The sequence below is a fragment of the Benincasa hispida genome, chromosome 3 (genome assembly GCF_027475165.1).
Source record: "Benincasa hispida cultivar pf3 chromosome 3, pf3_genome.v1.1, whole genome shotgun sequence".
NCBI lineage: Eukaryota > Viridiplantae > Streptophyta > Magnoliopsida > Cucurbitales > Cucurbitaceae > Benincasa > Benincasa hispida.
This window is the reverse complement of record NC_143480.1, coordinates 35,321,503-35,393,591: the sequence shown is the minus strand read 5'-3', so window position 1 is coordinate 35,393,591 and position 72,089 is coordinate 35,321,503. Positions and strand designations below refer to the sequence as shown.

The 72,089-nt window shown below is 34.2% G+C and overlaps 4 protein-coding genes across 5 annotated transcripts; 1 reads left to right on the top strand and 3 right to left on the bottom strand.

Moving 5' to 3' along the window:
• Positions 1–4,911: 4,911 nt before the first annotated feature.
• Positions 4,912–6,667, bottom strand: LOC120074080 (UDP-glycosyltransferase 73D1-like). Its single transcript, XM_039027073.2, has 2 exons — positions 6,411–6,667; positions 4,912–6,334 (listed from the first exon to the last, which is right to left on the bottom strand). Exons 1-2 carry the CDS (start codon positions 6,569–6,571, stop codon positions 5,002–5,004), a joined length of 1,494 nt encoding a protein of 497 aa, XP_038883001.1. The 5' UTR covers positions 6,572–6,667; the 3' UTR covers positions 4,912–5,001.
• Positions 6,668–11,649: 4,982 nt separating this feature from the next.
• Positions 11,650–14,442, bottom strand: LOC120072704 (UDP-glycosyltransferase 73C4-like). The gene is made up of 2 exons (XM_039025163.2): positions 13,461–14,442; positions 11,650–12,558 (listed from the first exon to the last, which is right to left on the bottom strand). The coding sequence occupies exons 1-2, from the start codon at positions 14,242–14,244 to the stop codon at positions 11,816–11,818; spliced, it is 1,527 nt and encodes a 508-aa protein (XP_038881091.1). The 5' UTR covers positions 14,245–14,442; the 3' UTR covers positions 11,650–11,815.
• A 1,929-nt stretch (positions 14,443–16,371) lies between these two features.
• Positions 16,372–23,656, bottom strand: LUT1 (Cytochrome P450 superfamily protein). Of its 2 annotated transcripts, XR_016528346.1 has the most exons (10): positions 23,054–23,654; positions 22,416–22,712; positions 22,135–22,332; positions 21,171–21,272; positions 20,601–20,741; positions 20,374–20,481; positions 19,698–20,203; positions 19,254–19,336; positions 18,219–18,381; positions 17,455–17,791 (listed from the first exon to the last, which is right to left on the bottom strand). XR_016528346.1 is itself a non-coding variant. In XM_039026659.2 (9 exons), exons 1-9 carry the CDS (start codon positions 23,558–23,560, stop codon positions 17,723–17,725), a joined length of 1,668 nt encoding a protein of 555 aa, XP_038882587.1. In that variant the 5' UTR covers positions 23,561–23,656; the 3' UTR covers positions 16,372–17,722. The 2 variants fall into 2 exon arrangements, 1 of the variants encoding a protein (XP_038882587.1); XM_039026659.2 differs by lacking the exon at positions 19,698–20,203 and having other exon boundaries at positions 16,372–17,791; positions 23,054–23,656.
• A 14,747-nt stretch (positions 23,657–38,403) lies between these two features.
• On the top strand, positions 38,404–43,897 carry LOC120072511 (aspartic proteinase 39-like). The gene is made up of 10 exons (XM_039024889.2): positions 38,404–38,928; positions 39,230–39,359; positions 39,549–39,796; positions 40,530–40,757; positions 41,615–41,774; positions 42,402–42,475; positions 42,589–42,682; positions 42,808–42,868; positions 43,215–43,286; positions 43,366–43,897. Exons 1-10 carry the CDS (start codon positions 38,693–38,695, stop codon positions 43,512–43,514), a joined length of 1,452 nt encoding a protein of 483 aa, XP_038880817.1. The 5' UTR covers positions 38,404–38,692; the 3' UTR covers positions 43,515–43,897.
• The last annotated feature ends 28,192 nt before the right edge of the window (positions 43,898–72,089 follow it).

Sequence of the window (72,089 nt, the reverse complement as noted above, 5' to 3'; positions counted from 1 at the left end):
AACAGTACACAACGTTATAAAGTAAGAGTGACTTGTTTCTTGGTCTGGTCTTACATAAACTCATTGCATAGGACGCCTCCACTCGCATGACTCTACATGAATGATTTAGGATCACATCGTTTGTACTAATTACAAAGTGGACCCCATCCAATAGTGTTACCAGAATAAGGTACTCAATTGAAGGAACTCTTATTCAAGAGTACCTACGAGTGGAAGTGGATCTTTCCAATTCATTGTGACAAAATTACCATATATACATTCAAAACATACTAATATGCATTCATAATGCTAAAGAGATCAAGAGATCATACTAGATGAAGATTTCTTCTTCACAATGAGTCTAAAACCCAACCGTCTACCTCGAACAATCACCATTCGGACAAAAGAAAACAGAGAAAACACCACCACTCAGAGCCCTCAATATTCTTGGAGTGAGAATCCAAAGTGTGGGCTTTGTTCGGATTTGGTAGAGGGAAGGAGGAAGAGAGATCGTACACAACGATCAAGCAAGTGGGAGATGAGGTCGTCTATCGCATAGAAAAGATGTTTGATCGTTTAGGTGAAGTATACGATCGTATAGGAAAAAGTAAGCGATTGTCTAAACGATCGTGTAGGAAAGGGTAAGCAATCGTGTAGGAAAAGGGTGAGCAATCTTCTAAACGATCGCGTAGGAAAAACTAAACAATCGTCTATACGATCGTTTAGTAAATATCAGGAACTAAACAATCGTTTAGTTAATAGCGCACGAAAGTGTAATCAGTAACCGATCACTTAGTAATATCGTATATGTAAGCGATCGTGCAGGCACTGATTTTCTAAACGATGACACACTCTTTAACATAATGTTCGCACCTCCATGCTCAACACACCGTTAGCTATTTATGCATCTCAAAGTGATCTTTCAATGCACTCATCCATTATTTATAACAAAAGAGACACTGTCCTATTTCCTTTATAATCGTCCAATGAATGTGATCTTATCATATTCATAACATATAAATTAATATCATATTACCTACTAGATATAAATCATATTTAGACCCAATTTCCTCCAAATTAATGTATCTCATACATAAAGTTAATTATATCATATTTAATTAACTTGTTCAATTATATCATATATAATCGAACTCCCTCTTGTCAATTTGAACATTTCAAACTGACCCAAAAATTGACTCTCAACTTGTATCCAAGCTACCAAGGGAACCTTATGGACCTATGCTCGAAGCTCCAACGGTATGTGAATAGCTGACTAAACTCTTTAGTCATGATATCCACCATCCGTTAACTGTCAGCCATTCCACTAAAGACCGAGTTGAATTCTTCTTGCCATAGATATATTTCTATGTCCATTGGATATAACCAATCATCAGTACGATGACCCTTCACAGATGCTCGTAATTACAGCAAGCCAATTTACCGTTTTGCCCCTGTAATTACATCTTCCTCCTTAAGTACCACCGATCCCTCTAATGAACAATACAACATAGTCCTACTATGTGTGAACACCTCTCGGGCCATGAGAAGGTGTGTGGCGCCACATCGTTCAAGCCCTGGGATCAGCCTTTAAGCAAGCAATCTATCTACTTACCCCTACTTTGGGGAATGAGTGAACTCTATCTTGTGAAGCTAAGTTCCCAACTCACAGATCAGACGAATCTCCAAAATAGTAAGTTTGAGTCGGCGCTCTGGCCACTCACACCCATGCAAATCAAAGGACCGCCCTCAATGGCAGAAGTTCCCAACTCACTCAGGATTGAGGTCATGTTACCTATGGTCATCCTAGTGAAGTGAAGTCTTAGTCATGAACGGAGTTATATGACAAGACATTAACACTTCGAGGTCAAGTCTTATACAAACTCTTTGTATAGGATGCCCCCATTCGCATGTCCACTACAGAATGATCAGGGTCAAACCATCTGTGACAAATCACAATATTTGTAACAATTCCACAAAGCAGGCCGCATCCGTAGTGTTACCAGGATAAGGTTTCCCTCCTATATTCATATACTATAGACTATTTTTGTTGTCACTTAAGACATGATCCACTTGTATGTCACTATATACATGCTTAAGTTACATAAAGACAACTAGGGATATTAAGTTTATTGGTTTGTGGTAAAATAAAAAATATCTAAATGTGCAAAGTCAAGTAGTGAAATAAATATCATTTATATTATACATCACAAGTGTTCGTACAAAGTTGTTTACAAACTACAGGACACGAGACTTTAAGGCACAAATCCCAACACCAATCTTATTTGTATACTATAGAACATTTTGACTATTTACTTGAACTTAATCCATTCTTATGTCTCCACATAAAGTCCAAGTATTCATGTAATGGCCATGGATCTTAGTTTATTAAATTTAGGCTTTTACAAGTGCAGTTTAGATATTCAATAACATATTTATTGAATAAACTTCAATAACATCTTTATTTCAAATAGAATATGTTTAAAATTTATAAATTGCGAGTTTAATGACATACAACCCAACACAAGCATCGTATGATAATTCATTAGATGGAAGAATCTTATGATTCTTCAGTGGGTGAATTCTTCTCATCATTATAGACTCTAGATGACCTATTATGTCATGCCAAATTGTAAATATATTTGGATTCATGAACTCCAAGTTCATTGTTGCATATGTTTCAATTACTCATATATGAGTATAATATAATCTAGAAGATAAAGCAACCAACTCTTCCAGGATATACTTTCATAAGAGACAGTAGATATGATATAAAAATACTTCATATTATTCTTTCTATCAGTCTCAATATGATAACCATTGTAACGTATATCTTTAAAACTAAGTAGTTTTCTCTTTGATTGACTATAAAAGAATACATTGTCAACTGTAAATTTTGTTCCTCTAGACAAAATAGTATTTATTTTTCTAAATCCCTCAATTAGGTTTGCAGAACCCGATATTGTATTGACTTTTATTTCTAACATTGTCAGTTTGAAAAAATATTTTTTATTTGTAAGTATTGTATGCGTAGTTGCACTAGCTACCAGACATTGATCTTCTTTGCTCATTTTTTAATAACCTAATATATGAAAATGATCCATGTTTATTCATTAAAAGAAAATAATTATAATAAGAACAACAACACTTGGAATGTACAAAAGTTAAAATTTACGATAAAAAAACATGAAGATAGACAAAAGAAAACAATAACATTAAGTCCGGATATTCTCAAAGTCAGAAGAAACACTTGATGTTCCATCAACTGTGCCAATTTTCTCTTTAGGAGATTCAAAAAAGTCCGCCACATCTAAATTTGTCATATGGGATGAGTCAAATATGTCACTATCCTGGTATGCAAAATTTTCTTCCACATTTTTTCTTTTTTCCTTCAGGGAGGCTTAATAGAGGTCAAGTGTTTTGACGTGCCATAGGTATATGACCAATGTCTAGTAATTCCACATAGGAAGCATTTATTTTCAATACTCTCTGAACTCTTGTTTTATGGAGTTTTTCCTTTGTGATCGTTATTTCGTGTGATTCTTTTAAAATTTGAATAATTAGAATGACCACTACAAAAACAACAATTATTTCTTCCTCTGCCATGGTCATGACTTCGACCACGATTTTTAACATTCATATCATCCACTTCAAGGAATGGTGTTGTTTCAGTTGGTCGAGATTCATGGTTCTTCATCAGTAACTTGTTATTTTGTTTGGCCATGAGAAGACATGAAATTAGTTCAAAATATTGTTTAAAATCTTTCTCTTGATATTGCTACTGTAAGAGCATATTTGAGACATAAAATGTAGAAATGTCTTTTCTAACATATCAGCATCAATAATTTTCTCTCTGCATAACAACAATTTTGAACTGATTTTAAATAATGTGGAACTATAATCACTTATTGATTTAAAATCTTGTAGCCTTAAATGCATCAACTCATAATGAGTTTTAGGAAGAATAACTATTTTTTTATGATCATACATTTCTTTCAAATTTTTCCATAAGATACAGGGATCTTTTATTGTAATATACTCCATTTTCAATCCATCAGGGAGATGATGACGAAAGAAAATCATAGCTTTTACTTTGTCCTGACTGGATGTCGTATTTCCTTCTTTAATTGTTTTTTCTAAATTCATAACATCCATGTGGGTTTTGGAATCAAGTACCCATGACAAATAATTATTACCATCAATGTCAACGGTTGCAAATTCTAATTTCGTAAGGTTTGTTGTGACAACACTCACAAAACATTATATTTATATTAGAAATTTAATATGTACTAAATATGTAAAATAACATTTAATTTATTAATTATAATAAAGAGAAAAAAACGACTAAGCTTTAGAACCTATCTTCAACGAGGGAAGCGACAGATGCTCATGCTGATAACGTATTGTAAAATTGAAGAGCACATCGAGAATAAAGATGTGGATAAAATATAATATAATAATAAAATAACTAAAATTATGAAATAATTAAAATTATAAAAATAGGATAATATGGAAATTCAAAGTGGGATTTTTTTAAGTATATTTTAAAGATCCACTAAATGTCAGGCAAAGTGACAAGGATGTGACCTTACATGAACACCAAACATGAATAACAAGGCACATGGATAACATGAAGATTGAGAGATAGTTTTAGGACACTAAACATTGGACATCTATATTATAATATTAATAATACAAGTACACTTATTCCATATATATAATTATTCTACCATCTACAATAATTTTTTTGTTCCATATATCATGTTACATTTTTAATAATAACATTTTATAATTTATTGATTAGGTTAAAAATTAGTTTTGACGACTTTTATTTCTATGCTTAAGAACAAAAATGGAGCTAAAACAGCTTGACTGTGTGTACATGCTTGTTTGCAGAAATGATGTACCGAATTTTTGACATAATAAACTTTGTAATTTGAACTGTTGGAATAGCGTTTAAAATTATATTGATGAGATCAACTTATGAACATTTAATATGTAAATTTGAAATAGAAAAAGAAAGGGTTAAGCCTTGAGATGAGCTGATTGAGCCATTACATCTTTGATGAAGAGTGACAAATTAACATATGAAGATCCTCCGCTTTCCATAGCTTTGGCAGCCATTTTACTCAAACCTCCAACTCTTCTTCTTCTTTCTTCTCCTTCTTCTCCACCATCCATCACCATTTCAATTGCTTTCTCAATCTCTTCCTTCTTCACCATCACTCCAACTCCTTCCTCTTCTCCCCATCTCACTGCCCCTTCCACTCCAATCCTCACTCCAATCTTCAAAACCTCCACCACAAGCTTCTCATTCAAAAACTGCTCTGCAAATTGTGGCCAAGTGATCATCGGCACCCCACCGCTGATTCCTTCGACCGTTGAGTTCCATCCGCAGTGCGTTAGAAACCCTCCGATCGACCGATGCAACAGAATCAACAGCTGAGGAGCCCATCCCCTGATGATCAATCCCCTGCCTTTGATTTTCCCCTCAAAATCCTCTTCTGATAGCCATCTCTCCAACTCAGAGTAATTCTCATCTCTGTTCTTGATCACCCAGATGAATGGACGAGTTGAAGATTCTAAACTCTGCCCAATTTGGATGAGTTGTGAAGGAATCAATCGACATAAGCTTCCGAGACAGATGTAAAGGACTGATTTCGGGATCATTGAATCAAGCCAATCTAAACAATTTCTCTGTTTAATTGATGCTCTGTTTCCCCTGCTGTATTTCTCAGAACTATTTTTGTTACAAAGCGAAACTGGCCCGATACACCATAGTTTCTTGCTAATTGCACGCTCGTAATTTTCAGAGTATCCATTTTCAAGCTCTGTAAAGCTATTCACCACAACCCCATATGCTTCCTGTTCTGCCTCTGTTATTTTATCTCTAAAATCTTCGAAATCAGGGGACTTTACTAAGGATCCAGGAAGCTGGAATTTTGTAATTTCAATCTTATGAGGCAATCCAGGCACCAAAAATGGCTGGAAATCAGAATGAACAGAGCTATGGGGACTGTAAATTTGGAGATTGTGTGAGCTCAGGAGTGAGAAGCAGCCAGTTCCATGAAAGACAACCCGCGGGCATTTGAATTTGTGGGCTGTTTGAGCAGTCCAATACAAATACTTATCTGAAACTATGCAAGTGGGGGGAAGAAGATGATTATCCAAGGACATCTCCAGTGGCTGCTGAAGCAAAGACAGGGCATTGTAGAAATTTCTAAGAAGGCCACGAGACGGCAGAGCATCGAGATTCTCGCAGCCGAGTGGGAGGCCGACTTGCAGGCAAGGGAAGGGGATTTCTAGTAGCGAAATAGACGGGGAAGATTGTTTAGCTTGAGCGAAGAATGATTCCAACCTGCACCAGAAAGAAATTTTAAAATTAATTGTAGAATTATCCATTCTTGTTTCTTCTTGGTAGTGTCATTACGAACCTGGAAGCATTGTATGGGGTGGTGACGAAGGTGACGAAGATGCCGTGACGAGCGAGAAGAGTGGCGATGTCGATCATGGGAATCATGTGGCCTTGAGCCATAAGAGGAACTAACACAAAGTGAGGCTGAACCTCAAGCTGATTGCAGAGGGTGAAAGCCATGGATGGAATGCAAGCTCACAAAACACAGAGACCAAAGTGGAGTTTTTTTAAAAGCTCTATGGTTCTTCATATATAGCCACAAAAGAAATATGGTTAAATTATTGGAAAATTATTTTTGATGAAATTATTTTAAATGATAATATTGCTTAAAATATTTATTAATAGTAATAAGACTGCGATAGATCGCGATATACTACTGTGTTTATGTGTGTCAAGTATCGCATCTATCGCAGTTAAACAGTGAATTTATACTATATTTATAAATATTTTATTTTATTTTTTTATATTTAAAAACCATCCTAAATTATATATATATATATAAAGCTCCAGTTTTTTACATTTCTTTCTTTTGGTTTTCTCAAGGGTTGCAAATTGAAATACTATTGAAATATTACAAAATCATCTTTAAAATAGAAATAAGTTTGAATGTTAAATGAAAATTAAAACTTAAATGATGTGACGATAAATTTATGTTCTAAGTCTTCTCCGATTAGAATTAGAATCCTAATTTTCTGTACAGTCATTTTGAAAAGATAAAAGGGTATTTCTATAAAAAAAAAAATAAATAAATGAAAAAATTGAAGGATATATATATATATATATATATATTAGCTAAAGAAAAATTCTCGTGTGTAGTTTGGTTTTTATTTATTTAAAACTTATTTATCTTATGATTAACATTCATATGGATAAGAAAAATGGAGGGACATAAGTTGAAATTTTAATTAATCTGTATTAATGAATTATAATATGTTTATATTTTTCGTTTTTTTTCCCTAGAGAAGAAATTTCCATTAAATTTCCAAAAACAATTATCTATCATATAAAGATCTTCTCTATCCAAAGGAAATAGGACAAGACCAACAAAAAGAAAATACCGAAGATAATTTAACTTTAGATTATTGTGTATGTTAATTTTAATATAAGTATGGTCAAAATGGGTATAAATCAATTGACTCTCAATCAAAATTCTAAAGTTCGGATTTTCTCATTCAAGTTGAATTAAGTGTGATTTAGAAATATTAAAAAATATATAAGGTATATGAGTTTTTTTTTTTAAATAGAGATCAGATAATTGCTTTAAATGGTAAAATTATTTAAAATATTTTTAAATATAGCAAAATGTCACGTCTATCACTATAGATTGCGATAGACATTTATAGTAGGCGATGGGCTGCAATGGACTAATAGATGTCTATCTCAATCTATTACTAATAGATAGTAATATTTTACTATATATATAAATAAATTAGTTCATTTTTTTTATTTAAAAATCGTCCAAAAATTAAAGATATATATATATTTTTTATTTAAAAATCGTCCAAAAATTAAAGATATATATATATATATTAGCTTCATTTTTATTCGTAATTCGTAACAATAGAAAATAAAGTTTACAAGACTAGTTTCTAACCAAATAAATAATTATAAAAGTCATTGTTAATAATATAACATGATAAATGGAATCATATAGAATAAAGAATTATAGTTGATGGGAGAATGATATATTATATATATGGCGTTCAATATTTTTAATGTACTTGGTCTTTTCTATAAAAAAAAATTTCGCCAACCAACCTCCACACCATAAAAAAATAAAATTAAAAAAAAAAAAAAAAAAAAGTTAGGCGAAAAAGCGAAGGAAATTTCTAAAGCACTTTCATACTTAATTATTATTTTTTTAAAAGTACCCAAAGTTTATTTATATATTACTTGAAGATATTATAATTTACATATTGGTAGAAATTTTGATTTTATATATTGCTAAAAAATATTTCGAAAGTTAATGTAGGGTAGACCGGATATGTGTCAATTCTTTGTAGTTTCCATACCTTTTTATTTTATTTTATTTTTTTGTCCTAAATATTGAAATTGGTAATTCTGATTATTTATTATAGTACAAAAGCACTTCCATGTAATTTCAATTCGTGAAGTTATTTGTTGGGAATTTTTTATAAACAATGTAAAATGATTTTTGCGAACTCGCAACAAAAAATCTCCAACTATCAAATTTTAATATTTATAAGAATGTGTTTTTTTAGATAAAAACAAAAATGATAATAATAACATAGCACAAATCTTACTAGTATCGGAGGTATATTAATCAATGAATCCTCGAAACCTATTTTCTTTTTTGACAAAATCAACCAAGCCTAACCGTTTCGAAGAAGACTGAAACTAACCCCACTTTTATTGACTAGTAAGTGATAGCACTCAGGTTTGATGAAGGAAACAATTATTATTATTATTATTATTATTATTATTATTATTATTTTCTAAAAATGAAAAAGATTAATGAGGCTAAAAAGTATGAATGGATTTGGTGCAATGATGGCCGTACCAAACACGAGAAGAGAAAAAAATGGAACGAAATTCGTTGTAAATTCATGTCAATTTATATGAAAATGTTGATCAAAGCGAATAAACACATTATTTACTTATTCCAATTGTTGAATATAATATAAAATATAATATAATGAACGGGAAATGGATAAAAATGGCAAGCCATTGACTCGCAGGTGACTTGACTCAAAAGTTTTTGCTTTTGTTTTTTTTTTTTCTGTTTTTGAATTTTTCCTTTTTTTTTCTAAGCTAGTTTTAGTAATATATATATTAAAAGCACGTATTAGTTTAAATACGGTCCGTTTAATAACTATTTAAGTCTAATCTAGTAATTATTTTGGTCTCATTTGATAACTATTTCCTTTTTTTGTTTTTTAAAAATTAAGTCTATTTCCTCTCAATTTCGTATATTTATTTACATATTTCTTAAATCCAAGGGTTGAATTGTCAAATTCTAAAAGTAAAAACAAGTTTTCAAAAGATCTCGTTTGGTAACTATTTTAATTTTTGTTTTTATTTTTCAAAATTAAGTCTATGGACATTACTTCTACTTTCAAATTTCTTCCTTTATTATCTACTTTTTCATTAATAGTTTAAAAAATTAAACCAAATTAAAAGTTGTTTTATTTTTTGAATTTGGCTAAGAATTCAACCATTGTAATTAAGAAAGATGTGAATCATTGTATGAAATGTGGATAAAATAGACTTAATTTTCAAAAACAAAAAAAACCAAATAGTTATCAAACGAGGCCTAATTTGTTTAGTTTTCAAATTTTGGTTTGACTTTTTAAACTAAAAATAAAAAGTAGATAATAAATTAAAAAATTTGATAATAGAAGTGATATCCATAAGTTTAATTTTTAAAAAAAAATAATAAAAAATCAAATGATTAGTGATGAGAAACAAAATTCCTTGAAAAAAAGACTTAAGAATTTATTAGGCACTTGGTACAATTAAGAAGGGAAAAAAATCCGAAAATTAATGTTAAGTCTACTTGGATTTGGTACAATTAAGGGAATTGTTCACTTGATTTGGAACAATAATAATTAACAACAAGATAGTTAGCTGCTTTTTTTTAATGAATAGTTTTATTTGTTGAATGGTTGTACATAGTTCTCTTTTTTTTCGAAAAATTAAGCACAAAATTCCATCTTTGTTTTCTTTATTTGGTACTAAAAGATAGAAAGATAAATAAGTGTACTCGATATTTCAACTAGATTGTCACATCAATAAAACTTTTTATCATACCTCAAACTCAAAAATGATTACATTATCACAAAAGAATTATTTACGAGAGAAAGTTAGAGAAGAGTTCAATATGAGATGCATAAGAAAATATAGATAAGAGAGAGGTCGAAAGAAAGTTTTCTTAATTGAAAAAATACAAGATGCATTATAATTACAAAAGAGAGAAGATTGGTAGACCAACCACCATTGATATATAAGATTAAGATATCTCCATCATGGATGGAGATGAATATTTTTCCATATTTTGGAAAGGGCCTCTCTCTCTCTCTCTCTATATATATATACACTTTTGTAAATAATAAATTTCCTTTTTCCCTTGCACCACGCACAAGGAAATGACTTCAAAAATTTAAATAAATAAATAAAAATTAAATTCTTTAAAAAAAAAAAAAAAAACCCTAAAATTTAAAGTTCATTTATGCGGTTCATCTAATTTGCCAGTAATATATATACACATATATATTAATAATCCAATATATACTCAAATATTGCTCTTTCAAATATGTGTCTCCCTCTTTCTCCCTACAATTTTGGTTCAAATTTTATATTAAGTATCTAAAATTTTGAATTTTGTTTTATTTTAGATATTAAACTTTATACCATTTCAATCATCAATCGATATTGGATGAATACATCAAGTGACAAATCGATGGTAAGGACAAAAATGGTTTTGGAAAAAAAGGGAAAGGTTTAAAGACTAGGATATAAAGACATGGTGTTTGACAACCTAAGGAGAGTTCGGTTGAGTTGGTATTTTTTACCAACTCAATGTTTGACAACCAACTTTAAATGTTGGTGGAGTTGAATTGGTTATTTTACCAACTCACTTTTATTTATAAAAACAGCATCAGATATCCCAATTCAACTCAACTTTGCCCACAATAATTACCAACTCAACTCTACAAATCAAATACATACAATGTAATTCTCTAGATAATTTAACTCTTCAAATAATAATTACCAATTCAACTCAACTCAACTTTCTACTTCACCAAACGCCCCCTAAAAATTTAGAGATTAAAATAAAATAAATTTAAAATTTTGAAAATAAAAAATAAACCTTTTAAAAATTCCAAATATAGAAACCCACGACCAAAATGTGATTTAAAACCATGATTTCCAAGTATAAGCAAAAAGACATTTGTAAACAACCATTTCAGAACCAAATATTCTTTACTATTTTTAATTTTAAAATTTATTTAGACACAAACCAAAGTTCAAAATTCCTTAAAAGAAAAGTTCAAAAACCTATAAATTATGCCCTTCTTATAGTTAAGAGATATAAATAGATAAAACCCGAAAATTAATAAACTAAACTTGTAATTTGACTTCTTTATTTTAATTGCTCTCATAGAGAGAATAAGAGAGAGTAAGAGTGAGTGCTCTCGAGCACAGGAGAGCAAAACTCCAACTCTCCGTCATTAAAAGAATGGTCATAAACCACATCAAAAGTCAATGAAAATGAAAGTGTCATGTAATCATCAAAATTTTTAAAAACAAACAAATTAAAATAATTTCATTGCATTTAGGTATGGACCCAAAATGCTTCTTCAAGTAAAATCCAAAGAATCAAGTTAACCATTAAAAAACAAACAAATCAACAATTAAAAGGTAGATACACATGAAAATGGAAAGTCCCCAAAAGATCAATGTTTAGGTTGAAATCTTGGTTTGTTTCATTATATCATCAATCAATAATCTAATATTAAGCTGAGAAGAGCCACCCTCTTCCCAAGCATTATTTGCCATAACCCCAAATTCTCTTGCTTTCTTCCTTCTTTCCTCAGCTTCATCTCCTTTCCCCATTACCCTTTCAATTCCTTCCCTAACATCTTCTTTCTTTACCTCTATTATTATCCCCTCCTCCTCCTCTTCTTCTTCTTCTTTTTGATCTTCTTGTTCTTCTTCTTTCATTTTCATCACTGGATTTTTTGCACCAACTTTCACAGCTATATCCAAAACATCAGCCACTAATTTCTCATTCAAGAATTGGTCTGAAAATAGAGGCCAAGTGAGCATTGGCAAGCCAGCAGATATGGCTTCAAGGACTGAGTTCCAACCACAGTGAGTGAGGAATCCCCCAATAGCAAAGTGTGATAATATCAAAAGTTGTGGAGCCCAATCTCTTATGACAAGGCCTCTTGTTTTGATTCTCTCTTCAAAATTCTCTTCTTCAATCCATTTTTGTAGCTTGTTTGAGGCTCTTACTACCCATATAAATGGCCTTTTTGATGATTCTAATCCCAATCCTAGCTCTATTAGTTGTGGAGTTTTCAAGTTGTGTAGACTTCCAAGACATACATACAACACTGAATTTGGGTCTTGCAAGTCTAGCCACTTCATCACTTTATCATTGTTGTTATTGTTGTCCTGCCCCTCCTTTGTTGAGCCTTTGCCTGTTGAAATTAAAATTTTACTTAAAAGTGTTTCAAAAGATAAGATGATATATATATATATAATTTCCTTCATATTTTCATGTTTTTTTAGGGTTTAATTTAACAAAAATGTATGGAAGTGAGGTGGTTTGAACTTCTAACCACTTAGACATGCATATTGTCATGTGTTATTCAAGGGTTAGTAATTTACATTTGTCTATTTTAAATGGTACTAACCACTCTAAGTTGACCTAATGAGATCGGTTGTTTATATTAGTATGAGATTTTTTGGATGGTTCCAAAAATAAAAGTTATTAGGGCTATTATACCCAAAGTGAGATGAGATGATTCATTAATTCAAAGAATGATCGCTAACATCGAAGTATATTGTCTCAGGGTTGCTTAAATGGATAAATCTCATAGATATCGCTATATCCTCTATTCAAAGAAGACAAATGAAGTCTCGATATTCTGAAAGTTCAGAATAATTTAGCTCTTACAGAAATTAATGAAAAGGGGAATACTTTATAAGAAATGATGGTCAATCTATTGTCTCAAACCATAGATATTTCAATAGTTCATAAAACAAGTACCAAATCAATCAAGGATATTAAAAAAAAAATTATCCTTATAAGAAGAGTTTTTGTTGAACTTATTGCAATATATAAAAAGAAAAATAAAAATAGAACAAACAATAATTATAATTTACTTGTTTCAGAAAAATATCTTATCCCCTAGAAGTAGCATAGAGTTTAGAATTCTAATTTATTTCAATTGATATCCATAGAAATACATCATACCATTTGTGTGCATATTATGGAGTAATACATATCATTTAAACTAACTAGTAGCTACCTAGCAACTTCATATTTAAAACTAAATAAATATATGTAGTAATGAATATAATTAATATGAATTAGTACCTCTTTGAGCTTTGTCCACATAGTGTTTATTACAAGAAGAAACTGGTCCAACACACCAAACTCTATTTCCTCTGACCTTCTTCTTCAAATGTGTAACATAAGAACCTTCCAGTTCCTCAAAGCTATTAACAATCATTCCATAAGCCTTCTTCTCAGCCTCACCAATTTGCTCCAAGAACTTCATCATCCCACCACTCAAAACCCCCTGAATGGGCAATTGAGCCTTGGTAGTAAACTCTATCCTATGCTCCAACCCAAAAACCTCAATAGACTCATCAATATTTTCCGACCCTGATCCAGACCCAAACGCTGTCATGACATTGGTCATAACGACATTGGCGAAACACGAGCCGCCGGAGAAGGAGATCCAAGGGACCCCAATGTGGGAAGCAATGTGGAGGGTCCATGGAAGGCAAATGTCAGAGATAATGCAAGAGGGCTTTGGGGAAAGGGATTGGCAAAGGGAGAGGGCTTGGGAGTGGAAATCATGGGCAATAGAAGAGAAGAAAGAGAGGGATTGGTTTAAGGAAGTGAGTTGGTCAAAAGTTTTGTGGGAAATGGGAAGAGAAGGATGGAGAAGAGCAATATGGATTTGGGGATAATGGGAGATTTGGAGGTGAGATGCATTTTGAGGAGTTGTCAAAATGGTGATCTGAATTGTAATGGAAAGGGGTGCGGCTTGGTTAACTAAGAGCTTGGCAATGTATAGCATTGGAATGCTGTGGCCTTGTGCCATTAAAGGGAACAAAACGAAATGAAGATGATGAACATTTGAAGAAGCCATTTGGATTTTTTTTGCTGCTTTGTGTTTTGTGAGACTGAGAATGCATTATTTGAGGAAATTGGAAACTATATTATAGATTTTTTTTTAGTCTCCGAAAATATCTATGATATCTACCCTACAAACAATATCTAGAGACCACAAAAAGAGAAAGAGGTGTATCTTAACCGAATTTTTTTTTATGCAACCCAACTTTATCACGGGTTTGGGCAAAGATTATCCACGATAATAAATACTATTTCAAAATTCCTATTGGGCAACACAACTTTCTTTTTTTCTAGTGGAAAATTACGTTACTTCTTCTTCTTCTTTCTTTTTTTCTAGTGGAAAATTACGTTAGATTTTTATTCCTACAACTACAAGTGGTGGTATAGAAATTTTAATTTTTAACTCCAAAGAAATGCGTATATGTGGATCGAGCTATCTTTTACAAAAAAATTTGATCAAATTGCAGACTGGATCGAGCTATCTTTTACAAAAAAATTTGATCAAATTGCAGACGAAAAAAAAGTAAATTGGGGTTTGCTTGCACAATTGAAAATCTTAATGGACAACCTATGGTATTTGAAAGGGATTTTGTTTATTTTAGAGGACTTCCTTTCACAACAAAGCTGACCAGCCATCCAAGAGAAGATTAACAAAGTGCCTCACATCTGTGCAAGCAAATGCCATTGAAGATTTTGCAATTTTCCTCTATTAATGAGAATGGTGGAAGTTGTGATTTATTCTTGGGTTTGTTTAATGCAGTTTTGGGGGAAGAAAACTTAAATCCTATACTTGCAGATTGCAGTATTTTTTTTTTTATTCATTTTGATATCTATACTTTCGAAATATTAATTGGTACTTATAATTTAGTGATCATTTGGGTCCCTTCATTTTTATTTTTAAATGATCAAAATGGTAACTTTTTTAAAGTTGAACAACCAAAATGAACCGAAGTTAAAAATATAAGAATCAAAATGAACATTTTGAAAGTAAAGAGATAGTAAGTACTATATGGTTCGGGGCTTTAGCAAGTCTATTAATCGAGATCAATCGGTTATTCCCGGATGCGTTGGTGAACGAGACCAAAATGAATATTCTGAGAGTAGAGAGACCAAAACCAACAAAACTCAAAAGTAAAGGACCAATTTAGTATTTAAACCTTAAGATTAGTGTTGCAATTCTTCCTATAAACTTGTATAAGTTTGGAGTCAAAATTGATTTTTTTCCCCTAAGATTAAATTGCATTCGGATAGAAAAAGCGTTTGCAATATATACACCTTTTAAGTACTTGCTTATATCCTTTATTCACTGCAGATTGAGAAATGTTCTGATCAAAATCAGAAGAGCCAAAAGAAGCTTCCTCAGATGAGAAGAAATAAATTTAATAGCACAAAATTCTTGAGATATTTCTCTAATCACATAAATAGCATTCAAAATAAATTCTATCTCCAAATACTGAAATCTCATGTCAAATCCTTAAGAGCAAAGAAACTTTCAGTTTCCTGTTGTAGTAGATGGAAGAACATGCATCCAACATGGTTAAATTACCATTTAATCCTTAAGCTATCAATTTTTTTAATATACACAAAATTGAAAGTTCGGAGTCTTATTAAACATAAAATTCAAAATTATATTTAACAGATGAATTAATTTTAAAAAATTTCAAATTTGTCAAATACCTATTAGACACAAAATGAAAAGTTTATAGATCTATTAGATAATTTTAAAGCCTTAAAATTAAACTTGTAATTTAATCAGCATTTTAGAAATTTCTCCTCATTGCTCGATTAATTTTCTAATTTTTTCAAGGTAACAAAAAAAAAAACATACTAAGTATGATATGTGCCTATGAGTGGAATAAAGCACTTCAACTAAGAGTATCTTTACCGACAAAGGACTTTGATTATATATTGTAATGACCAGTGCCTTGTCGGACTTATAAACTTCAAAATTTTAATAATTTGAGCAGTCATAAGTTTGGAACTTTACTCCATTCCTCGGTTCATCAACTTGAGCAGTTATAACGATATAATTTTGAGATAGATTTAAAAAATATTCAAGATTCGAACTAGTACCTAAAAACATGGCAACTTTTTCTTAAAAAAATTACTATAAAACATTGAAATATTTAAAACAAACAACTCATTTTTCAATAAGCTACTACTTGGAAATATCTATTCTTTATAACTTTCATACATAGATTTCTTGGACATACATTGATGTCTGAGAAACAAACATGTTAACTCAAGTGTCAATAAAGAAACTCCATACATCTGCTAAAAGACATGGTTATCCATTTCATCCCGATCTAAAAATTTTAAAAAGAAAGAGGAAAATGAGGGTGGAGACCATAATCTGACTTGCCCTATTCAAAGATTCCTGAATTCCAAGATCCACCAGAAAAGTGCACAGAGAGATTCAGAGGAAAGTTTAGGACAAAATATGCCAAAGGATGTTAGTTGCCCTTTCAATCTCCCACCTCACACCTGACCTGAGGCAAATTATGCAGCAGAGGCATCACCAAGGAAAGCCATCAGCAACCATCCCCGGCTTCCATCTCCCGCCACCGCCATCTGAGGCGGTGAGGTTGGTGCAATTTTAAGAGGGGTTGATGATCAATGTTGGGTTGGGTTTTATATAGGATGTGGTTTGTTAATGAAGGGAATAAAAAAGGTAGAAATGACCTAAGAAGGGAGTTTGTGGCCGCTTTTTGTAAAAGAAAACATCAATAGAAAAGTAGAAAGTGATTGAAAAGGCTGCAATTTTCAGCATCTTCCAAGGGATATGCTTTTGGCATTGGCATCTCCTTTTCCCCACATCCCATGATACCATACCAACTCATCTCCATTGAAACTAAGTTGCATCTCACTGTACTAGATTTATATTCCTTTTAATTTTTAAATTTTGGAGAGAACTTCTATGTGATCTAAGCCTTCTAAATTTGTTTTCATGGCCAAGATTTTTATTTGGAGGCCAAAGAAAGAATCTTGGTCATCTAACAAGTTAGGAGAGCCCATTTCAAAAGTTAATTTTAATTAATGAGTGGGCTTACTTTCCCTTTTGTTTTAGCTTTCTTTACTTCTTTTCTCTTTTCAACGTATGCCTATATTTATCCCTAGCCTCTCTTTACTCTCATCTCCACATGTACCCAACAAAAATTGAGGCCACCTATTAGTTTTCTTTTTGTTGGGAGTAGGCTTTTTCCTGTTTGCTATTGATGTTCTGAAATTTTCTATGAATAATCAACCCAACTCGAACTGGAATAAGTTTGTTTGGGTTGGTTTATTCAAATAATAAAACTTATCGACTGGTTGGGTTATACAATAATCTCATTCTCAAGCATCTTATTCCTATGACACAGACTCTTGATGTATAAGATTTGCATACTTGATCCAATATACATCTGTGATTGTCTATAGACAAAAGAATCAGCACACGGTGCTAAAAATCTAAATCTCTCTCTTCCTTAACGATAATATATGTGCATCATCAACAATTACCTTGAAGAAGCAGGGGAAACTAATTCTGGGGTCAGCTTCCTTTGGCTGAGTTTCATGTACAATCCCTGCATTGCAGTTAGCACCCATAAGAATCAACCTTTCATATACATCGTTTTCTACAATTTCATCCTCCATTCTTCTATGGAAACCCATTAATTAAAGTAACAATCTTTCAAATATCAACAGAAAGATTTATCGGACAATGTTAATTTAGTAAAGAAAATACAAATTATTCACATAAACAGTTTTGAAAATAAAATCGTCCTGAAAAAACAGTTCATAAAAAATATTTTATCTTAATCTAGTTATATTTTCAAAACTGATAGTAAAAAGTAATTATCCAGCACAGCCTAAAATACCATGAACACAATTCTGAAATGAATTGTTGAAATAATAATCAGAAGAAATCCCAGTTGCAGGTACTATGGGGATCCGAACTCAGAAATATAAAATAAAAGGTAGCAAGACTTGAATGAGCATAGTAAACATTACATTTGTTGTATGTATAGTTGCTCCCGTAGTCATCCCAATGCTCTGATTCGGAACCAGCTCGAAATTCATATGCTGTAGAAATATGGCAAGTGCAACAATAGCTTCAAGCAGAGCGAATTGATCTCCGACACACTTCCGAGGCCCACCGCTGAACGGAATAAATCTGTATTGTATAATTTGGTCATTCAGGTAAATCAAATAGGAAGGATAACGAGGTAGCTAGGTCTGATTGCAGATCAAAAGCATGCATCATTCAAAATGGAAGTGAAAAATGAAAACAATCCAATTATTATGCTGTTCTAATAGTACCTGTACCACTCACTAGTAACTAAAATACCACCCAACCCAATGTTTTTCTTCTCAGTTTTGGTGCAATACATAAAATGAGAAAGAAATCTAAATGAGACAAACATGTTTTATCAGAGGGACAAACAATCGTCAAATGAAGTCCAATTACTTGAGTATTTAAATTAAATATAGCCCAAGCTTTTGAATCAAGTTCACAAACTAATTTTAAGGTTTAAAATTCATCGTCAATAAATAGATTAAACAAGTGAAATCAAGGCAAGGCCTAAGGGAGCAGAAAAGCTGAAAGGGAGGGTGGGAATAGCAACCTCAGTAATTGGATGGCCACGTTCAGAAACTTTTAAGAAGGCGGAGGGGTAAAGAATTTCTAGGAAACTAATATGTAGGAAGGAGAGAAAATGGTGGTCACTGGTTACTTTACAGCCAGAGAAAGATGGATGGGCATCATCTGAAGAGGAGTGGGGAGAAAGCATCAGACACTACTTCTGTAAAAGATAGAAAATGGTGGTTTTGTTTTTGGCCAGCCAAAGAGTGTCTAATGCGCCTGGACATTCAAATGCCACCATTTGAGCATATTAGCATGCATATTGGCTGGTTGCCTTAAGGAGGATGACTAACTTGAGGTCAAGCAACTCACACCATCGCGACTTTATTGGCTGCTGGTAACTGTCTATTATGCTTTTTAAAACAATCAACAATGTAGTCTCCACACAGAATTAGAATGTGTACCTGAAATCTGTATTGCTTTCATTAGGCACGGGACCTCCCAAGTCAAATCTTTCTGGAATGAACTCTTCTGCTTGTTCCCAAACCTTGAAACATAAGTGGGAGTTACAATATTGTGCAAAACAATTCACAGAGCAGGGACATGTTCAACCTTCCCCATCTCGAAAATATATTTCCAAAGAGTAATCGAGAATGCTTTCAGACAAAGTAAATTATTTATAATTTAACTTTTAGAAAGAATGTAAGTATTCTTTCAGTATCCAGTTCTCGATGGATTTTGTTTTTTTTTTTCTAAGTTTGCATTGTAGATCAACTTTTGTAATGACCAACAACTTCTCTTTGAGAAAGTTAAGAAAAGGATTCCTTCCTGATGTTCCGGTTCATATACGATATATCAGCAGTCCTACTTCTAGAATGAGAAAATACCAAGAACAAAATATAACTCACTTGCGGCAGATCATCTTGTCCTGGTTATATTTTCTGGCCAATGCCATCGAGATGGCTCAATAATCCCACCATAAAGCCTTAGAACCAGATGTGCCGTTGATTCTTTCTGGATGTTGTATATATTTATATATTTATGATCCTGATGTTGAACCTTTCCTGATGTTTTGTATATATTTATGTGTTCGTGAGTTCTAAGGATCGGAAGTGGTCAAATGTACATGTATACGTGCAAGAAACTTCACCTATAATTTCAAATATCCTAGAAAGCCTCCCCTAATTGCCCAAATTTAAACTATAACTTATCATCCAATTCCTAATTATGGTAATAAAATATTATTACTAGGTTATTTCACTTGGTAAAAGATTCTTGTTCATGGAGGATGGAACTATCATTTTACCACCAGCAGAATAGATCTGCTGAAGGACAGAATGCCAATCAAAGTTCAATGGTCAACTAATTGGATATCAAAAGTGATGTCTGTTCGATGAAGCAAGTGTAAGCATTCCTGCAAGCACAATATTTGAAAACCTTCAACTAAGTTCCAACAACTACTGCCAACGTACCAATATAACAGCAGAAAGAATCTTCTAAATCCTTTATTGTGAATCTTGAACTAGAATGAACAAAAGAGTCTATCAATCGCAAACCTAGAAACATAGCCCTTGAGGTATGTACCTGGGAAGAGCGATGGATGTTATACACTGAAATCATGATATCTTGACCAGCATTAACCTTGTAATTTCCAGGGAGTATGTCAGCAACTTGAGCTCTTCTTATCAAAACCTTGAAAGGTGTAAGGAACATAAAGAAAAAACAAGATTAGCAGAATGATGAATTAAATATTTCTTCGTTTATCTTCATGTCATAATTCATTTGGTTGAGAAACAAGTATTGCAACGTACAGGTGGATGTGGGTAAAGTCGCATTGACTCAAGGATACAACGTGTCAAATATTTAAGCTCTTTAGTATCTTCGTAGGAAGGAGGCCTTCCTTGTAAGACTCTATCAACTTCATTTCGTGCCTTGATCAATGATGAGGAATGCTGATATGCAGAATAATAAAATAAATCATATTTAAAAACTGACTAAAGAATACCTTGAGCCCGAGGAAAAGTATAGTGAAAGCAATAAACTTAGAGCATATGGATGAACATGTTCAAGAAGCCACAAAGCAAATGTCAACAATAGATAGACGGACGGACGAGCCTGCGTATGTACATACATTTATATATATATATATATATATAAACAACTTTTATTGAGAAAAAAATGAAATAATGCAAGAGCATACAAAATACCTAGCCCATAAAAGTCTCACCAGAGAAAAGGGGACCAATAAAGTAAAATGTTGCTAAGAGGGTTGGAGTGAACTGGATTATATTATATAACTTATTGAGGGAAAAATATCTATAAGATTGTGAAAGTTACTCTGCAAACTCTACAGTGTACATTTACTCAAATGACTAGATTACCTTACTTAAAAGATACAGTGTCCAAGTCAGAACAGAACCAGTAGTTTCATGTCCAGCAACCAACATGGACAATAGATCGTCTCGTAATTGAACACTTGAGACCTAAGCAACACAAGAGGGAAGTATCAGTGATATAACATGGCAGATTTCAAAGGATTAGTAGTTTTATAATATTAGGATAATGCCATAGGGTCAACTTAGCAAATTGAGGAAGAACTAAACATTCATTTGAACTAGGGTAATAGACACAAACTGTCCTAGTTCCAATGTTTTGGCCTCTGGTAGAACCCAAAAGTGAAAACTGAAAACTAAAATAATATAGTATTGATAAAAGAAAAGAATATTACAACATCCCCATATACTTTGAGAGAGACTTAGACTTTCCCAAAACTACCCTCCAAATTCTGATTACTTCCCAAAATCCCTGACTTCTTTATTTAAAAGTTATAACCACTCAGTTCTAACAAAATTCTCAGGTAATTTATATATCACCGTTAATATTCATAATATATCTCTACTAGTATTTCTAACAGCCTCTTGTCATAAGTCATTTCATTAGTGCATCTTTTTTGTATTATCATTTTTCTTGTCGAAGAAACAAACTTCATATGAGGGACAAAACGGCTTCTTTCCTGTTATTATTAAATTGAACTTGCTACATGACCAAAACCTATAACCATCTCAGCACACAATGTGATCAGACTTTTTTGTAAGCATGAAATAAATTCCTTGATTGGTGATTTAGCATACAAAATTATCAACTGTTCACAGAAGAAGATAAAAGGGGATATTTGTTGTACTCAGCAAGAATCTGATAAATATGTAGTAAAGTCTGTAATAGTCTGACTTCAGAGGACATCAGACGATATTGTAATACTGAACTAAAATAGCATGACAAATGCATTAAACTACATTGCAAAATGTTAGTAATGAATGGAAAACTTTAAAGCTAACAAGAACAGACATCTTCTCTACTGGCCAGCAGAAATCGGAGGATGCTTGGATCAGCATCGTTCACATATTCCTCCTCATCAATGCGCTCACCCTCAGTTTCAACAATTTCTTTGCACTTGGCAATGAGTTCTTCAACAGTTCTCCTGATCACCGTAACTGCTTCTTCAGCTTTTATCTGTCTTGGGATTATCTTACACAGAGCCTTAATCTACACCAACAGGAAGCAAGGGTAAAAAATGAGTTGGAAAAAATGGTGGTCATAAACAAAACAAGTTACATAAGTAAACGTGCCTTCCAATATGGTAAAATATCAGTAGAACGAGCCTCTGCCTCTTTCAAAGCAGTGTAAACTGCATCAATCACAGGGCTGTCAGCAGAGAGAGAATCAAAACTGTAGTTGAATACAGATAGACCAATAACATCAAGAGTTAGTTGAGAAAACTTTTCCTCCATGTTAACCGAATTATTATTTAATGCATCCTTTTCCAGCTTCTCCACCAATCTCATGGCACATTTACAAAATACTTGATCAACAATAACTGATAAGTACTTCTTGTGAAGAGACGGAACCACAGCCCTACGGCGAACCTAATATAAAATATAACATCCGAAATCCAGTAAGAATCACGGAAGAATTTGAATGATTGGAGCACATTCAGTTAAATGTGCATATTTAAAAAAAAAAAAAAAAAAAAAAAAAAAAAAAAAAAACACAACAACAACAACATATTAGTCAAAGTAGAAATTTATAAGTGTTAACATCAAACGAAGTGAAAATTAAGAGAAGAAAACATTAAAACTGACAATGTTGATATACAAGAGTCACAAATTAACCGTAAATTAATTAATAGTCATTAAAAACGCAATACATTACGACGAATTCTCAATTTATGTTTGCTCGTCAACAGAACAGTTAGCAAAAAGATTACCGTCCAGAGAGGGCCTTCTGCAATGGCGAAACCCGACCCAAACAAGAACTCGGAAACCTCAGAAACAAGGCCTTTAGCGTAAGTTCCATAATTCCTGAGAACGTGCTTAGCAATGGCGGGATCACTAACGACGACGAAATTTCTAGGGCCAGCAGCGAGCCTGTAAATGGGTCCATAGTCATTCATCCACTTGAAAAGTGGAAGGAAAAGAGCACCGCCAAGAAGATCAGAAACGTCATCGAGCTTGGCAGTTGCAATGGGGATGCCGGAGTCGTCACCCTGGCCTAGAGTAATGTAGCGAGTGAGAGAGGTGAGCCAATCAGGGCTGACCCAGGAACCGGATTTTGCAGTTTTGGTGGAGTTCTTAAGCTTGGAGGGATTTTGTCCTTCGTCAATGGAGGATTTAATGAAGGGAAAGGGAGATGGGGTTCTTCGTCTGAGAGGGATTCGTATGTGGAGGGGAGAAGAGGGGAAAGTAATTGAGGGAAAACAGAGAGTGGAAGCCATGGATGGTGGTTGAAGAATGAATTTGAAGGGACTGGACAGCTTCAGCTTCGGACGTTCAATTTTTAAGCTACTATATATGGATAGCGCACTGTAGTTTTTTCAAAAAAAAAAATAATAATAATTAATTAATTAAGAAGAAATACGAAGAATTGAGCTCCACAACTGCCACGCGGAGGATGACAATTATGAACTACCAGATGATTTAAAAAGGGGGAAAAATCTAGAGAATTAACTAATTTTTGTTTTTAGCAAAATAGATTTTGATTTTTGAGATTTGAGTTGATGTCTATTTAGTTTTAAGAGTAATAATAGTTTAGTTTAAGAATTTATAGATATCTAGAAAGAAAGGAGGTTAGAAAATAATATGCTTGGAAATAATATATTTGTAAATTAAATATGATTGTGTACTGTATATGAATTTTATGAATAAATATTATGTTTGTATTTAATTAATGTAATTAAGCATGATAATTTTAGGATGTATTTATAATACATTTTCAAGTGTTTAATTTAAAATATAAGTCATTTTGAAAGAAATTTGAGTATTTGTCAACCACTCAGTTTTTCAAGTGTATTTTAATCAATTTTTATCAAAAATATTTAAATAGAAACAGTGACGAATCCAAAAGTTTTGTAGACAGGGGCTCTTATATAATTTAGTGAAAATAAATGTAATAAGTAAAACTTGATCTTAGATCTAGATAGGGCTAAAAGACAAATTTACCATAAAACTAGTAAGTTGGTTTGGTTTTATGTCAGTCTTACACACATATATATATATATAAAGAACATAAAGTTGAGGGGGGATCGAGCTCCTCTGGATCCATGCTAAATTCATCCTGAAATAAAAATGAGTTTTTCAAAAAAACAATTTTTTTTCAAGTGAATCCAAATGGACTCTTATATAATTTTAATAGATTAGTTAATTATTGAAGTAATAATAATAATTAATTAAGAATCAAATTGTAATTTTAGTAATAAATATCTGAAAAGGAATAATTTATAATTCAAAAGGAAAATGAACAAATATATTTATAACTATAGCAAAACGTCACTATCTGTTAGTGGTGGGCAGCGATAGACACTGTTAGACATATGTCAATGTTATTTATACCGATAGATGTTTATCAATGCATATCTCTGCCTATCACTAATAGATAATGACATTTTGCTATATTTGAAAATGTTTTCAGCAGTTTTGTCATTTAAAACAATTATCCTAATATAAAACATATATTTTAATAAACAATATATTAGATTAAAAAAAATAAGAAAAATAACATTATATGTTAATAAATAATATAAAAAAAAAGTTTATAATTATGATATGTTAATAATTATAAAGTATTAAAAATTAGCCGAGTGTTAGCTTAACTCAATGTTAGTTGATATGACCATTCTTCTAAGAGGTTGAAGGATGATCCCCCATTGTTGTACTTAAAAAAACTAAAAATTAATCACAATAAATAATAAATTAGGATAATTGAAATTGAATTTTTGTTCTAACTTGATTGAAATAATCTTAACTAACTAATTGAATATAGTTAAGATATTAATTATTTAGAAGGTCGATCCCCACCTTACCGTTGTTGTACTTAAAAAAAATAAAAATTAATCGCAATGAATAGTTAACTAACTAATAATAAATTATGATAATTGAAATTGAATTTTTGTTCTAACATGATTGAAATAATCTTAATTAATTAATTGAATAGAGTTAATATATTGATTGTTCACTAATAACAAACTTAGTAAAATAAAATAGTCACCTTTGTTTAGTCGAGCAACTGTATGAGCTAAGCTTGAAGAAGAAAAAGTTGCAGCAGAAGATGAAGATCTGGGAGAGCAATTTCTCTTCCCTTTTCTGTATATGTGATTTTGTATATTAAATCTTTTCCCCACACTTAATACAGGTATAGATATATACACTTAGATTTTAAAATAAGGACAAAAAATAACTAACTAATCTTCTGTACAGCTGGTAGAGAATAATTATATGGCAGAGGTTGTTATGATAGCATACACATCAGCATGAACGAGAGTATACACACCAACGACACCAGCGAGAGCATACACAACAGCGATACCAGCGAGAGCACACACACCAGCGACACCAGCGATAGCATACACACCAACGATACCAGGGAGAGCATATACACCAGCGATACCATCGAGAGCATACACACCAGCGACACTAGCGAGAGCATATACATATCAGCTTCTACATGGCTCCTTGTCATCTGCTGACGAGGCAATTTGTTCTTCCTTGACATCCCCCCTCAAGCGAGAGGGTAAGTCCTTTAGTCCGAGCTTACTTTGAAGGTAGACAAATATATCAAGGGGTAAAGGCTTAGTTAGGTAATCTGCCAATTGTTCTGCAGAGGGTACATATCTAACATGAAGTTGATCTTGAAGGACAAGGTCACGGATGAAGTGCACATCTATTTCAATATACTTAGTTCGTACGTGAAAGACAGGGTTAGCAGCTAAGGCACCTGCACCCATGTTGTCACACCAGAGAACAGGTTTACCCTTTGGAGAGAAACCAATCTCGGTTAACAGATTTTTCACCCAAATGATCTCGGTTGCAGCATGAGCAATAGCTCGATACTCGGACTCAGTACTGGAACGAGCCATTGTCATTTGTTTCTTAAATGACCAAGAAATGAGAGTCGGTCCAAGATAGAGGCAATAAGCAGTTGTAGATTTTCGATCATCAATACTTGAGGCCCAATCTGCATCAGAATAGGTTGTTAAATTGAGGTGATGGTTAGGCCAAAGTGGAGAGTCCCTACAAGATATCTAAGCACACGTTTGACAACTGACTAGTGAATCTCAGTAGGAGTTTTGAGGAATTGGCTAAGCTTATTAACAATGAAGGCAATGTCCGGTCTTGTATTAGTGAGGTATTGGAAAGCACCAACTGTGCTGCGATATAGAAATGGGTCATGGAAGGGTGTTCCAATGCTCAAGGACAGAGAGATGCCAGGTACTGCAAGGGTTGGACAAGGTTTTATATGGTTGATATTTAGTTTAGAGAGAAGCTCAGTTATGTATTGAGCTTAATGCAGATGTAGGCCGGAGGGTGTATAAGAGATTTGGACACCAAGAAATTTGTTGAGCTGTCCTAGATCTTCGAGAGAAAACTGTGTATGCAGTCGGGCAACAAGATGATCAATGTGAGTTGGATCACTGCCGGTGAGTATCAAATCATCTACATAGACTAGCAGCAGAGTGATGGAGGATGAGGTATGCATATAATATAGAGAAGTATCTAAGGAGATTACTTTGAAGCCGAGTTGACAAAGAGATGCTTTGAGCTCATCATTCCACGCACGAGGAGCCTGCTTGAGACCATAGAGAGCTCTATTAAGCTTGCAAACATAATGTGGGTGAGTTTTGCTTTCAAAGCCGGGGGGTTGAGACATGTAGAGAGTCTCCTTCAGCTTGCTATTGAGAAAGACATTATTGAAGTCAATTTGGTGAAATGGCCAGTGATGAGACACTGCCAAAGTAAGTACAATTCTAACAGTAGACATCTTAACAACAGGATTTAATGTATCAAAATAGTCAAAGCCAGGGTGTTGATGAAACCCTTTGGCAACAAGACGTGCCTTATACCGTTGAACAAGGCCTTGAGCATCACGTTTAATGCGATAGATCCATTTGCAACCAACAACAGTTTGATCAGATGAAGGAGGTACCAGTGACCATGTATTTGTACGTTACAGTGCAGCAAGTTCTTCATTCGTAGCTTCTTGCCACTGTGGAGCTGTAAGAGCCTGAGAGACTAAAGTTGGTTCACTCTGAGTAAGGTCTTCAATACGTTCAGCAACCCAAGCCTTGGGTTTGAAAATACCAGCCTTCCCTCTGGTGATCATTGGATGAGTGCCAATGAGGGGTTGAGTGGTAAGTTGTAGGGATTACTGTGGAGGGGAGGGTAGAGGTGTTATTAAAGGTGACACTATAGGGGATTGAGAAGTAGTTGAGAGAGAAAGTAATGGGCTAGGATGTGGGGAAGGTGAACTTGTGGCTGGTGTAGGAAAAGTGTGAGGAGATTGAGGTTGGATAGAGGGATTTGTTTCAGGTGAGAGTTGTGGAGAGGATGGATGGACAGGAGGTGAAGAGAACCATGTGGAGATTGATGGAGCTATATTTGTGGGAGTAGAGATTTGAAGGTTAGCAAAGCCTGTTTGGAATGGAAATTCGTCTTCATTAAATATGACATGGCGAGAGATGATGACCTTCCCATCCTCAATAAGACATCTGTGACCTTTGTGTATTGGGGAAGGGCCAAGGTAGACACATTTGCTGCTATGAAAGGCAAACTTATGGTGCTGGTATGGACGAAGGTGTGGATAGCACACACACCCAAAAACTCTTAGAGATAGCAGGTCCAATTTGCTTCCAAGTAACACTTCCATGGGATTGTGACTCTGAAGGATAGGAGAGGAAAGAGAGTTAATAAGATAAATAGCATTTTGAAAGGCATACCACCATAGGTGCAGTGGCATCTTAGCCTGTGCTAAGAAAGTAAGACCGGTTTCAACAACATGGCGATGTTTACGTTCAACTCGACCATTTTGTGCTGAAGTGTAGGGGCAGGAGACCCTTATTTGAATTCCAAGCTGATCACATAAATATGCCACTGCTTTGTACTCACCCCCACCATCCATTTGCAACATGTGAATAGATTTTTTGAATTGATTAAGAATAAAGGCTTGAAAGTATCTAAAGGCAATTGAGTGTCACTTTTCTGTTTTAACGGATATAGCCAAGTAAATCGACTACAGTCATCAACAACAACACATAGTATCTATATCCATCCGCAGAAAGTATTGGGGTTGGCCCCCATAGATTAGTATGCATTAGTTCAAAAGGTGTGCTTGCATGGGAAAGAGAGTCAGAAAAGGGTAAGGCATAAGACTTTCCAAACTGACAAGCTTCACAAAATGAATTCTCATTATCAGTAATTTGTAAGTTACATCCACTAATTACTTTTGACAAAACTTTAGGGGATGGATGACTAAGTCGCCTGTGGAGAAGCATTATGGTTACTATCCTGCTGGTTTGAAAAGTAAACTGACGTGATAACTCTTTGGATGGAGTAGTCAAGCGAGCATCTGGCAATCTTGAAGTAAGAGGTGCATTATTTATAGACTGGTTGACATCCTCCAACTGGTATAGCCCATCTTTAAGCCAGCCACCACACAAAAGTCAGCATGAAATTCAACCTTACCAGGTTCTTAGCTATAGCAAGCACATAAAGAATATTTAATAATGACAAAACACTAGAACTAGTAGGTATATTTGTATGTCCATAGCGAGATATAGGAAGGGATTTACCATTTCCAACCACTACTTTGTCATTACCTGTGTAGGCAGATGAGGATTGGAGGAAGCTTGGATTGCTGGTGATGTGTGAGGACGCCCCACTGTCTACATACCAGTTGGGGTCAGCAACTGACTCAGGTGAAGCTACAGCTGAATGAGTAAGAAGAATAGAGGTGTTCTATTCTTGACTTATTTGGTGGGAGTTGAGTAGATTTAATACGGTTGTGAGTTTGTCTGGGGTTGTTGAACTCCTTGTTGTATCTGAAGTAGCAAACATCAGCTGTATGCCCAAGTTTTCCAAAAATTTGGCAGGTTGGTCTAGTTATGGATGCATTATTAACGACCAGGGCCCTTGTTGCGACCTCCTCCACCCCTAAAATTTGGTGGTTGTGTCTATCCAGAAGAGTTTCGAGGGGTGTGTGCCGAAGGATTGGACTGATTATGCACAATGTTGGCTGAGGGTGGGCTGGGTGAGAGTGAGACATTAGCTATTCCGGTAATTCCTGTCTTGACAATAAGTTGATACTCAAGCCTTTTCTCATATGACAGCAGGTCAGATTGCAGATCAGACCAACGTGTTGTTTCTTTGCTTTGGATTACTACTACAACTAGGTTATACTCTTCATCAAGACCAACTAACACTTGTGAAGTCAGATTAGAGGAGGAGATGAGGGAACCTGCAAGGGCAAGACCATCAGCAAAACGTTTCATCATAGCAAGGTACTCACTCATTTTCAATGCGCCTTTGCGAGTTTGCTGAAACATTCTTTTGAGGTAATCTGTTTCAGCTCTGGATTGAACTCCAACCAACTCTTAGATTGCTTCCCAGAGTTCTTTGGAATTTTGAAAACCCATCACTTGTGTTGCTATCTTCTGGTTCATTGAATTATAAAGCCAGCCCAAAAGAAGCTGATCCACTGCTATCCAGGCATCATAAGCTGGATTTGATGGCATTTCGACATCAGGGACTGAGACAGTGGTTGGATCTACACTGGAGTTTTCACCGGATAGACCACTGGTTGGAACTTGAATAAAACGATCTGGGCAAGGAGTTTTCCCAATTAAATAACCTCCCAATTTGTAGCTTCTTATAATTGGCCACGCAAGATTCTGCCAAAGAAAGAAGTTCGACCTATCCATTTTGATGGATGTCACTTGGTTGAGAAGTTGATTTTGGGGAGGACCTGTGATGATTCCACTACTGGCAACTCTAGAAAAAAATAGGTGAGAAAAATTTTGTAGATGGTTGATTTGCCATAGCTTATCTGGTGCTCTGATACCAAGTCGAGCAGTTGTATGAGCTAAGCTTGAAGAAGAAAAAGTTGCAGTAGAAGATGAAGATCTGGGAGAGCAATTTCTCTTCCCTTTTCTGTATATTTGATTTCGTATATTAAATCTTTTCCCCACACTTAATACAGGGTAGTGATGTATAGATATATACACTTATGTTTTAGAATAAGGATAAAAAATAACTAACGAATCTTTTGTACAGCTGATAGAGAATAATTATATGCCAGAGGTTGTTAGGATAACATACACATTAGCATCAGCGAGAGTATACACACCAGCGACACTAGCGAGAGCATACACACCAGCGATACCAGCGATACCAGCGAGAGCATACACACCAGCGACACCAGCGAGAGCATATACATATCAGCTTCTACATGGCTCCTTGTCATCTGCTGACGAGGCAATTTGTTCTTACTTGACATGTTTGACAAGTTTTGATTTGTAAAATTGAGTTAGGTATATGCTTTTAATGAAATATTATTGAGTTATTCAATTAAAATAATTAATTGCATTGACTTTGGTAAATTAATAGTTTTAGTTTATAAACTATATTCAAAGTAAAAAAAAAAAATAATAAAAGAGTAGAAAAAGAGAGAACATACATAGGAAGAACGAAATGCATGTTAATGCGTAATTTTCGTGTCCAAGTTTCCAACCTTAGAACCCGGTAACAAGCAAGGGTATCAAAAATCCTTAGTAATTCTCATTAAATGACCCTCCTAGTTCTTAAATTTGAAAATTAGTTCTAAATTGTCCACGTTAAATTGATTACGGTTGGTTGGCTAACGGAAACGTGTAAGCTTAGACAATTTTAAATGACCTGAAAATATTTTTTATTTAATAGTTTTAAAGTGTCAGGTAGCTTTTTGTCCCTTTTCTTTTTTCCTCTCCTCTCTCGAGTTTTAACTCTTTTAAAAATTATGCTTATTTTTCCCAATGTTTCCAGGAAATATTCTTCTACCTTAAAAATACATTTGAATTTTAATTCAAAATTTAAAGACAACATCATATTTTTAAAAACTACTTAAAACTCCAAAAATGTGACTTAGTTCTTTAAAATGGTTTTTTAGGGGAAAAAAAGAATAGGTAATAAAGAATGAAACCAAGACTAATGTTTAAAAGACTAAAATCCAAAAATAAAAGAGAAATTATTAGAAATAACCTTCAAATGTTTCCTCCTTTCACAACTAGCACTCTTTTTTTAATTCATTGAAATAATTTTTCTAGGTCCTTCTTGGCCGAGATTGACACCAAGATATGAATTAAAAAAATTTCATCTTATATCCAACTATCAATTGTTTTGGGCTTTTTCAATAAACATTATCCCAGATGAATACCTATATTCACATTTTTTTTTTCAAATTTTGCAACTCTTACCTCTTTTCAAATTTTCTCCTATAATCTTTCCCAAATCTTATACCAAATCTTATATAATCTTGCAAATCTTACATCCAGTTTATGTTTTCACGAATTTCCAAATTGATTTATCTATAATCCGAATAAAATTATCAATTATCCTTTCAAATTTTCTCCAAATTTTGTAATTTTTTACTATATGATTTTTAAATTTTGAAAAGATCACAAAGATTAAGTTATATTTAGAAAAATTATGTAAATCTCGATCCTCATCCTAACCAAGATACCATCGAAAAAGTCGAAGAATCAATAGTTTGGATATTACATGAAAAATTAACATTTTATGTAAATTTTGGTGATCGATCTCGGTTGAGAATAATAAAAAAAGTATTTTAATGAATTTAAAAAAAGAGAGATTTGAAGAGTATTATTTTTTATAATCTCTCAAAATAAAGACAAAAACAATATAACTATCCAATGGAGTCTATGTTGCCAATGAGACGACATAAATTTTCTCACTACAATACAATATTAATAATAATAATAAATAAATAAATAAAATGTGGGAGTTTGTATAGTTTGTTTTTCCAATAGTGTATTTAAAATTTTTAAAAATAAATTAATGTTATCTTACCTTCTAATTTTAACTTTGAACGTTCATACTATCAACTAAAAAAATCAAGATTCAAGATGTTTTAGAGGCTAAGAATTAGAGATGGTTATAATTGACTTTTTAAATATTAAATAAATAGTTTTAAAATACTTTTTAAAACATCTAGAAGTCAATTTCAATATGTTTAAACATATAAAAAGGCATTCCAATAAAGTCAAATGGATTGAATTTTGAGATTTTGATATTTACTCACTTGTTTATGTGAAAAAAATGTGGCTTTCTTTGCAGTGAAATTAAGGGTGAATTTGGATTGATTTAAAAAAAAAATATTTTTCAAAAAACTAGTTTTTATTTAAACATTTTTTATTTAAACATTTTTTATTAAAACGGTTTAAAATATATTTCAATGATTGTCAAACATTCCATCTTTTTCTAAAACGATTTATTTTTAGACACTTAAAAATATTCCAAACACAATCCAAAGTTAACAAACTAAATGAGAGAAGACACTAGAAAATGAGTGAAAAGTGAGGGTACCTTAAAAGAAGTGAAGACTAGAGGGAAAATGACGGAAATAGCCAACCGTGGGAGTGGGTTTGGAAGGAATGGAAGAGAAGCATGGGTAAAATGGGAATGAAAAATATCTAATGAATCTTGAGCAGTATTTATCCTTTTGACTGGTTCTTGCGGGATCACTAGAGAAATCTTCGAGGTGCAAGATGTTGGTATATGTTCATAGGAAGTGAAAAGATCAATTGTTTTATTAATTATTAAATTAATTTATATTTTGATATTATTAGATTAATTAATAATTATAGAGGAGGCCGTTTCTATAACTGCCACCTCATGATCTTGTTAACCACTTATTTTACGTGAGTTAAGGAGAGAGACGTGAATGGAAAAAAATAACCACGACAGAAGATATGTAGATTGGTGGTTCATTTTTCTGCTTTCTCTCCTTAAAAAACAAGATTTTTAATATCTTCGTTTTTTGTACATCTTGAAACAATTTTGGCAAATTTGACGTTATTAAGTCATTTGCGAAGGAGATTCTTGAAGTTAGTAAAGATATAAATGTTCAATAATTTTGACATATTAGTTGATCACATCAATAATCATGTGAGAAACTATTTGGTCTCTTGGGCACTTATTCAGGTTTGTACTCATGTGTGGTGAACGGATTTTTCATAAGGATCTGTCGAATTGCTAAGACAAATTATTACTTTTCTAGTTCTTGTTTCTTTGGTTTTGTGATGTGTTATTATATAAAACTTATCAATGTGACAAACTCTTCATCATTTTTAATTTTTTTGTTGTGTCCTTTAATGATTGCAAAAAGATGATTGTAACTCATATAAGTATTTATCAATGAGAAATTAAGTTAGTATAACACCAAATTTTATGGAAATTCGTTTTCGTAAAATGCTTTGATTGCACTCAAATATTACTTAAAAATATCAAATTTTACGGAAAAAAACCATTTTCAAAAGATGTTGTTTGCATCATAGAATTAAATTTTTGTCGATATGTCAATATATTCCACATTTCCATGGATTTGATATCGACATAAATGGTGAATCGAATTCCATTATATCGTAGAAAAATTCATGAAACATAAAAGATAAACAACTAGATAATCGGGCATTGAAATAATGGGAGAAAGAAACGAACTTATGGAATGACTTCCATCGTCTTTCTATGTACTGAAATGACAACGATTTTAATGGTCACACAAGATCCTCCACCCTTCCATCCTTTTTAAGAGTAAAAAATATATAAATTGTTGTTAACCCTGTTGTGGAATAGGCTATTATTGCGAAAATTGGTGAATACAAAAATGTCATGTCAGGTGCATCTATCAGAATCGAACAATACCATTAATCCTCCATGGGAGCTCCCAGATTCCCCATTGAACCAATCAATAACAAGAGAAACGAGTGAAAGCTATCAAGGAGATGAAAAGCTATGTGAAGTAAAAGAATTCTAAAGGTTGCCCTCTCTCAACTGGATGTTGGTCCAACCTACTATAAGGATCCTGTATCCAGCAACCCACCCTAAAAAAGGGCATAAAAAAGTCTTATCTAGGTAAGTGTCACTAATGCATACATAACATAAATAATAGACATTTAAATTATTTTTTGTTTTTATAATCTTTCTAGAAATATCCATCGTAATAGATATTTTTACCCAATATTTTCGTCGATATCAACAATTTAAACCTTGGTTTGTACAAGATTTTTTAGAGAAACATGGTTCGTGGAGTAAACTTGAGCTTAAGTTGATTTATTTAGAGGTGGTTTGATCTCTAACACTTGATCCTCTTATTCTATATCTTGAATGTATGCTCTTGACTTGAAGAATACAACGCATGGATAGTTTAATAGGCATATCTTATATTTTGATAATAATATACCAATAATTTATCTATTTACAACAACACATGGCATTATTGGGATCTACCAACTTTTGTTTTCAATTTCAATTTTGAGACACTTATAAGCTTTTAATAGTCTCAAATTTGATTATGTTTAATCTTGTCATTAATTTATAAAATAACTTGACAATTTGTGTAATTGAGTAAAAAATTTTCATTCAACAAATGCTCTCACTTGTTTTTCTACAATCGCTTTTAGTATTTTACCAACAACAATGGTTTAAATTACTTCAAAATCATTTTCTGGCCTCTAAAATTAATGTAAAGAAAAAAGCCCTAATTTATTTTAGGGAGCTTTGAAAATATTCATCTTGCTCTTTTGTTGAAATCAATAATGGAATTTATAGGATGTTTAGGATGTTGAGTTGAATTACAAAGTTTAAAATTAATATGTTAGATTAAGAAAATTATGTTTGAAAAGTTGTTTAAATTGAAGTTAGAGGTATGTAGAAAGTAAGTGAAGAAGATGAAGTTCCTCAATAAATATATAAAAGATAGAGAGGAAAAAATGAAATTCTTTGATAAATGTACAAATTTCAATAATTAACCGTTAAATTTGGTAAAATTGAGTTATTTAACATTGATTTTATAAGTCAATAGACCAAACACCTTTTAATTTCTTAAAAAAAAAAATAAGTAGAAGATCTATCGTAAAGTAAAAGTTATGACACTTAACTAAATTAAAAAAAAAAAACTACGAGTTAAATTTGCAATAAAGGTTAAAAAAAAACTTGGAGTAAATCCGTAATTTAACCTATAAAATACTCACAAAATTCAAGAATAATAAAAAAAAGCCTTGTAAAATGGTGAAAGATTGTTAGTTGTGTTAAATTAAGAAGATCATGACCAAGACCAAGTGGTGCATGGATTGCGAGCGGAGGCCAAGGCGCGGGCTTGTGTTTTGTAAAGAATATTTTAAAGCCGTCAAAAATGGCGTGCGCGTATTGGACCGACACCGACCATAGTCCGTGGAATTTAAACAAGACCAAGACTTTTTACCGTCAACCCGACGACTAACTTGTCACTCTCTTTCACTACCATGTGGTCATGTTAAATTAATAACCTAACTGAAAGTTTTAAATCCATTGACTCCCATCTAATTAGTGCATTTTTTAAAATTTATTTACATAAAATAATAAAATTCAATCATTTTAAACTTTTACAAATTTCTGATACTAATATATATTGATATACATCTATCAATTTTTATCAATGATATATTTTCATCCATTTCTATCGTTGATAGATGCTTATAAAAGTATTGATGTTTTTGTTTCGATTTCTGTAAATAGTTTGAGATTTTTTTTATCTGTGAAAATTTGTTATCTAATTATATCGATATTTTAATATTTCTCTTTATAAATTAATTGACAATTATCATCGATATATCTTTTTATGGATTCAATTTGACACGAGAAGTGAATCGATATTTTTATTATATCGTAAAAAAATTTACGAAACACAAAAAATAAGCATAAAAATGCCACTAATATAAATAGTATAAATAATAAATATGTTAACTTATTTGAAAATCATAAAATGTTTATCTACTAATTTAATTTTTTTAATTTTTTTTTATTTATAATCTTTCTAGAAATATCCATCAAATTTGACATTTTATCGACTTTTTTTTTTTAAAAAAAATTAAAACTTCGATATTTAATTTCCGTTGATATCATTATTTTAAATCTTCTTGATATGAAAAGGTATAATCTATCGATTTTAACGTGGACCATGAAATTTGTAAAAATTTTCCACCATAAAATGAATAATAAAGGTGAAAATAACGTATAAGTTCAACCCATAAGATTTCATACTCTTCTATCAGGTTAAATCAACCATCAATTCAAGAGTTTAATTGATTGACCATGGATTTAGTTTGATAAATACCTTTCTTTAGTTTTTTCCCCTCTTTTTCTTTCTTTTTGTTGTAATAAGTACAATAATATACTTTAAACCTTGCTAGTTTGCACCAACCTAAGCGTACACGGTCAGAAAAAGAATATTGACCTCTCGACAGAACTAAAAAAAATACTAATCTAGAATGAAAAGAAAATTTTTAGATTTTGAGTCTAATTTTTTATTTGGTATTCGAATTTCAAAATTAAAGTTAAAGATGTAAATCTTGAAACTTAAGAACCATAATAAAACAAAACTCAAACTTTTAAAATAAAATTCTAACCTTTGAAACTAATGACTAAATTAAAATTAGACTTGACTAAAAGTGCATCATTTTAAAACCTAATCCCCAAATAGAAATTAGGAGTTGAAACCTAGAACTAAAAAATTAAAAATATAAGGAAAACTATTTACACAAAAATAAAAAAATTTTAATTTTTTTTATAGAGTTTAATAAAAATATCAATAATTTTTTTTTCTATTTCTATAAATAGTTTAATATTTTTTCTATATGAAAATTTTCTATATATGTTATAAGTTTTTTTTTTCCTTCGTAAAAGCACTTTTGATCAATTTTAATAACCTTTAATTTTCATCACTTGAGGTAAGTTGGATGGGATAATTTTTTATATTACACTTTCAATTTCACTGATAAGTAATGTAATTAATGCCCTTAGGTATAGTTTTATTTTTTATTTTATTTTATTTTTAATATGTAAGGATAAATAACTCGAATTACAAACTTTATAGTTGGTAACATGCTCATATGACAGTTGAACTAGTTTTCATTTTTCATAATCTTTGTGGTAAACTTTTTTATATTTTTATATTTTGACAAGATAAAAGGTACAATTTTAAATCAAAATTTTAATTTCAAAATTGATATTACGAACTTTATGCCTATTGAACAATAATTATTTTGTGATTAGTTTCTTGCAAGTTGATAAGATTATTGGTATATTATTAGTAAGAGCAAAAACTGCTATAGGCTTTTTTTTTCTTTTTATTTTTTAATTAAAATTTTTAAATTAAGGTTTAGGTTTAGCATTTCTTTGACAAATTTTCAGTTGAACTTTGTATAATTTATTTGTCCGTTCCTAGTCATTTTTAAATTTAGTAAATCCATTGCCCATAAATCCCCAAAATAAATAAATAAATAAATAAATAAATAAAATGATCCATTTATTTTAAGTTTGAAAATAAAAATATATTAATATTATTTTTAAAACTAAATGAATTGTAGGTGCACATGAAATTATACTAAAAAAAAATAGAAATTATAATTAAAGAAAACATAGTTGAACTAAACATAATTGACATGTACTTTTTCTATAAAATAGAACCATATTCGTAATACGAATGCGGAAGAAGTCATGTCGATAATGGAGAGTCACTCTTTCCTATTAGATCCTGTAGAGCTCTTTGAGATTGTTACTATATTTCATGACATTTTTCAACTCTTGGGGTTGACATATTTCATCTTTCAATAGAAACGGACTCCAAATTCATTTGGAATCTTGAATGGAAGACTAGATACGCAAATGGAGTTCAATTATTTGTTGATGCTATTCAAGGTTTACATCTGAGTGGCTCAATCCCTAATTTTTGTGGACAAACAAACGGTGTAATTCGATTGCTCATGCTTTAACTTCTCAAACATGTTCATATCGACATTCTATTGTGGCTCGAAGACCACCCTCTTTGGGCGGATTTTGCTAATTCGCTCAAATTTTCAGTGTCTTTAATTTTTTTTCTCGGACGTTTTACTAAAAAAAAAATCACATTCATGAGTAATCCCCACCACACCAAGTAGAATCGAGTAGAGAGGGTAGTTTGGACTTTTTACATCCCAACCACCTTCACATTCTCTGTAGTCATAATGTATTTACACACACCAAGTCGTTTTATAACATTCTGCGTCAAGTAAGGGAAAATGAATCCTCATTTACTGGAAAAAGAAATAAAAAAGAAAAGAAAAGAAAAAAGAAAAAAGAAAAAACGTTGAGTCGGAAATTTTGCTAAACCTTTGCCCGTAAAAAAACCAACTGCTCAGTCATGTCGTGTGCCACTTCAATGTCCAAAAAGTAAAGAAGAAAGAAAGAAAGCCTCCACTTTGATCTTCGTCGCTAAGTTTCCCTCTCTTTTCCACCCAACAACAACAACCCTTTTGTCCACCGAATCCCCCCAGAAATACCCACAAAAAATGCGCCTCTTCTTTTGCCTAATCTCCGCCTTAGCCTCCGCCGTCGTCGTCGTCGCCGGCACGGCGGCTACCTCCCTCAACCATTTCCCTCTCCACAGAACCTTCCCCCACTTCCCAACTCCCCACTTCCACTCCCTCACAGCTCGCGACCGCCTCCGCCATTCCCGCCTCTTGCGACGACTCGCCGGTGGCATTGTCAATTTCTCCGTTAAAGGCTCCTCCGATCCTTTCGTTGGGTGCGTCGTGGTTTTCTTTGTTCGTCTTTGCTTATTTCGTGCAATTTTTAATTCTTTTCTCACTCTATGGTATTTACATGGCCAATTGATTTCATAGTCGTTCACGGATGATCGTCTGTCTTAAAAAATAACGAGAGGATGATAATTAACCTATTTTTGATGGTTTCTACAGAAAATCCAATTTGTTTTTATCTTAATCTTTTTCTTTTTCTTCAAGTTTCATGGAATTGAAATGTATTATGGCATAATTTGTACTGTCTGGTGATATTTAATTGGCGTTTTCGGGTCTTGGTTTTTGTAGGCTTTATTTCACCAAAGTGAAGTTGGGAAATCCTGAGAGGGAATTCAATGTGCAGATCGATACTGGGAGTGACATTTTGTGGGTCACTTGTAGTCCTTGCGATGGCTGTCCTCAATCAAGCGGACTTGGAGTAATGTTCTGTTTTCTTATGTTTTTGTTTCTTATTTCTCTGATTATATATTCAATTGAGCTTAAGTTCATCATGTTTAGCTTAATGAGGAGGTTTCATTGTTTACCAATAATGGATACCATAACTTCCTTGCAAAATGGAGAGTTTTTTGCTCGAATCCTTAGTGCTTATGGTGTTTTATCTGTACAGATCGAACTCAACTTATTTGATGCTACAAAGTCATCCTCTGCTAGGGTTGTTCCCTGCTCAGATCCAATATGTGCTGCAATTCCAACCACCAGGGATCAATGCTTATCTCAGACTGACCGTTGTGGTTACACCTTCCATTATCGGGATAGAAGTGGGACGTCGGGCTTTTATATTACTGATTCGATGCATTTTGACATACTTCTGGGGGAGTCAACGATTGCAAATTCTTCAGCCCCTATTGTTTTCGGGTGAGTTGATAGATTGTAGTTAAATGTTTTATACCTGTACAGGATTTTTGATTTGAATTTTGAACTGCTCAAAAGTACAAAGGGCGGAAAGGCACTCGAGTCTTAAGGAACTTTACCAGTTATTTTGGTTTAAACTTTCTCTTTTCAGCGAGCTATGATTTGGGTTACTTGTGAAGGTTGAAGTCATTGCATACTTATTAAGTTATAATATTGTGTAGACACACACACACGTGATTTCAGGGAAGAATGACACTGTTGGAGGGAATTTTTATTTTTTATTTTTTGAAAAATGTTTATCAAAACACGTTTTCACTGGGCTTTCCTTTATATATAAAGACGAAAACAGATTTTAATGCAGCCTCCCTAACTGCCTCCATGCCTCGTGAAGACTTAGGTATCATGTTGTGTATTACGAAGTTGGTAAACCCGTTGTAGATTTCAGCCCAAATATCATATTTGATATTCCAACCATCAGAAGCCATTGTATACGTCATGCCCCTGAGCTGAATTGTTATATTACCAATAATACAATATTTTGGGGCTGTAGTATATTTTGTCCTTGTTAACTGCAGAAGTAAAATTGGTCGTGAAATGCACTAGATGTTTATTTATCGAATTGAAAAAAAATTCTGCTCTACTTATCCACTCAACTTGATCTTTTGATTCCACGTGTGTTTTTATTCATCTTTGGTTGGGAACTTGAAATTACTGCTTTGTTTGGTTGTCAATGCAGGTGTAGCATATATCAGTATGGGGATTTGACTCGGGCAACCAAAGCACTTGATGGAATTTTTGGGTTTGGTCAAGGGGAGTTCTCAGTTATTTCACAATTATCTTCTCGAGGGATTACGCCTAAAGTATTCTCCCATTGTTTGAAAGGAGGGGAAAATGGAGGGGGTATCTTGGTTCTTGGTGAGATTCTGGAGCCCAGCATTGTTTATAGTCCACTTATTCCATCTCAGTATGTCCTCTATCTTGTGAAAGATTTGAGATATTGGTTCTACTTATTCTTTGTGATGTCCATGAAATTTTGGATCCTTATTTTCCCCCCAAATATTTCCTCAGAAGTATAAAACACAATGACTTTCATGAATGACTCCAATAGGATCCATCTTTGACCAGATCTGGTAGAGTCAAAGTTACCTTCATCACACACCACTTGTTTTAAGGCTAGATTTTTCAATTGGGAGGAACTAGAGATGTGATATGTTGATAATTCATACAAGTGCTCGTGAAGAGAATGTCATCTTGAAGCCAAAACCTCTTGTGACCACCATTCATGGAAATATTTCATGATTTTTTCACAATCAATATTTTAAAGATTAATTAGAAGTCTCTAGTTTGGAACCACATGACATTAAGATGCTGATTCGGGCTTTGGAAAGATGATATTACCCAACCATAATTTGAGGTTTTAAGAACTGGCATCATACATCAAAAGAGGGATGACCTCCATGAATAGAAGAGTTATGCCGAGTTTTGTCTTGATTGTTAAATATCTGAAAGTTTTTCATTGTTCTAACTAATGATGCCATATTTTGTAATTTTTCTCCACGATTTATGGCTGTTCTTGCTACATCAGGGGATGAATTCTACTTTAACATGGAAACTTATATAGAAATATTGCACTGTCCTTAACCGCCTTTGCCAATCGTGTCACTCTTTCAATGAGTTTTTGTTCATCTCAGAAAAACAATTTTTTTCTTTTGCCCGTTTTTTTTCTCTTGTATTTGTTCATTAGATATAAGAGATGCACATTCTAGATGTTTTAAATTTTAACATTTATGTACAACTTATTTATTTTTTAATTGAAATCAGGCCGCACTATACCTTAAATTTACAGAGTATTGCACTCAGCGGGCAACTATTTTCAAACCCCACTGTGTTTCCGATATCAAATGCGGGAGAAACTATTATTGACTCTGGGACAACTTTGGCATACCTTGTGGAAGAAGTTTACGATTGGATTGTCAGTGTGGTAAGTTTGTTTGTGTTCCTACCTGTCTCTTATTGTTAGGTTTGATTTCTTTGGGGAGTGGTTGGTGTTCCATTGCTTACTTGCAATAAATTTCATGATTATAATATATAATTATTGAAGGGATGATCCAACTAAACTGATATCAGTTGGTGTTGATTCAACATGATTACCCTTTGTGCAATAGTTTGTGAAAAATGGTATTCTACTGATAAATATGGTTTTATCATAATAGTTAGTTGCAACTCCAGTTATATCTCTGTTTAGGCCGTTCTTTCATGTTCAGTGCTGAGGAGTTGTTCTTATTTCATCTGTTGGAATGCCTTGAATATGTTATTTGGTGCCTTTGCATTTGTATTATCTGATATTTCTCTGTTATAATAAAACTACTCTCTCTCTCTGCCCTTTGACGTAATTAATACATTGTAGTGAATTGCGTAAAATTTTGTGTCGTTCTTTACTATTAACATTTTCTCGCTTTCTTTGCTTGTCGATTTCATTTCTGACATAACATCATCAGCTATTTATGTCTCCTTCTGATCTACTGTTTGCAAACTGCATGGTGGTGGAAATTTTAATAATGCTTTCATCTACATGCACTGATTCTGATTTTACTGTTGCTTATTGTAGATAACTTCTGCTGTTTCTCAATCAGCCACTCCCACAATTTCAAGGGGTAACCAATGTTATCGAGTCTCTACGAGGTGTGCAACTTAACCAAATAATATGGGAAACTATAATTAATTTTCAATGGGAAGTGTTACTTTGTTTCTTTTCTTTTTTCAGGTACTAAATGATTACACGTTTTTATGTTTAGTATAGCAGAAATATTCCCTGAGATTAGCTTTAATTTTGAGGGTATTGCAGCCATGGTGGTGACACCAGAAGAATATCTTCAGTTTGACTCCATAGTAAGTTGCTCAATAATTTTGCTAGCACATGATTTCGGATATTTTCATTTCATCCATCCTGACTTCTGGAAGATTTAGATATTGAATTATGGCATATATATAATGCAAAACAATTTATCTTGCAGGAACCGGCTTTATGGTGCATAGGTTTTCAGAAAGCTGAGGATAGAACAAATATTTTAGGAGGTTAAATTCTGAATCTAGTCTCAAATTTCCTATATAAAAAAAAAGTGTCTCAAATTAGAATGCCTTTACTGTTAAACATACTAATAATCCTAATATATCTCTAACTAGGGTTCTCACAAATTCCATGCTCAAACAGCCTCAAATTCCTATTATTTTTTTTGTCAAATTTCAGAACTCAAATTCAAATTAAAAAAAAAAAAAAAGAAAAAGAAAAACAACCAAAGGAACTTGAGTAAGTTGTTGTTTGTGCCATGAAAATAATGAATAGTAAACACAATCAACCATATGATTATTGTTGATGAACTTCCTCTTCATTTTCAATGACAAACACTCCTCCATTTTGTAGATCTTGTTTTGAAAGATAAGATCATTGTCTATGACTTAGCTCGACAACGGATTGGATGGGCGAATTATGACTGTAAGTTAGACCAGGTCTTGAATGCATAAAGTATTTCCCTCCAAATCATTTCTGAATCAAGACAACTGCTGTTTGACAGGTTCATCATCTGTAAATGTTTCTGTAACATCTGGGAAGGATGTTTTCATCAATGAAGGACAGCTGAGTGTAAGCAGCTCCTCAAGAAAGCATTTCTTTCAGCTGCTCAACATTGTTATTGTATTACTAATACATCTAAAATTGTTCTGAAGTCCATTTTTGTTGATAACCCTGAGGGTTCTCATCTTCATTATTTGCGCTAGCTGCATTCGTCTGGCCAATCTGTATTTTAAATGTTTGGTCGGGCTGCTTATCAAGGGACATTCACAAATGTTCCCGTGCTGCCTGCATCTTATGTCTGGCTCAATGCAGGTGTCCTTTTCTTTGAGCTCGTTGTTCAGCTGCTACCCGTAAAAGGATCTGCTCTTAGGTGAGAGCTGTACATTTTGAAATTTTTGTCAGATCTCTGATAGTGTTTCTAAAGAAAATGGGTTGTCAATGACCTTTAGATTAGAGGTAGAAATAGAGATTGAGAGAGCTTGCGTCGCTGTATGCATGATCTATTAATCAAATAGCATCTGATTAATATGTAATATCAGCTGTTATTTTGTTTTGGCTCATCTCGACAGTCACGTGTCATTTGATTCAAACCATCGATAATTTGGCTAGAAGTACTGATTTCAAAAGTTATTTTGACTTCTTTTAGACTTTCAGCAAAATATGAGCTTTTTCTTCGTATTTCCATTGACCCAAAACTTGCAAGAATTTTAGTACGGGTAGAGCACACCTACTTTCTCTTATAGTTTTTATCCAACCATCCAATTAAGAAATATTTCATCCTTCATTTTGTAGTTGAAATAAACACTTCATTAATGTATTTAGATAATGAGATTGTTGAACGATTAGGAAAAACTATAGGGGTGCAAGGACAAATCGAAAAATCCGAAAAAGTGACCGAAACTGATGATTCGGTTTATTACCAGTTCGGATCAAAGGTTTGGTTTTCACATTTCAAAAACTGATTAAAACGGGTCAGTTGCGGGTTTAGAAGTGAGTAGACATAATATAATCAAGCCAATTGAATAATTATATTTATACAAAAATGGATTGTTTTACCAACATAAACACGCGGCTCTAATGGCAATGCCATTCAATTAAATACTCGAGTGTGTGACTGTGCCAGCCTTTTATTTTGAATATGTTTACACACAAGTGTCGCTTTGGGCTTCAATTCAATAATATGAAGTGGGCTCATGGGCTTGCCTTTGGAGAGACCAAAACTAAGTCATTAATAATGTGAACCCAAAAACCAAACCAAGTAAACTGGTTTTCATTGGCTTGGAGTGGTTTGGTTACATGGTCCGGCGTTTGGTTTTGGTTCAAGGTTCGAACCGATTGGAATTGAACCACTTACACCTTGATAGCAAAATACATTTCTTACTAAGTATGATGTAGTTCGACATGAATTAAGACAAAAGTTGGTGGACATGTGGGGCTTAAGTAGAGGAGATATTCATGAATGAATCGAGAACAATGAGGAAAATAGGAAGATATGCAAGTGTGGTTAAGAAATGATTAAAATATTTGATAGTTATTACTTAATACTAACAAAGTGTATCTTATTTCTGATGACTCAATGATAGAAACTTCAAAGTTAAGAGTGCTTGACTTGGAAAAATCCTATGTTGAATACCTGAAAATTCTCAACAATACATGTTGAAAGAATCCATGTCGAGTTGTAGGGACAATTTTCATTCTCACACAACCCTTGCAGTTTCCGTTACATCCATCACCTTCCCAAGAGAAGCGAGAGCCTTTTATTATTATATTTATTGCTATTTTTTTATAAAAAAAATTGAAATTCATTTAAACAATCAACAAACCACCAAAAAAAAGAAAAAAAAAAACAAAAACTACTCCCAGTCCCTCTCAAGGTAGAGAGATAAAATAGAAAAAGGAAAGACATCTTTCCAAAACCTAGAGGACTCCGAAAGATGCCAAAGCAGCTAAAGTATGAACAGTCTTGTTCTCCTCTCTAAGAATTTTACAAAAAAGGGAAACATTGACATGACTTTTCTCCTAATGTTGAAGTCTGATTTCAAGTCATTTTAATTAAGTGTAGCTACATTGTCTAGAGCTTTCGATTTATTTCAAGTGTGCAGACGGGTCCAATAAAATCATGTTGAGTTGTTGACAAGAACATAATTTAGCGGTATTACCTTTTTGTTTTGAAATGTGAGATTAAAAATTAAACCTTCATACTCCACATTTATTTTTTGAAATAATTGAGAGACGGTTAAGATAGATTTAGATCAAATGAGAAAGGAATGTAAAACATGTGAGGGAAGTACTTTAATTTGTTCAATTTTATACTTTTTACTTAATGCAATGAATAAGATATATGGACAAAAAGAAAAGAGAAGTCTTTATCATTCATCATTCTTACATGTAGCTAACACACCTTAAATACATTCAATAGTTTCTCTGCCTCATTTATTGACTTGTGTTTGGTGTTTTTCTCCTCTATTGTACTAAAACCATATAATAACTTAATTTTATTGATGGTTTCAATAAAGAAACAAAATTATAACGTCCAGAGTAAATACTAATCATTAAAAAAAATTTGTTTTCACACCTTGAGTTACTATCTTGGATTTAAGAAAACAAAAATTTGATGTAGAGATTTGAGTTTGATGGTAACAATATGATAGTTTAAAGGTTTGATTGGAAAAACAATAATTATTCACATTTGTTTGTCCAATTTGCAATCTTTTAGTAAGCTTATTGATCAAATTGAGAATTCGATTGAAGGATTGAAATCTATATCTTTTAAGTGTCTTGAGTATGTTATCTGGCATTACAGGATTTTAGATTAAAGATTTAGAAGGGTATCATATATAAACTCTCCAATTCCATTAGTGGTTAACTATTTGTATTTTTTTTTTGTATTCTCTTCAAAATAATAAAACCGTTCTCTCTCTGTACCCGTGGATCAAGCTAAAATGTTGTTACTGAACCACATAAATCTATATATTGTTCTTTACCATTTACCCTTCCCTTGTTTGTGGATTTCATGTCTGTCACTACAATATCATTCTACAATTTTGAATATATCTCATTGGCTCAATGATTAGTTGGCCCTAGGCTCATATTTAGTAAGCTCAAATTATTAGGGTGTAAGTGGTTCAATTCCAATTGTTCGAACCTTGAACAAAAACCGAACGCCGGACCGTCTAACCAAACCACTCCAAGCCGATGAAAACCAACACTTGAGTATTTAATTGAATGGCATTGCCATTAGAGCCGCGTGTTTATGTTGTTAAAACAATCCATTTTTGTATAAATATGATTATTCAATTGGCTCCATTATATTATGTCTACTCAATTCTAAATCCACAATGGACCCGTTTTAATCAATTTTTGAAATGTGAAACTGAACCTTAGATCTGAATGTATAATAAACCGAGTCGTCATTAGTTTCGGTCACTTTTTTGGATTTTTCGATTTGTCCTTGCACCCCTATAGTTTTTCCTAATCGTTGAACAATTTCATTGTCTAAGTACATTAATGAAGCATTTATTTCAACTACAAAATGAAGGATGAAATATTTCTTAATTGGATGATTGGACAAAAACTATAAGAGAAAGTAGGTGCGCTGTACCAGTACTAAAATTCTTGCAAGTTTTGGTTCAATGGAAATACGAAGAAAAAGCTCATATATTGCTGAAAGTCTAAAAGAAGTCAAAATAACTTTTAAAATCAGTACTTCTAGCTAAATCATCGATGGTTTGAATCAAATGACACGTGGCTGTCAAGATGAGCCAAAGCAAAATACCAGCTGATATTACATATTAATCAGATGCTATTTGATGAATAGAGCATGCATACAACAATGCAAGCTCTCTCAATCTTTATTTCTACCTCTAATCTAAAGGCCATTGACAACCCATTTTCTTTAAAAACACGCCCCTTATCAGAGATCTGACAAAAATTTCAAAATGTACAGCTTTTACCTAAGAGCAGATCCTTTTATGGGTCGCAGCTGAACAACGAGCTCAAAGAAAAGGACACCCGCATTGAGCTAGACGTAAGATGCAGGCAGTACGGGAACATTTGTGAATGCCCCTCGATAAGCAGCCTGACCAAGCATTTAAAATACAGATTGACCAGGCGAACGCAGCTAGCATAAATAATGAAGATGAGAACCCTCAGGTTATTAACAAAAATGGACTTCAGAATAATTTTAGATGTATTAGTAGTACAATAACAATGTTGAGCAGCTGAAAGAAATGCTTTCTTGAGGAGTTGCTTACACTCAGCTGTCCTTCATCGATTTTGAGAGGTATTTAGTATTTTCTAAGGAAGAAATGGTTGCTTCATATCTCTCAGATACTGAAACTAGACGACCTCTTCTCTTACTTGCTTGATCGTTGTGTACGGTCTCTCTTCCTCCTTCCCTCTACCAAATCCGATCAAAGCCCATACTTTGGATTCTCACTCCAAGAATACTAAGCGCTCTGAGTGGTGTTATCTTCTCCATTTCTTTTTGTCTGAGTGGTGATTGTTCGAGGTAAACGGTTGGGTTTCAGACTCGTTGTGAAGGAGAAATACTCATCTGGTATGATTTCTTGATCTCTTTAGCATTATGAATGCATATTAGTATGTTTTGAATGTATATGTGGTAATTCTGTCACAATGAATTGGAAAGATCCGCTTCCGCTCGTAGAAATTCTTGAATAAGAGTTCCTTCAATTGGTATCAGAGCACTCGATTTTCTGATATTCCAATTCATTGCTGCATAAGAATTGCAAATACATTCTTGGTGGGTACATTTTTATACTGTTTAATCTTTAAATTGAAGTGGTTGTGTGGATTTATGGATGTTTTCGTGGATGTTAGCCTCAGTTTGTTTTAATTCTTTTACATTTGCGGTTGTTTGTAAAGGCCCTTGCATTTTTTGGGCATTAATAATCGTTATTGAGTCTGTATTCAAAGTCTGTTTCAGTTTTGAATCGTTCGCGAAGAAGATCGGAACAAGCGTTGCAGTTCTTCGAGGAAGGAGACGGTCAACTGTTGATCGCATCGGTTAGACGGTGGAGTATGCGATCGCTATTGATCGCATCAGTTAGATGATGGGGTATGCAATCAAGTGTTGATCGCATCGTACAGTCGATTGGGTACGCGATCGTGATGATCGCATTGTGTAGACGATCAGGTAAGCGATCAATCGACGATCGGTTACGCGATCGCTGTTGATGACGATCGGGTAAGCGATCAAGGGTTGATCCCATCATTTTGATGATCGGGTACGCGATCGCTGAGTATCGGGTCGCGGTGACGATGGGATGCTCGCGTATTATTTAACGCGCGTGTGCACTAAACGATCGCTTAGTAACGAAAGGTAAATCGTTTACCCGTCGACGCTTTAATTGATTGCATAGACGATCGTTTTGGTCAGCAAGCTTCATTGCTTAGTAACTGACTAAACGATCGCTTAGTAACGCAAGGTAAATCGTTTACCTATTGCCACGTTAAGTGATCGCATAGACAATCGTTTTGGTCAGCAAACTTCATTGCTTAATAACTGACTAAACGATCGTTTAGTAACGCAAGGTAAATCGTTTACCTGTCGCCGCGTTAAGCGATCACATAGACGATCAGGCTTCACAACCTCGTTGTCGTCTACGCGATTGTTTATTTTTCCTTCTATCATCTAGTTCGCACTGGACGATCATCTACCTATGGCATTTATTACACGATGGAGTCCTCCTAGCGGTTCAAGACCCAGTTCGTCTATGAACCAGTTTGCTCGATGAAAAATGTAATAGATAGGGTTATTTCATTTTGTTTTTGTAAAGGCTCATCTCGGTCCATTAATCCTTTATTTATTACATGCGGTGTATGTTTTTAATATGTCATATGGTTTGCACATATAGTAAATCCCACCTTAGGTTATGCATTGGTCATGCATCATCTCTTTATTGTAATTATTATAATTTAGAGAAGCATGTTTCAATTTACATAAATGCATGCTCATGCATCATATAATATAAGGGTTATATTTATGTATGCTTTATTTTTTTTTTTTTACGTTATATTTATAAGCGTTATAAATACTTCGTTATGTGGGATGAGTGTTTTAGTTGTTTATTTTATAAATGGTTATAAAATGAAATTAGAACTAAAATAATTAGTAAAAGATTAATATGTAGTAAGTCTGTCTATAGTAGACCTTTTGTCGAAAGTGGGTTTTGTCTAGGCTGGGGTATTTAAGATGATGGCAACGAAACACCCCTACCTGGAAACCTACCTGGAAAGGTAATTTAGATAGATTTGATGCATGCATGCAAATTAAGGTCAGTCCATTAAAGAGTTTAATGTGACTACATGGATTTGTTTTTTTTTTTTTTTCAAAGACAAAGTTGTTTTTGAGCAAATTTTATAAATGACTTAGATTATAATCAGTAGTCGGATTGTTTAGGTTAATAAACCCCTAGGTAGAACATTCAGTGGGAGGTTCTTGGGGCATTTGATGCTTCATTTTCACCTCTCGCGTTTCTCCCTCATAGTCCACATCATGAGATCTACACTCGGCCTCGAGGCACCTTTGGCATGTCTTCCCAACGGATGGTGTTTGGATAGGTCAATATCAAGGTGGATGGAGAGAGTGTTCATAGTAAGTGGGAGCAGGAAGTGCGACAACATATCCCTCGACCTCCCTCGTTGGATTGAATAAAGTTTCTGCGCATCGCCTCGTGGCACCCTGGGTGTGTCCCTCTATAGGATGGCTGTTTTGTGCGTTTCTTTATTTGATCTCCTGTAAGAGGATAAGGTTACTTAGTTTCTTGTCCTAATCTGTCTTTTTCCCTACAGTGAGTGCATTAGGGCGGGATTCTGGGGACGAAAACGAAGGACTACACTTACGTAGGATTGTTAAGGGTTAACTATTCTAGACCGAACAAATGGTGGCCATTAGGTTTAGTTCCAAGAGTTATTTTTGCCTAATGGTTGAGAATGTCTCATCCCAGTGAAGGGATATCCGTTCACTCCATCGGTGACATTTGTCCTGCCTCGCTGAGGCATCATTGCAAAATAGAAGTCTTTTCACTTAGGGTACTTGGAATCTGTTTTGCTAAAAATTAATTGGTTAATTAAAAAAATATGGTTTTTGCAAAGTCTTATAAAAGGTTATTTGTTTTTTTTTTTCAGCAACGATTTTTAATGGCATCAACCACTATCAATTTGCTTAGCGCCGAAAAATTGAATGGCCAAAACTATTCAAGTTGGAAACATATGTTCACGACGATACTCATCATCGAGGATCTGAAGTTTGTTTTTACGAAGGAATGTATTCCTATTCCACCTCAAGAGTTCATAGTTAGCTCAGGATTAAGATTGAGTTACCTATGTGATCTAGGTGAAATAGTTAGTCTTAAACAGTAAACAGTGTTATAAAATAAGAGTGACTTATTTCTTGGTCCTGATCTTATGCAAACTCATTACATAGGACGCCCCCACTCCTCATGTCATAACATGTACGAATTAGGATCACATCGTATGTAGCACTTTACAACTCTTTGTAACAACTACAGAGTAGGCCGCATCCAATGGTGTTACCAGAATAAGGTACCCAACACGTTTACTTGGAGATGTTTACTAAACGATGGAGCTTCGCTCGATGGTTCAAGACCCGATTCGCTTGTGAACCGGTTTGCTCCGTGGAATAATGTAATAGATAGAATTTTCATTCCGGTTTTGTGGTGGTTCATCCCGGTCCATTAATCTATGGTTTTATACATGTGATGTATGTTTTTTATGTCCTATGGTATGTACATATAGAAAATCCTACCTTAGGTTATGCATTGGTAATGCATCTTCTCTTTATTATAAGTGGTATGATTTAGAGAAGCATGATTTAAATTACGTAAGTGCATGCTCATGCATCATATAATATAAGAGTTATATTTATGCATGCATTATTTATTAAGCGTTATATTTAATTTATAAGCGTTATAAATACCTCGTTATGTGGCAATGCATATTTTAATTGTTTCTTTTATAAAGGTTATAAAACGAATTTAGAATTAAAATCAATAATAAAAGGTTAAAGTGTAGCAAATCTATCTATAATGGATCTTTTGTCCAAGGCGAGTTCTGTTTAGGTTGGGGTATTTAAGGTGACGGCAACGAAACACCTCTACCTGGGAACCTTCCTAGAAAGGCGAATTAGATAGATTTGATGCATGCATGCAAGTTAATGACAGTTCATTAAAGAGTTTAATGTGACTACTTGAACTTGTTTTATTTCAAAGACAAAAGTTATTTTTTAGCAGACTTAATAAATAACTTAGATTTTAATCAGTAGCCGGATTGTCTAGGTTAATGAACCCCTAGGTAGAACATTTGGTGGGAGGTACTTGAGGAATTTTTTGCTTCATTTAAACCTCATGCGTTTCTCCTTCATAGTCTACACCGCGAGATCTATCCTCGGCCTTGTGACACCCTGGGAGTGTCCCCCTAAAGGATGGTGTTTAGGTAGGTCAATATCAAGGTGGATGGAGAGAATGTTCATAGTGAAGGAAATCAAACTCGAGATTTTCATGAGCAGCAGAAATAAGATCATTCCAAATTACAAACATGAATGAACATTACAATTACAGTCGTAAAACAAAACATGCAGTTATGCAATTACTACAAAAATTACAGCATGAACAACTACAAATGAATAAGGAAAAATCTCTACGAACATTTGTAGACTCGTCTCCATGCTCCTTGCTCACAAACGCTCAAACAAAGCAATCTCGAACACTCGAACAACATGACTACAACTTTACATGAACACTTCGCGCTCGTCCTCAGTGATCGCCTTGGTCACAAACTCCTCAGCAACACGAACAGCCTTTACAGAACCTCGATGGTGTCGAGTTGAGTATGACACCACCAAAAAGGTTACCTTGGTATTCTCGGTGCGAGAATCCAGAGGGTGGGCTCTGTTCGGACTTGGATTGAGGTAGACGAAAAAGGAATGAACAATCATGTAGATGATCGGGCAAGTGGAAGAACACAGAAACTTAACGTATAGGTCAATGTCCAATCGTTTAGCTAAAGCTAAGCGGTCGTCTAACAAAAGCTAAGCTATCGTTTAGCTCATCGTTTAACTCAGTGTCTGTCGCCTACAAAACACTACACGATTGTTTACTAAAACACGTTGTCGCTTAGTAAATCAGTATTTACTTGACAAGCGCCGTGAGTTTCTTTTTGCCAAGAGAAAAGACTCAAGAAACAATTTTGCAACGTTTGTAAAAACTTTTCAATACTTATTAAAATTAGGAATTTTTTTTAACTCACGGTTACCATGAAAATTCAATAACCACCCACTCAATTGGTTACTAAAGAAAAAGAATTAATTATCCAATAATTAATATTATTATAAATATAAATGATAACCAACTTATCATACTATATTTATAACCTATAGTTTTAATATTTCATCTCATGAAACATATAAACTATAGTTCTTTTTCTATTCCATGGCACTTAATATAAATTTCATTTACATCAATCCTCCACTAGATGTATCTCATACACTATACCGATTATATCATATATAATCAAAATACCTGTTGTCAATTTGAACATTTCAAATCAACACCAAGAACTGATCCTCAATTGAATCCATTGAGCTACCAAGGGGACCTTATGGACCCGTAGCTTGAAACTCCAACGATACGTGAATAACTGGCTAAACTCTTTAGTCACAGGATCCACCATCCATTAACTACCAGGCACTCTACTAAAGACTGACAGTTGAACTCTCCTTACCATAGATATATTATGTGTTCATCTTAACCAATCAGCAGTGCGACAACCCTTCACAGATCGCTCTCAAAGGTAGGACAACCCTCAAAGGCATGATTTCCTAGAACATTCAGGATTGAGGTCGTGTCACCTATAGTCGTTTAGGTGAGATGAAAGTTTCTAGTATCAACGACGTTATATACAAAGTTTAATCATCTCGTGGTCCAGGTTTTATATAAACTCTTTGTATAGAACACCCCTGCTCACACGTCTCCACATGAATGGTTAGGATCTACCATATGTAGTAGTTTATAACACTTGCAAACCTTTACAAAGCAGATTGTATCCGTAGTGTCACCAGGATCAGGTATCCCACCTTAATCCTTATACTACATACCTATTTAGATTATCACTAAAGGCATGATCCACTTGTATATCACATATACATGCTTAAGTTCATATAAGATAACCAAGGAGCTTTGTTTATTGGATATGAGTAAATGCTAGAATTAAATAACAATTATTTTATTCATTAAACAATGTGTATCTTTACAAAACAACAAGACTCCGGGAGAATTAGGTCATCAATTCTAACACATTGTAAGTGGGAGTGAAAAATGCGACAGCATGTCCCACGGTCTTTCTGGTTGGATTAAATAAAGTTTGTGCGCATCGCCTCGAAGCACCCTGAGAGTGACCCCCTATAGGATGGTTATTTTTCACGTTTCTTTATTTTATCTCCTATAAGAGGATGTGCTTACTTAGTCTCTTGTCCTAATATGCTTTTTCCCTACGGTGGACACATTAGGGCAGGACTCTAGGGCCGAAAACGAGGGGTTACAATTACGCGAAATTGTTAAGGGTTAACAGTTCTAGATCAGATAAATGGTGGCTATTAAGTTCAGTTCCAAGAGTTGGTTTTGCCTAATGGTTGAGAATGTCTCATCTTAGTGAAGGGACATATGATCACCCCACCAGTGATGTTTGTCCTGCTTCGCTGGGCATCATTGCAAAATAGAAGTCTTATCACTTAGGGTACTTGAAAACTGTTTCGCTAAAACTAATTGGTTAAAAATGTGGTTTTGCAAAGTCTTATAAAAGATTATTCGTTTTTCAGCAATAGTTTTGAATGGCTACAACCATTATCAGTTTACTTAGCGCTGAAAAATTGAATGGTCAAAACTATTCGGGTTGGAAACATATGATCACAATAATACTCATCATCAAGGCATCAGTAAAGCTGAGAAAGTACTCATAGCCTCCTCGAACTCGCACATTCATAGGACCGCAAAGATTAGAATGTACTAATTCTAAAGGCTCTTTGGCTCGATAACATTTTCCAATAAAAGGTCTTTTAGTCATCTTACCCTTAAGGCAAGATTCACACACTGGTAAAGAATTTTCTTCTAGCTCGCTTAGAAGGCCATTCTTCACCAATCTCTCAATCCTATTGAGATTGATGTACCCTAATCGAAGGTACCAAATTTGGGCATTTTCTTTTAGAGAAACTCGTTGACATTTAGATTGAGTTACGATAGATTTAAACATCTCTATGTTATGAAGGGAACTTAAAGCTAACAGTCTTAGCACATACAAGTTATTTTCCAGTTTAGCTATACAAATTTCAAAATCATCCTTATGAATAAACACTTTATTCAATTTAAAAGAAAGAGTGTAATTGCATTGTAACATACATTTTACAGAAATAAGGTTCCTTTTTAGTTCAGGACTACAAAGACATCTTTTAATATAAGAAACTTATTCTGTAAAGTTAACTGGATGTCTCCCACTGCCACAGCTGAGACGACATGCCCAATGCCTACTGGCAATGTCATCTCACCAGCCTCCAGTTGTCGCCAAGATCTAATCCTCTGAAAAGAAGAACAAACATGATTAGTGGTGCCCTAATCAATTATCCATGCTGAATCATCATTCTCCACTAAACAAGTTTCTAACATAAGTAAATCACATTTACCTTTTTCTGCCTTGGCTTTAGCTTTGGTTGCCTTCCTTTCTTTTTGATAGCGAGGACAATTCCTCTTCCAGTGTCTGTCTTGTTTGCAGTGGAAACATGTTCATTTTTTAACTGGCAGTGGACACTTTTTCTGGGCGACAGGTGGCGGGTTAACAGGCGTTTTCCCTTTCCCTTTACGACCCTTCTTCTTCTTCCCCTTTCCAGAGTTAGAAGTTGAAAGTGCAGACTTTGAACCCTGGAACGTAGTTTTGTACCATTGTGGACGAACTTAGGCACAAAAGGTCGAGAAAGAGTCCGAAAAGGAAGAACTTTTGATTTCTACAAGTGGAAATCTGCTATGACTAAAAATTTGGACGAAGTTTGGTTCAAAAGGTACTTATGAACCTGAAAAGTAGTTTTGTACCAGTGTGGACGAACTTTGGAACAAAAGGTCGAGAAAGAGTTCGGAAAGAACGAACTTTGGATTTCTACAAGTGGAAGTCTGCTATGACTAAAAATTTGGACGAAATTTGAAGTTTCTTTAATACATACAAGTTATTTTCAAGTCTAGCATAACAAATATGAACACCTCTTGAAAAATCGAACACTTTATTGATTCGAAAAGATACTTTATACATATTTTCTAACATAAAAAATATGGAGATCAAGTTTCTTTTCATTTTGGGTACATAATATACATTCTTTAAGAAAATGAAAGATTCTCCAAAATATAACTTGATGTCTCCCACTACTTCAGTTGAAATGACTTCTCCTGTTCCAACTTTGAAAGTCATTTTGTGTTCTGAGAGTTGAGTCCAAGAACTAGTTTCCTGTAGAAAAGTGCAAACATGGTTAGCATGCCTAAATCTAATATCCAGGTTAAGTAAGAACTTTCCACCAAGCAGGTTTCAATTACAAGTAAATCTAATTTACCTTGTTTCTTCTTTTATGCTCATTTTTCAGCTAGATATTTTGGACAATTGCATTTCCAATGCCCGTCTTCTCCACAATGAAAACATTTTCCGTTAGCAGCCTTTAGGACCCTTTCCTTTATTCTTCATTTGGATACTTTTATCTTTAAAAGAGGAAGGGGCAAACTTTTTGTCTAAGGCTTTGTTCCCGAAGATAATCCCTTCATATATTTTTATAAAACAACATTTGCTTTACTTTCTTTTAATTTCATCATCGATTTATAAGTCTGGAGTTCGTTCAATAGAGTAGTCAGGTTGTAATTAATCTTATTCATTACAACATTATTTACGAAGGTCAAGAAGCTCTTCGAAAGAGACTCAAAGATCATACTAACTTGATAGTCTCATCTATGATCGCGTCGTGAGCTTCTGCAATATTAAAATGGACCATCACTTCCAGGACATGCTCTCTAACAATGGTCCCATCTTTCATGCGTGAGTTATGACCATATTTTATAGCCTCATGTCGTACTGAAGATGACAGTTGCCCGAATATCTCTTGCAATGATGCCATGATTTCACGAGCAGTGGACATGGTTTCATGTTTCTTATTGAGCACAACAGATATGCTCATCAAGATGTAGGCTCTCGCATTCTCATTAGCCCTTATCCATCTGTCATAAAATTCTTGAACATTTCGATTAGTATTTGAATCAGGAAGAGGAGGACATTCCTCTGTTATGTTTGATTTCCTGTTAGAGTAACATTCTCCATTGAATTTATCGGAAGCAAGAAGTTATATAATTGAGTTTGACATTGTTGAAAAATAATCAAATTCTATTAAACTTATGCATTTAAATCTAATTTTAGCAAACGTAATAAAGTACCCATATTTTTTATTTATTTATTTGCAACGATACTTTAGTGGGTTAGGATAGATGTTACCGAGGGGCAGTCAAATACTCTTTCACTGAAACAAGACAATCTTGACCAAATACTATATCCAGAATGACTCTTATTTCTATAGTAGTTTGGTTACTATTTTCGGTTAAGAACTAACATTTAGTAACTCTTGTAAGTGTGACCCGCCATTTTCAGATTTTATACAATGGTATGAACATGCCCCCAAATTGGAAGACAATGTTCAAGACGGAACTATAAAACCCTATTCATTTCTGAAGCTTGGGTTATTCTGAATCCTATGTTACAATCCTCCGAAGGGATCGCCGTGGTTAACGACTAGTTAGTGCCGCTTAAAAACGACAGCAGGTGCAACATAGGAATCTAACAATTCAAACTAATGGAGGAGATCGTAGGATATGCCGACACATTTCCTTCACCCACTTACTATGAACTACTTCCCCTATTCACCTTGATATTAACCCATGCAAACACTTTTCAAATAGAGTGGTCGTGGTAAAAGCGACAAGAAGCTGGACATGGATCTCACGGTATGAACTATTGGGGATGTGAGAGCTAAAAACGAAATATTGTATATATTTTTAATCTCCCACTAAACTGTTCTAAATGTTTGGGTATTCTTTTATTTAGGTATATTTCAGTTAATTTTAAACAACCTAAGTCTATATGATTTATCCAAGTATAACGTTTATATTTGGATTTAAACTTACGATGTCTAGGTGTTAAACCAATTGTAAACCTCAAACCGCTCACACAAGTTCATAAAACCTATTAACAACGCTCAACATTTCGGTCATAATCCTCAGATAGGAGGTGTTACGTAAGCCGTCAACTTAAATACCTCTAGCCTTAGATAGGATTATGAACCGATTGAGTTCGTAGCTGTATTTTATAAGATAACGACCTATTTTAACTACTAAAAAAAGTTTTTAACGTAAATGAGCATGCTGATAATATTTGTTACGGATTTTAGTGTCTAATATTATTTTATAACAATTTATAAAACAATAGACATGCTATCCATCCATAACTTGCATCAAAAGCATTTAAAATTAACATAACACTTATATTAATATAAGAAACCCTTAAACATGTATACTATCTATTATAACTAACTTATAACATCATATTATGCACACAACATGCTTTCCTATGGTGAGATTTTAAATTTAAATGGCAGACTATATGCACAAACATGTTTAATTCGTACATAATAAACATCACATGCATAAAATAATTAAACAACAACAATATGGTTCAACTTTGGCATCCTAAGCAAGCAAAATAATTAAATTATTACAAAAGAAAACTAAAAATAACTTCAATAATGATTTGGACCGCTCGACCCAACCCGAACCGGACTCGAACCGCTTGAACCAACCCTTTAGACCTTCAAAAGATACTGAACCGGACCGGAATGGTTAGAAAAACCAGTCGAATCGGACCTCCTGAGCGAACTGTCTCTAATGCGCGCATTGCTGGGATGGGATGAGTAGCATTGCAACGGTCATCCAAGTGTTGTGACTCCACGGGCTTGAACAAGAGCTGTATTACAATGCTTTGAAAGGCAGTGCAACGCTGCCTGAATAGAAACTGTTCTTCAGTTTTCTATTACAGAGCTTACCTTCTTCAATCTTCAATTACAACCTAATTTGGACTCTATTGACTCTGATAAAAATTAGATACTCTAGAGCACACATATAAGCTCATCAAACAAACCAATTACAAATTAAACTTCATAATTAAAGAGAATTTTAATGCCAAAATTGAATTTTAACCACATCAGTCACAGAAATATGCAATCTTAGAAATTCACCCACCAAACTCAAATTAACGATAATTGAGTGCTTAAATCATGCTCTGATGCTAATCGATAGAGTAAACTAACATGTAGCAGAAGAAATCAGAATTATAGCACTCTAATTACACTTAATTTGGGTTTATAACATACATTGAAACAAAATTTCAGAAGAGGGTTTCGATGAATACAATACATTTGAAGATTTTGTTCAATCACAGCTTCTCTGCTCAAATTGGTTCTCCAAAATGCCAAAGGACTACCACAAAGGTCTTCTCTACTATCCTCTAACTTGGATTGTGTGGTGGAAACACAGATCAAGCTTAATTTGATGAAGGGAAGAGGACGGTTAGAAAAGAGTAACAGACTTCTGTATTTCAACTTCCATAGGGCTTCAAATCTAATCAAATCAGATTAATTTAATCAAGTTCGTCATGCAAGCATCTTAATCTCAACCTAAAGACCCCTCAAGCTACTGATTATGAGTGGGCTAGGTGTTTCAATTGAGTGAAACCACCCCAATTAGAAAGGAAATGTTGGATAAATCCACTCAAAGTGGAATTTTCCATGTTAAAATTCAATTTTTGAATTTAATTTTAATTTTCATTAAAATTTAAAAATTAAATCAAATTTAATTTTTTATTTAAAAATTGAATAATGTTTTATTTAGATAATAAATTAAACAATTTTAAATAATTATTTAATATCAAATATTAAATTAATCAAGCACCTAATTCACACATGAATCCTATTTATGTAATTCAATATTTAAATATTATAATATCTCCGTTTTTGTTTAATTTGAACCAAATTAAATGTTTTAATTATATCGAATATAATTAATCAAACCCTAATTTGATTTTGAACACTTCAAATTCAAAACCCTAATTTCAAAATTGAACGTTTCAAATCGGCTCAATACATTAATCCAAGATATAATTTATGAGCTAGTAGAGGGATCTTATGGACCTACAGATCATGAGCTCCAACGATTTGAGATTAATTGGCTAAACTCTTTAGACCAAATTAATCAATATTCGTTAACTATCGAGACACACCATTATAGCTCGATAGTTGCATTCTCCTCATTGTAGACATAGTTCTATCCATTTTAACCATAATTAGTAAGTCGATCCTTCACAGGTCGTTCGTATTTACAGCTAGGTCAAAATTACCGTTTTATCCCTGTAAGTACATCTTGCTCCTTAAGTTCCCACTGATCCTCTATTAAACAATTGATTTATAGTCCAACTTATAAACCATGTTCCTCTCGATCATGAGAGGGTAGGGTCCCATTGTTCAAGACCAGGAATCAATGCTTAAGAGAACAACCTATCTGCTAACCCTAAGTCGGGTAAGAGTGAATTCTATTTTGCAGAAGTATGTCCCCAACAATCTATCCAGTCTTATCCCCAAAATGAGAGGTTTATTGAGTAGTGTAGTTAGACTACTCTCACCTATGCAGATCAAAGGATAATTTCAAATAAACATGAGTTCATAATTAGCTTATGATTAAGATCGAGTTACCCTAGGTCAGTGAGTTTGAAAAAGTCAGTTTTAACTATAAATGGTCATTATAAAGAAATATGACTATTTCAAGGTCTGGTCTTATGCAAACTCATTGCATAGAATGCCTCATTTACATGTCTCCACATGAATGATTTTAAGATCACATCATTTGTATCAACATGCAAAATAGGTTATAGACCATTTGGCTATATACTAAAACTTGATCCTCTTTTATGTCGCCACATAAAGTTAAAGTATTCATATTATAACCATGGATTCATTTATTGGATTTTTATAACAAAATGCAATATCCACAACAATTTATTGAATTAAAATACTCAATAATACTTTTGTTAAAAAATAGAATATGTCAACAATATTTAGGAACTGCAAGTTTAGGACATTCTCAACAATCTCCCACTTAGACTAAAACTCCAGCGAGACAAACATACAAATATAATGTTTTACAATGTTGAAAAAAATAGAGAGAAAATACAATAAACTAGGGCATGAATATACCCTTGACATTCTCCCACTTGCCCTAGATTATGGTGCTCATAGTCCTAGTCTGAGCAGGTGGCCCTCGAACACTTTCACCGAGAGGGCCTTCGTAAACGGATCGGTAAGGTTATCTTTTGAGGCTATCTTTGTGACTATCACGTCTCCTTGGTGTACTATCTCTCTGATGAGATGGTACTTTCCTTCGATGTGTTTTTAATGTTTGTGACTTCTTGGTTCCTTGGAATTGGCAGCTGCACGTTGTTGTCGCAATGTACGGTAATGAGTAGATGCATATTTGGAACCACTTCCAAATCTGACAGGAACTTGCATAGGCACACTGCTTCTTTAGCTGCTTCGCATGTAACTACATATTCTGCTTCCATCGTGGAGTCAGTTATTCAACTTCGTTTGATGCTTCTCCACACTATTGCTCCTCCATTAACATTTAAAACTAATCCTGAAGTAGATTTCATAGAATCTACATCAGTTTGAAACTCAGAATCAACATATCCCATAAGGATCAAATCCTTAGGCCCATACACAAGCATATAGTCCCTCGTTCTCTGAAGATACTTAAGGATGTTCTTGACAGCAATCCAATGACTATGTCTAGGGTTAGATTGGAAACTACTGACGATTCCTACTGTAAAGCATATGTCAGGATGTGTACATAACATACCATACATCAGACTTCTAACTATTGAAGCGTATGGAATTATTTTCATTTCCTTAACTTCTTGAGGCGTCTTAGCACACTGTTCCTTAACTTCTTCCCTCCTCAACCTTTTCTCTTCTCTCTTCCTTTGTTTCTTTTCTTCTTTCTTCCTATCATTCATTTCTTTGTTCTTCTTAGCTATTTTCACCTTTTCATTGTCTTGTTCATGTTATTCTTTTTCAACTTTCTCCTTCTCAAATTTCTTATTCTCTTCCACCGTCTTCATTATTTCTCTAATGAATCCCTAATTGGAGTCCATAGGTGCATTCTTCTTATAATCTATGGTTGCAAGGGTTTCCTCTTGTGACACCACTACTACTTCAGTTTTGCTTTCTTTGATGCACAGGCTGGTTAACGTCTCGAGCTTCGATCAATCCATCATCCTTTTCCATTTGACTCAGGATGCTTCCAAAGAAGTCCTTGTTATCCTTTCATTGCAACTTACTTGTAGTAGAAAGCTTGGTTACGACCACCTCAGGATTGGTGGAAGGGACGCCCTTCTTGCGCGGTCCTTCTCGGTTGATCAAGGATGATGAAGCAGTTGTAGATGGAAGTGGTTTCGGGTGGATTTTTGACAGACAGGTAATCGAAAAAGCTTAGGCTAAGTGAAAGCTCATTAGCTCGCGGCCAAGAACGTTGCCTCCCTCATTGGATGGCCGGATTGGCTTCCAACGTCCTTAGGGATAGATTTATGATTAACATGGTTGGATTAGGGAAGCGTAAATGTCTATAACCTATTAAATGCAGGTCAGACGATAGTGTTGGGGCTGATGCTTTAAAGTCTCGTGTCTTGTAGTTTGTAAACAATTTGTACAAACGCTTGTGTTGTATAATATATGATATTTCCTTCACATCTTGTTTTTTGCTCAGTTGTATGTTTTATTTGCTTTACCACAAATCTCCCTAGTTATATAACTTATCCTAGTAATACTACGGATGCAGCCTGCTCTGTGGAATGGTCACAAGTGTTGTGACTTATCACAGATGGTCTGATTCTGATCATTTGTGTAGGGGACATGCGAGCGGGGGCATCCTAAACAAAGAGTTTGTATAAGACCTGACCACGAAGTGTTAACGTCTCGTTATATAATACCGTTCATGACAGAGACTTCACTTCAATAGAATGACCATAGGTAAGATGACCTCAATCCTGAGTGAGTTGGGAACTCCTGCCATTGAGGGTGGTCTTTTGATTTGTATGGGTGCGAGTGGCCAGGTCGCCGATTCAAACCTACCATTTTGAGGATTCGTCATATTTGGGAGCTGGGAACTCAGTTGCATAAGATGGAATTCACTCCTTCCTCGAGGCAGGGGTAAGTAGATAGATGGCTCCCTTAAGGGATGATTCCGACGCTTGAACGATGTGGCGCCACACACCTTCTCTTGGCCCGAGAGGTGTCCACACATAGTTGGATTATGTTGTATTGTTCATTAGAGGAATCATTGGTACTTAAGGAGTGAGATGTAACTACAGGGGCAAAAGGGTAAATTGGCCTAGCTGTACTTACGAGCATCTCTGAAGGGTCATCGTACTCATGATTGGTTATGTCCAATGGACACAGAAATATATCTGTGGTAAGAAGAGTTCAGCTATTGATCTTTAGTGGAATGTCTGACAGTTAACGGATGGTGGATCTCGTGGCTAAAGTGTTAGTCAACTATTCACGAACCGTTGGACCTTCGAGCCACAGGTCCATTAGGTCCCCTGAGTAGCTTGGATAAAGTCGAGAATCAGTGTTTGGGTCAGTTTGAAATGTTCAAATTGACAAGAAGAAGTTTGATTATATATGATATAATTGAACTAGTTAATTATATATGATATAATTGACTAAATGTATGAGATACATTATTTTGGAGGAAATTAGATATAAATATGATTTATATCAAGTGGATGAGAAATTACTATAGTAGATATGTGATATCAAACTACAGGGTAAGAATATAATATGATTATATTCATTAATTATTAAATTGGTTAATTATATGATAATTAGCCGAAAACCTCTCCTCGGACGTACGTTAGTGGGAGAATCTGAAGTCGGTTAAAATGAAATTTTGTTTCATTTTGTAAAAGGTTCGAAAATTCGCAATCGGTGTGAAAATGTAACGATCGCCTAGCTTGTGAGCCTCTACGATAGTTGCTCATCACCTAAATGATCACACACCAGCGCCTAAACGATCGCACACCCGTCCCTAATCGATCGCTTAGCTTTCCTAAACGATCGCATAGTGTGCCCCATTTTCTAAACAACCGTCTACCATTTATTAAACGATCGCTTAGTAAAACCTACATGATCGTGTAGCTTCTTCTAAACGATAAGCACACAGTTATACGATAGCTCTTTCTCTCTCACTTGCTTATCGTTTATAGGATTTGTTCTTTCTCCGACCTCTACCAAATTCACCAAAGACCATACTTTGGATTCTCACTCCAAGAATACCAAGGCTCCAATTGGTGGTGTCATCCCTGCTGCTTTCTTGTTCATGACTGTTCGTGTTGCTGCCGTTCATGTAGACGATCGTGTTGCTACAACCGACTGCTTTGTTGGGCGATAGAGTTCGTGTAGAGGTTCTTCCGCTGCATCTGAGTTCAAAGTTTGAAGAGGGTCTTCAATTGGTATAAGAACTCTTTCCTTTGTATTTTTATTGTTCGAAGCATGCCTTTAATTAGTGTGAAGTTGCATAATTGTTTGTTAGAATGTATGTGTTGTATTTCGGTAACAATGTAATCGGAAAGATTCGAACGCACTCATGGATGCTCTTCGATAAGAGATCCTTCAATTGGTATGAGAGCCAGGTTCTGATATTCCAATTCATTGTTGCAATGAATTACATATACATTTTTTTGTGGGTGCATGTCTGCTCTGTTTAATCGTTAAATTTTTGTGGATGTGTGGATTAATGGATGTTTTCATGGATTTAGCCTCGGGTTGATTTAATTCTTTTATATTTTCGGTTGTTTGTAAAGGCCCCTGCGTTTTTGGGCATTAATAATCGTTATTGAGTCTGTAATTCAAAGTCTGCTTGAGTCTTGAGTCGTTCGTGAAGAATATCGGAGCAAGGGTTGCAGTTCTTCGAGGAAGGAGACGATCAAGGATTGATCGCGTCATGTAGACGATAGGTAAGCGATCGCTGAGTATTGGGCTGTGTAGACGATGGGATGCTCACATATTTTTTAATGCGCACACACACTAGACGATCATTTAGGTCAGCAAGCTTCATCGCATAGTAACTGACTAAACGATCGCTTAGTAACACACAGTAAATTGTTTATCTTTCGCCGCGTTTAGCGATCGCTTAGTCGATCAGGCTTCGCAGCCTCGTTGTCGTATATGCGATCATTTAGTTTTTGATGGCGCACTTAACGACTCTTTGGAATTTAACCTAGAAACCCTTCGCATTCTTGCGTTAAAGCTTGACAGATCATACAACTATCCATAGTAATTAAAATTATTGCATATGTCAAGCAGTCGCATCATTCGTCATTCATCCATACATCAATTATCGCAAATAGACAAGGATTCGATTTAGATAAAGTCAAACCAGGAAGTCATGCTGCAGATCTCAAAACAAAAAAAGAATCAAATAAGGCAAATCAAGATGTTAACTAGGAAAGCATTAAAAAGTGAAAGAAGACATCCTTGAAAAGATAAGATTGAAGTTGCCGTAGGGATTCTTCATTGTGGGCTATCAGGCTTGCATTTTATGCGGTGAAATAATGGAAGGTTTGCATTGACGAAAAATGCATTGTCCAAACAAGTTTTCTCAGTAGGATCCAAGTACAAACCCTACTGAGTTTCCTGGTAAGCCCAGGGTCGAACTCAGGGACTAAGGAAAACAATATGTGGTGGTAATTTTTAGATCACTTTGCGGTAACAAATAATATAATGGTTTGGTTGATTTGTTGTTTAATGTATAAAAAGTATGCGGTAGATTTGAGATAAGAGTAATTATACGATAGATATACTGAGTATGCGGTGGAACGGGTTGAGAAGGTCTTTAGCTAGCGTTTTCCGAGAATGCATTCAAACTATGCGATCATGCTACACTCATATGATAGTAAATCATTTTCCAATGCAAATGCGGTGGCTCCTAATTTGAGGACGCATGCGATGAATGCGATAGTGTCTATAGAGCTTATTCCTAAGTATCTACTTCTTGCCTATGCGATGATGCAAGATGCACACAAGGACAAGGTGATCCCATACAATCATAGCCTATCTCTAGGATGCATGCGATGCGTTAATAGCAAACAACGCTTATTCCTCAGCTTTAATCTCTTGATTATGCGTTTCTAATCTGACTCTTCTGAGCCTAGATTCTAACCTGACTTTTCCAAGCCTAGGTTCTATCCTAAGAATGCCCTCCTGAGTATCTCTAATGGACGAATGATGCACACATAATATAAGATAATCGCATGGAATGAAGATCTCAGGTTATGCTAGCTAAGTGCTTCTCAACCTATTTTACAGATTTAGCTACTCATGCGTAATGTATAGAGAGTGAACATATATAAAGATGAAATTTCCATTTCTATAAATAAGTTCAGAGTACAAAATGACAATGGAAGGTAAGAATAGAGAGTCTGGTAGCAATTCCTTGCTTCACAAAACTTTTACACTGTTATCTCTATTCTGCTCAAAAGATGTTCTTGCTTCTGCAAGAGTTGGCTCTTTCTCTGATCTCGACTCTTCTAGCACTCTTCCAAGTTCACCAGAATGATCTCTCGATATAATCTCCCTTCGCTCGTTTCCGCCTTCTAAGTAAAAGAAAACTATGAACAAGGCTACTTCTATCTAAGGGAAAATTATCTAACTGAACGAACTCCTTCACTGAAGGTGGCCTTTAGTATTTATAGAGATTTAGGGTGAAAGACTTCTTCTCTCTTATGATTGCACTGATGGGATGGCATTAATTCTCTGTCTGATACACCGAATATTTGTCACCGAAAAGTTGAGTGTACTTACTATAGTAGATCGTTAACGGCTTGTCAACTTAATTCGGAATCGATCGTCATCAACTTTTTGTCCCACCATGATTTATTACACATTTCACCTAGATGCGCCCACTATGATGCACTGGCTCTATACGGCAACCTTCTTGAGTAGATATTCGCGAGCGCAATTTGATTGCATAGCCTTGCGTCAACGCAATCTCTTAATGCGCTCGGTCATTAATTTTTGTGGATCGCATTTTCACCTTGCGTCAATGCATTTTCTACACAAAAATGCACAAGTTAGCTGTTTTAATGCGATAGATGCATGCGACCGCAATATTATGAACTTAATGCTTTTGTACACAATATTGTATATTTTTATCATCGCAATCCTGCATTGTTTTATGAATTTGTGCTGTAGTAACGTGCATTTCTCCCTATTATCACTTGCCTAAGTCAATGGTCTCTTTCATGCGATCGATCGATCCTCCATGGTAAGGCTTCAAATGTTGCCCATTGACTTCAAACACAATGCTATCGTCATCATTCATTAACTCCACAACTCTGTGGGGGAAAGCTTTGCATAATATAAATGGGTCAGACCATCTTGATTTCAGCTTACCTGGAAACAGACGGAGACGAGAGTTAAAAAGTAACACCTGTTGGCCAACAGTGAGATCTTTCTTATTGTTCTTGCTGACATGCTATTGTTTGCTCCATTCCTTGTGTAGCTTGAAATTTTCGTATGCGGTCAAGCACCATTCCATCAGCTTATTAAGTTAAAGCTTTCTGGCATCTTCAGCTCTTGTCAGGTCTAAGTTTAACTTTTTTAGGGCCCATTGAGCCTTGAAAGCTCAATGGGAGGTGGCATGCTTTTCTAAATACTACCACATAGGGCGACATGCCAATGGGCGTCTTAAACGCTTTTCTGTAGGCCTAGAGAGCTTCATCTAGTGTTTACGACCAATCTTTGGGAGAGATGCTGAACACCTTCTTGAGTATGGTCTTAATCTCTTGATTCAAAACCTCCGCCTAATAATTTTTCTGCAGATGATACATGGTAGCAACACTGTGTTTCACATTAAACTTAAGCAAGAGGTTAGAAATAATGCAGTTAATAAAGTGTATACCTTCGTCGCTTATTAATGCACAGACTGTCCCAAAGTGAGAGAATATGTTATTTTTTAGAAATTTAGCCACTATCACCGCATCATTTTAGCACAAGAGATGACGTCCACCAACTTGGAGACATAATCAACTGCCAACAAGATATACTGATGTCTAGAAGATGTTAGGAAGGTACCTATAAAATCGATGCCCCATATGTTAACAAATTCTACTTCCAGAATGGAAGTCAATGGCATTTCATTCTTGTTTGATATAATGTCGGTTCTTTGACATCTAATTTCTTGGGTCGTAATAGGTAGCTTACTCATTGTTCTCCCACTTCATAGTGTCATCGCTTGATGCTGCTCCTTGCCATTTCTCTATGGAGCCTCGCTGTTGGTAGGTAGGGTGCCTGGTTGCTTGCTTTTCAGATCATTGCCAATCTGCTCTACTTGTACCTTTAGGTTCCATATTGAGGAGGCTAGCAACTGGATTAACACATCGTTCTTCTGAATGTATTCTTTGAGAAGCATTTTCAACAATGATGATGATGTGTTCGAACTTGACACATGATTGTGGTTGTAGTGAGGATGATCCTGGATTTGCGAATGGCCATAGGGGTGCTGATTGAATCAAGGTGGATTCCCATTCTTCTACCCCGACTATTTTTTACTTTCTCTTCAAGATAAATTGGATGATTCCTTCAACCCGAATTGTAAGTGTTACTAAATGGGTTATTGTAGATGGGGAAAACCATCTGATGGTCATGTGGACAAGCATCAACTGAGTGAGTCTCTCCACATTGTACACAGCTTATTGCCACAACTTGCGTCATGGTGTTCAGTTGAGCAACATTCTTGTTTAACGCACCTTAATTTATTGCCATAGTTTGTAAAAGAGAAGTTATATTAGCCATTTGGGTGGCTAGTGAGTTCACTACATTTGTCGGCACTATTGCTCCATCCATCTTTCTTCTATCCACATTTCTATTTCAATAATCGTCATCTGTCCAATCATCCGTATTTTTGGAAATCTTATTCAAGATCGCCTTGGCCTTAGTATAGGTCTTATCCATCAGGCCATCTACTGCAGAGGCAATAGCTATCGATTGCAAAGTTCTATTCACCCATTGTAAAAAGTCTCCATCAAAACACAGTAAAGGATGCCAATGTGTGGGCAATTACGTACAAGAAACCTAAATCGGACCCAAGCAGTGCTCAAAATTTCTGAGTCTCCTTGTTTAAAATTCAAGATGTCCCGCCTCTCCTTGCATTAACGGCAAGAGGGAAAAACATTTTCATAAACAGTTCCACTAACTGATCCTAAGATACAATCTCATTCAGCTCCAAGAAATTGGTCCATTTCTTGACCTCATCGCGAGGAGAGTAAGGAAAAAAAGAGATCTTGATTCCTTTCGGTGTCACGCTCGGAATAGAGAATGTATTGCAAATTTCCACAAAGCTTGTCAAGTGGGTGTGAGGATCTTCACCTTGCATCTCTCGAATATGCCCTAAAGTTTGAATCATCTGCAAATCACTGGCTTAATCTCAAACCTTATGTTCTTCTTGAGGGTTGGCCGCATAATACCAAGTGAAAAGTCATAGAGATTCGGGGTCACATAGTTTCTCATAAGAATGTTGCGGTCTGCGGCCAAAAAAATGGGATCTTACTAACATTGCCCGAACATGCCCTTTACCCCAACCTGGTTATTCTAGTTGTTATTGTTAACCATATTCCTTCTTTGTCTATTTCTTTTTTGCCTTGCTCTGCAACGAAAAGTTCTCTCAATTTCAGGGTCAATATTGAATTCAAGTTCAATACTTGTATTCATATACTGTTTGCCACTTGTCGCTTAAGCTAGCAATACTCTAAAAATTGAGAGTGTGCCTACAAAAAAACAAAATCAAACACTCAATTAATTGCCAAATCCCTATCAACGGCGCCAAAATCTTCTTGAACTTCTAAATGCGATTGACATAAACTACACTAGAATGTTTATGCATTAAACTGATTGTGTGTCTAGTTGGAGTTAATCATGCATCTGTCACAAGTTTTCTTAGAGTTTTCTAAGTATAAACAAACTACAAGTTTCTCGGTGTAATCCAAGGTCGAACTCAGGTATTTGTACTATAACTATTTGAAGATTGTGTGAATGCAACAAAGACTAAAATAGTTTGAAGGGAGTCAAGTATCATGCAATTAACAAGCAGAGAATACTTCGAGATTGGTTATGAGGAACTAGAGATTAACAACATCTTTAACATGTGAAAAATGTATGAAATGTTGGGTTTTATGTCCTAAAACTCGCAGTTTGTAAAAGATAAACATATTCTATAGTCAATAAAATTATTATTGATTTTATAAATTGCATACGTAAAAGTCTAAATTCAATAAACTAACATCCATGGCTGTTATATGAATACTTGAACTTTATGTAGAGACATAGAGATGGATCAAGTTTGAGTAAATAGCCAAAACGATCTATAGTACATGATTAAGGTCGAGTTTCTTATTCTGGTAACACTATTGGATGCGGCCTACTCTGTAGTTATTACAAAGAGTTGTAAAGATACTATAAACAAAGTGATCTAACTTCGTTCATGTATTGACATGAAGAGTGAGGGCGTCTTATATAATGAGTTTGCATAAGATCAGACTAAGAAATTAGTCACTCTTACTTTATAACGTTGTTTACTATATAAGACTGACTATTTCACTTAGATGACCTGGTAACTCGATCTTAATCCTGAGCTAACTATGAACTCTTGTTTATTTGGGATTATCCTTAGATTTGCATAGGTGGGGGTTGGCTCAACAACGCCGACTCAATAAGCCTCCCATTTCATGGCTAAGACTGGGTACATAGCTGGAGACATAGGATGCAAGACGGAATTCACCCACCTGATTTAGGGATAGGAGAAAGGTTGTTCTCTTAAGTACTGAATCCAGATCTTGTATAAGGGGCCCCACCCTTTTACTAGGCTGAGAGGAATCTGGTTTAATGACTAGATCACAAACCAATTATTCATTAGAGGATCAGTAGGAACTTAAGAAACAAGACGTAATCTCGAAGGTAAAATAGACATTTGACCCAGGCGTTATTACGAATAACCTATGAAGGATCGACTTACTAATTATGGTTAAATCATATGAAAATAATATATCTACAGTGAGGGGAGTGCAACTATGGACTTTAGTGGAGTGACCCATTAGTTAACAAATGTGGATTAATTCAGTGTAAAGAGTTTAGCCAATTAATCTCGGATTGTTGGAGCTCATGATTTGGAGGGTCGTGAGGTCCCCTTACTAGCTCGTAAATGGATTAGCTTTAGAGTAGTGTGATAAGATAATTTGAAACGTTCAAATTAGAATTAAATAAAATTGGAGAATTAATTAAATATTTAAATATGATTTAAATATTAAATTCATGAATAAGGATTCATGAAGGTGAAATTTTTGTAAAATTAATTAATATTTGATATTAATTAAATTGTTTAATTAATTATTTATTATTAATTTTATTAGAAAATTAATTTATGAAATTAATTTTGTAAAATCAATAATAATTTCATTTTTGAAAAAAATGATTTTGGAAATCAATATTGAAATTAGAAATTTGGAAATAACACAAAATTTCAAAGTTGGTTTCCTCCACCCACTTAACCAAGATGCTCACACAAAATCCACTTGAATCTTGATTCACTCTTCAAGCATGAGCTGCACCTCATGTAGCCTCTTTCTATGCATGAATGTCCTGCAATAAATAGAGAAGATGGAAGTAGAAATCATGCATGCAAACTATTAGAACTTGCTGAAGTTTTGTTGAAAACTTGTAAGGTTGAAGAAGGGTTCTTTATGTTGCATCAGTGGTGTTCTTCTCCAATTCCCTTCATTCAAACTTATTTTTAGTCCCACAACTCAGTCTAAAGCTCCAAGAGAATAGTAAGGAATATCTTGAAGTGGTTCACAAGAAGAATTGGAGAAGATTTGCAGTTGAATTCAAGTTTCAAGAAGTTCTATAAAGGTATGACTTGAAACTCTTTTATTATTGTATGAGCATGTTTTATTTACAACCAAAATTAATGAATATAATGCTTATTGATCCTTGTTGCTTCTGTTGCATGCTGATATACTCTTTCATGAAAAAGGCAAGGTTTGGGGGACATTAATGCCATATCCCTAAGTTTAACTTTAAGGATAATCATGGCTCGCAATATCCGTTCATCGCACACCTCTCGGCGACCAACCACACTTGTCATATTTCTATGACGTTGAGTGGTGTTGCATTGAGCGTAAGGTATTTCTATCTCTAGAAACACTTCTTACTTTGCTTAATGAGACCCAAAACTACTTACCTTCTCGGGTAGTTCGTCATAGCTAGTTGACTCAATGAATGATCATAGGCAAGCATTTAAATATTCATACACTAAGCAAACAAGCTTAAACTTTAAAGGTTCTATTTAGTTCACAACATTAATCTTCCCCCTTTCCCCGTTAAGATAATTTACTCTTGATGAAAGAAAAACCTAAGGTAAAGTTAAAAGAGATGATGAAAGTAGACATGATGATAAATAGATAGAATTAGACTTGTTGTTTACAAAATTAATAAACTCTTAAATCAAAATGTAATACAAC

Bases quoted from the DNA above. Each gene is read 5' to 3' on its own strand.
- LOC120074080 (XM_039027073.2), bottom strand. From the start codon at position 6,571: ATGGCTTTCACCCTCTGCAATCAGCTTGAGGTTCAGCCTCACTTTGTG. The intron at 6,335-6,410 runs GTTCGTAATGAC...TTTCTGGTGCAG, and splicing joins ACCCCATACAATGCTTCCAG to GTTGGAATCATTCTTCGCTC.
- LOC120072704 (XM_039025163.2), bottom strand. From the start codon at position 14,244: ATGGCTTCTTCAAATGTTCATCATCTTCATTTCGTTTTGTTCCCTTTA. The intron at 12,559-13,460 runs GTACTAATTCAT...TAATTTCAACAG, and splicing joins TGTGGACAAAGCTCAAAGAG to GCAAAGGCTCAACAAAGGAG.
- LUT1 (XM_039026659.2), bottom strand. From the start codon at position 23,560: ATGGCTTCCACTCTCTGTTTTCCCTCAATTACTTTCCCCTCTTCTCCC. The intron at 22,333-22,415 runs GCACGTTTACTT...CTGTTGGTGTAG, and splicing joins ATATTTTACCATATTGGAAG to ATTAAGGCTCTGTGTAAGAT. The intron at 20,482-20,600 runs GTACGTTGCAAT...ACACCTTTCAAG, and splicing joins GACTTTACCCACATCCACCT to GTTTTGATAAGAAGAGCTCA.
- LOC120072511 (XM_039024889.2), top strand. From the start codon at position 38,693: ATGCGCCTCTTCTTTTGCCTAATCTCCGCCTTAGCCTCCGCCGTCGTC. The intron at 39,360-39,548 runs GTAATGTTCTGT...TTATCTGTACAG, and splicing joins CTCAATCAAGCGGACTTGGA to ATCGAACTCAACTTATTTGA. The intron at 42,476-42,588 runs GTGTGCAACTTA...TTTTATGTTTAG, and splicing joins TGTTATCGAGTCTCTACGAG to TATAGCAGAAATATTCCCTG.